At 35.2% G+C, this 72,089-nt stretch overlaps 1 protein-coding gene across 1 annotated transcript; it reads right to left on the reverse strand.

The window, feature by feature from the left end:
• Positions 1-24,916: 24,916 nt before the first annotated feature.
• On the reverse strand, positions 24,917-56,765 carry LOC115428688 (cyclic AMP-dependent transcription factor ATF-6 beta-like). The gene is made up of 17 exons (XM_030147854.1): positions 56,482-56,765; positions 47,223-47,296; positions 44,860-44,941; positions 44,375-44,434; positions 44,189-44,268; positions 42,072-42,258; positions 40,333-40,497; positions 40,041-40,207; positions 36,042-36,221; positions 34,465-34,547; positions 34,166-34,375; positions 33,025-33,132; positions 30,757-30,856; positions 30,598-30,665; positions 29,194-29,293; positions 27,784-27,868; positions 24,917-26,111 (listed from the first exon to the last, which is right to left on the reverse strand). Exons 1-17 carry the CDS (start codon positions 56,552-56,554, stop codon positions 25,762-25,764), a joined length of 2,172 nt encoding a protein of 723 aa, XP_030003714.1. The 5' UTR covers positions 56,555-56,765; the 3' UTR covers positions 24,917-25,761.
• Positions 56,766-72,089: the final 15,324 nt, after the last annotated feature.

Raw genomic sequence — 72,089 nt, forward strand, 5'->3', positions numbered from 1 at the left:
TTGTTTCCAAAGGAATTTTCAGCCATTCTTCAGTTAGAATACCCTCCAACTCTTTTAGAGACGATGGCGGTGGAAATCGACATCTTACTTGAATCTCTAAAACTGACCATAAATGCTCAATAATGTTGAGGTCTGGGGACTGTGCCGGCCATACGAGATGCTCAACTTCATTAGAATGTTCCTCATGCCATTCTTTAACAGTTCTAGCTGTATGGATTGGAGCATTATCATCTTGAGGTGAAGGTGTTTCCATTATTTTGTCCAACCCCTGTATATTTGGTTCAGGTACTTTTAGCGGCTGCAAAAAAGCTGTTACAAGGAACCGACATTATAATAGTTTTGGATTTTTCATTCTAGTTTAGTTTTATTTAGTTTTGACTTTTTTTTCTCTAATTCACTTAGTTTTAATTCATTTTTAGAGCAGGTTTGTTAGTTTTTATTGGTTTAAATTTTTTTCTAAATGCTTAGTTTTAGTTTAGTTTTAGTTCAGTGGTCTCTTTTCTCTTCTTCTCTGTGGTCGTATTCTAATAAATCCCAGACAGGACTCTGCTGCTTTCTCCCAACTTTAGTCTCCATGTTTATTGACTATTTCATCATTTTTTTCATTTTGTTGATTATTTTGTTCTCATTTGTTCATTTTGTTGATTATTTCAATCATATTTGTTCATTTTTGTTGATTGTTTGTGCTTGTTTTTGCTTCATTTTGCTTATTTTTGTCCAATTTATTGACTAATAATTTTTTGTCATTTTGTTGATTATTTGTTCTTATTCATTTAATGATTCTGTTGAATTTCATCAATTTTTATGTTCATATTTGTTCATTTTGTTAATCAAAAAATTAAAATAAATAAGATAAATAAATAAATAAAATTTATTGATTATTTAATACATTTTTTCATTTTGTTGATTATTTTGTTCCTCTTGTTGATGTTTCTGTTCATATCTGTTAATTATATTGTTCATTTTTGTACATTTTGTTGATTATTTCAATCATATTTGTTCATGTTTGCTGATTCTCTTTGTTCATTTTTGCTTCATTTTGCTTATTTTTGTTGAATTTATTGACTATTTAATACATTTTTTTCATTTTGTTGATTATTTTGTTATTTGTTCATTTTGTTGATTTTGTTGAATGTCGTTGATTTTTCTGTTCATATTTGTTCATTTTGTTGATTTTTCTGTTCATATCTGTTGATTATATTGTTCTTTTTTGTACATTTTGTTGATTATTTCAAACATATTTATTCATTTTTGCTGATTCTTTTTGTTTGTTTTTGCTTTATTTTGCTGATTTTTGTTAAATTAATTGATTATTTAATACATTTGTTTCATTTTGTTGACTATTTTGTTCTCATTTGTTTATTTTGTTGATGATTTTGTTGAATGTAGATTTCTATGTTCATATTTGTTCATTTTGTTGATTATTTTGTTCATCTTGATTTTTCTGTTCATATTTGTTGATTATATTGTTCTTTTATGGACATTTTGCTGATTATTTTCTTCATTTTTGCTTTATCTTGGAAGGCTAAAGGGACATCACAATGAATACGACCACTTTGCTTTGTCGACGCTGTTTTTTTTCTGTGAAACTATAATTTTTCCTTGTACATACTTCACATATGTCCAGATTGGATCTAAATACAGAGACAAATACATGTGTGTGGACGTTAGAACTTCACTAAACTGACAAACAGAATGTTGGACGTGGACTTCGTGTCTTTACTGTACGTCCTTGGACGTGGACGCTCTTGGACCAGGGTTGGTGTCCTGTTTCATGCTGTGGTTATTTGTGTGTTTTCTCCCTTTGACCCGTTTCCTTACCTTAACTAAGTTGTTTTTGTGTCTAAACCAACCATAACCGCGGCCTCGTCCACACATCTGTTGTACGACTCAGAGCTTTAAAACGCGACACCTTGACCAAGCGTCGGTATGTGTCGGATTACGTACGACTCAAACTATGTGAGTTTTGTCTTCTACACAATTAGCAGCTGCTTTATTTGTGTTAATCTGTTCTATAAAAAGGAGCTCAAAACTTCCACCTAAGCATCTTCGTTTCCTCCTAAATGTATCTGCAGTTGTTATTTCCTGGTCGGTTTACAGACGTCCTGTGGAGTTTTACATTTAATGAACATGTTAATTACGTTTCCATCCTCCTGTAACAGTTGCAGAGTCCATTATTTTAAATCCTGTGTTGTTTACGTCCACGTTTACAGCCGTCGGTCGTCGTCTTCTCTGAGTTTATTGGTGCGTTACTGCATCTTGGCGTGTACCTGCAGATCAGTCGCATGTATTAGTGGAACACGGAGGTGAGGATTCACTTCGTCATCAGTTCATCTCCAAGGTTCTAATAGTTTTGGATTTTTCATTATAGTTTAGTTTTATTTAGTTTTGACTTTTTTTTTTCTCTAATTCAGTTTGTTTTAATTCGTTTTTAGAGCAGGTTTGCTAGTTTTTATTAGTTTTGGTTGTTTTCTAAATGCTTAGTTTTAGTTTTGTTTTACTTTTTTCATATCTTTTCTCTTCTTCTCTGTCGTATTCACATAAATCCCAGACAGGACTCTGCTGCTTCAGTCTCCATGTTTCCAGGTAGAGTGTTGAACAGAAGACGACTGGAAACCACAAGTGAACACAAGTGACGGACCCTTAAATATCATATGGTGCTGCTAGCTAAAACTGCTCGACTGAAATAAACTAAATTCACATCAGTCCAACACTGACAAAAACGAAGGGAATTTTATCCATAACTTTTATCCGTTTCAGTTAGTTTTGTAAACACACAATACAGTGTCAGTTTGGTATGGTTTTTTTCTTTTAACTCTTTCATGCATGAATTATGAGAACATTAATCAAGATTTTCTTCCTGAGTATTTTTATTCCTCTTTAGCATGAAAAAAAAGCACTATGACTGAATTTTTTCTTTTTATGAACCTATTTTTCATGGGGTTACAAAAATGTCCAGTCAGCTGGACACCATGCATTTACTGACAGACTGTGTGAAAACTATGAAATACATTTTTGTAATGCTGTTAATCTGTTCTCACATTTTAACATTCTATAACCTCCTGAGATCCAGCAATGCATTTTTGTCCTCTGTGGGGGACAAGAGTTTCACAACATTATTAAAAAAAAGAAAAAATGCTGTCCACTGCAAAGGACATTCAATCTATCTGAAAAAACTGTTACATCATGCTTTTTCTAATCAAGACAATTATTAAATGTAAAAAAGCCAAAACTTTTCCTTTCCTGGGTCTCTAGTTATTACTCAGATATGCCAAAAAAAAAGTTTAAAAAAACCCTGTTAATTACAGTCTAATAACCATTAGCAGCTGATTTACACTCAAATATGTAACTGCAGATCAGGCTGATCAAGAACAGTAATGGGATGAATTGCGTTGTGTGGGATGATGCATAAGCGTCCACTGTGTTGGCTGATATGCGACTAAAACGACCAAATCCATGAATACACATGAGAACAGCTGGAGAACAGCTGTCCACTGGAGTGACCACTGTGCATGAAAGGGTTAATTCTAGTTTTTATTTATTTCAGTTAACGAAAATGTTTTTTCAGTTCTAGTTTTTGTCATTTCGTTAGTTTTCGTTAACGATAATAACCTTGGACCACAGGACTTTTCAGGTGTGAATACAGCCTTAGAAATTAACCCTGAAGTGTTGAAGGAAGCTGACGAACAGGAGATGTGCTCCCGTTTGTGTTTTCAGTCTCCGTGGTTGAATCTAAATGATCTGAGCTTATATTTTGGTCCCTGTTTTACAGCTCAGTATTGTGTTTCCCTGGTGTCTCTAGGTCCCAGTTCTGGACGCTCTGTGGCTTTTCTTTGTTTTTGTCGTTACCCCGAACGTTCGCGGCCTTGGTTCAGATTCTGGTTTGTCCATCTGAGAAACCGACCGCCACTGGAAGAACATCAAGAACCTCCAGAGCTATCGGCCCTCTGGGGGGGGGGGGCATGGGGGACGGATTTTACAAGACACACTGAATATTCTGCCTACCTCTGACCTCCTCTCTAGTCTTTTCGTTTCTCTTTTTCCTTCCTCCCTCCATCATTCCTTCACCATATGGATGTCCTAAACCCTGGTCTCGTAAAACGCTGATGGAAAGATGTGGAAAACACCGATTCACAAAGAGGAAAACACAAAGATCATCCACATATTTACATTAATGCAGATAAAATACACTGAAAGTGCTTAAAAAGTTTGAAAACTGTCCACACCTTATTCCTGTCCAATCAGCTGCTGTTGCCATGCAGAAGAAGCCCATCAGAGGGTGAAGACATCTGAAAATGTTCCATTGTTAGAGCTGAGAATCAGAGGTTTTTACAAAAAATGAATTCATCCAAAACCAGAAAAAACAGCTGAATTTCAACCATTTTACACAAAAAAGTTCTTTTTTCTCTAATTTCTGTTTTTGTCAGGAAATCACTTAAAATATTCTGACTCATTTGCATTTATATTAAGTCTTTTTCTCCTAAAAATTCAACGTTTGTGTAAAATCACCACTTTTTATTTTAATTACTTTTTGCCTGTAAAAATATGACTTTACTCTCAAAATTAAGCCTTTTTTCCAATTAATTCACTGACGTTCATGTATAATTTTCATCCTTTTCCTTGTAATATGACATTTTTCTTAAAATATTAGTTTTATTCCCTAATAATTTGACTTTTTATGAAATTACATGATTAATTCCCTTTCTCATTAAAATCTGTTTTCCCTTGTAATATTTTGACTTTTTCTTGAAATATGACATTATTCTCAGATTATTTTGAATGTATTATGATGTTTCTCATTATAATCTGACCTTTTTTGTCTGTAATTGCAGTATTTTTTTTTTTTCCTGTACAGTGTCTTGCACTATAGTCAAATGTCTTATCATTCTTATATTAATATTTAATGACTTTTTCCTTAAAATATTAAGACTTTGATTTTTTTATTTACTTATTTTTTTGATAATATATTAATTTTCACACATCATTTCTCTTTTTATGGTAATATGCATATCTAGTATGAAATGATACTATAAAGTGAAACCAATAAAAATGCACATTTTTCCTCATATTTTGGGTTTTTCTAATTTAACTCCTATTAGTCTGTTTCTCATTAAATATACATTATTTTCAGACCATTTTCACTTTATTGTCATAATCAAGGTTTTTCTCTTAACATTCTTACCCTTTTGCCAATAATTACAATATTGTGATTAACTTTGTGTCTCTCCTGTGTCTTGAAATGTGACATATAAGTGAAATGTATTGTTATTATCTTATTATTTAATGACTTTTTTCCTAAACTATTATATGTCATATCATACATATGACCTATACACTATAAATCCCCTTTCTTTTAAACACTGTGCCTTTTTTTATGTATATATTTTGAATTTTTCCAACTTAACTCTAATATTATTCTGTTTCTTGGGTAAAAAAAAAAAAAAAAAATCACATTATTCTCATGTTTTCCCTTCAGCATTTCTTCATTTTCAGTCGCTTCAAGGTCGAGGTTTAAGAAACGACTTTGACATGTGAGCTTTTCTTTTTCCTCTACAGTTTTAGAAAGTTTTGACAGAAAATGAAGTGTGAAGTAAAGTCTAAGTATGTGAGCAGATGTAAACGTCTGCAGAACCACGCTGACGTAAACCAACATTAGACTGAGAAAAGTATTCAGTTGGAAAAGCAGGAGTTTGTTAAAAAGTTTCACCTCAGTTTGAGAAAAATAGGTGAAATAAATCAGTTCAAACTAAACCCTGATGCTGAGTTGAGTCATTTTAGCAGCTGATGTTCCAGATATACTCCAATAATGTGGAAAAAGATGCAGATTTCTTACTTTAACTTATACTTTCATGCATTTGCTTTATTATACCTACTTCAAACAGATGTGTATTATTCTATTTTTAATTTTGCTGTTGAGACATTTGACATTTTCCTCCTAAGTATCAATAAAGTCGGCCGTAAAAAGTGATTTTACTGTTCACTGCTGTCAGACTCATTTTGACATTAAATTTTACTGTTCAACTGTAAAATATTCATCATGTGTCATTGTCTCCAGTGTTTGATCATAGAACCGGATGATTTGGAAACATTACATGATGATTTTTCCATCAGCTGAATCACAATGTTTTCACCTCTTTTCAAACGTTGGCCAGTTACGATCAGTGACGGTTTTCCTCTTTTTTTCTATCAGATGGAATCAGTGATGAAATGATTAGTCCACAGGTTTGAACTCTGCTCACACCTGCAGACGTTCAATACACAGACAGTGAGTCTGGTTGTATTTACAGAGATTATTGAACATTAAAACATCTGTTAATCAGACTCATTGAACATCGCAGTTCAGACCAGATAACAGATTTAGTTTTTTTTCACTGTCTAAAGTCAAAACATCACATGAAACAAACTGCAGGTTAAAGCAAAATGAACTCTTTTAGTCCAGACAGAAAAAGAAGACAATAGAAACCTGCCTTTCTAATATTAGCTTTGTTACCTCACTAGCTGATGTTAGCTAGTTTTACAGCTAACATTGTTCTGTTGTTACGTCTCTTACCTCACTGGCTAACGTTAGCTTCTGTCACACTGATCGCTGTTATGAACTAACTAAAATTACTTGCTAGTTAATGTTAGTTTAATTAGCATAAAGACTAAAGCCGTTGGAATTTTGACTTTCATCTTGGAATTCTGCCTTTAATTTCAGAATTCTGAGTATAATCACAGAAATCTGAATTTTTTCCTAAGAATTCTGACTTTTTTCTCACAATAATAACAAAAATATATATTGGACATTATTATTATTATTATTATTATTTTCTCAGTGAGCCCTAATCCTCTTCTGTAGAATTTAATCTGTTTTACGTGTACATTTTATTTCTTTTTGAACAGTTTCAGTTCATGTTGCATTGCTCATCTGCATTTGACTGTTTTTGTGCTTAAAAATATTTTGGTTTTAATGAGCACATCAGTAGTTTTGTTTTTATTTTACTTTAAATTTCCCTTTACCTGCAGTAACACTGTATTTTACTTCCTGTTGCATTATTTTTGGAGTTTTATTTATTTCGTTCTTTAGTGTAAAAAGCTGCTGTCAGTACAACTGTAATAACTCTATAATGTATTTATAATTCTTTAGGTCTTTTAAATACTTAATAAAACAGAACTGACATTTTTAAACATTCATTCAGTGTTTTTTATTTTAGTATTTCTTAATAATGATACTCAGTCCTGATTAAATGTACATATTTTTCCTGATTCTGCTTATATAATTATATCCTCCCACTTACTTACTTAATGGTTGTATTTTTTTTTTTTGCCAGGTAAATGTGCAGTGCTTCAGGGTGTGTTTAAACACCTGTGTTTAAACAGAAAACACGCTCTTTCTTAACGCGTCTAAAGGTCACAGAGGCGACTGGACGTCAGACGACCATCATCTGGACTGAAAGCAGTGATTGTACCGGACGACGAAGAGGACGAAGAGGATTTTCCGCCGCATTATTCAGATGTTTGAGCTCCGTCTGGAATGACATCTTCTGAATTTGAGGTGGAGGCGGAACCGGAGCGGTGGGACAAACATCCAGACGAACCCATTCAGAACATTTTTAGGAAATGAGCTCAAAATGAAACATGACGTTAGAGAACGAGCTGAGCTGTGCGGCAGCATTCACAGCCTGGCATTTCCAAGTGTCAGCATGGGGTTTCACAGGCTCATCTCCATGGCAACAGCAGCTGAGACTCATGGGTACTGTAGTTTCTACAGTCAGTTAGTTTTAGGGGTAAAACCACACTGATTAAGTTCATTATTTTATTACATTTTTGTTCAGTTTTTTTCATTTTGTCATTATTATTTTTATTCCATTTCTGTTTATTTTCAGGCACAACAGGTGTTCCTTTTTCTATTATTCTATTTTTTTTTTTTTTAACCCTGTGTTTTGTATCATGTTTGTGTCTGAAATAAACTATCTATCTATCTATCTTACTAACTATTTAACTAACAATTTAACTAATTAACTAACAATTTAACTAACTATTTAACTAACTAACTATTTAACTAACTAACTAACAATTTAACTAACTGACTAACTAACTACCTAACTAACTAACAAACAATTTAACTAACTGACTAACAATTTAACTAACTAACTAACTACCTAACTAACTAACAAACAATTTAACTAACTAACTAACAATTTAACTAACTAACTGACTAACAATTTAACTAACTAACTAACTAACTAACTACCTAACTAACTAACAAACAATTTAACTAACTAACTAACAATTTAACTAACTAACTAACTAACTAACTAACAAACTAACTAACAATTTAACTAACTAACTGACTAACAATTTCACTAACTAACAATTTAACTAACTGAATAACTAACTATTTAACTAACTAGCTATTTAACTAACTCACTAACTTTTTCTAACGTCTTCATTATTCTTCTTTTTTTTTTTTGCTGTTTTTTCATCTGTATTTTTGTGGTTCGTATAGTTTATTGATAGTTGTATATATGTGTAAATCTTCTCTAAACGTCTGTATATTTGTATATATGTGTAAATCTTCTCTGAACGTGTGTATATTTGTATATATGTGTAAATCTTCTCTGAACGTGTGTATATTTGTATATATGTGTAAATCTTCTCTGAACGTCTGTATATTTGTATATATGTGTAAATCTTCTCTGAACGTCTGTATATTTGTATATATGTGAAAATCTTCTCTAAACGTCTGTATATTTGTATATATGTGTAAATCTTCTCTAAACGTCTGTATATTTGTATATATGTGTAAATCTTCTCTAAACGTCTGTATATTTGTATATATGTGTAAATCTTCTCTGAACGTGTGTATATTTGTATATATGTGTAAATCTTCTCTGAACGTGTGTATATTTGTATATATGTGTAAATCTTCTCTGAACGTGTGTATATTTGTATATATGTGTAAATCTTCTCTAAACGTCTGTATATTTGTATATATGTGTAAACCTTCTCTAAATGTGTGTATATTTGTATATATGTGTACATCTTCTCTAAACGTCTGTATATTTGTATATATGTGAAAATCTTCTCTAAACGTCTGTATATTTGTATATATGTGTAAATCTTCTCTAAACGTCTGTATATTTGTATATATGTGTAAATCTTCTCTAAACGTCTGTATATTTGTATATATGTGTAAATCTTCTCTAAACGTCTGTATATTTGTATATATGTGTAAATCTTCTCTGAACGTCTGTATATTTGTATATATGTGTAAATCTTCTCTAAACGTCTGTATATTTGTATATATGTGTAAATCTTCTCTAAACGTCTGTATATTTGTATATATGTGTAAATCTTCTCTGAACGTCTGTATATTTGTATATATGTGTAAACCTTCTCTAAACGTCTGTATATTTGTATATATGTGTAAACCTTCTCTAAACGTCTGTATATTTGTATATATGTGTAAATCTTCTCTGAACGTGTGTATATTTGTATATATGTGTAAATCTTCTCTGAACGTGTGTATATTTGTATATATGTGTAAATCTTCTCTGAACGTCTGTATATTTGTATATATGTGTAAATCTTCTCTGAACGTCTGTATATTTGTATATATGTGAAAATCTTCTCTAAACGTCTGTATATTTGTATATATGTGTAAATCTTCTCTAAACGTCTGTATATTTGTATATATGTGTAAATCTTCTCTAAACGTCTGTATATTTGTATATATGTGTAAATCTTCTCTAAACGTCTGTATATTTGTATATATGTGTAAATCTTCTCTAAACGTCTGTATATTTGTATATATGTGTAAATCTTCTCTGAACGTGTGTATATTTGTATATATGTGTAAATCTTCTCTGAACGTGTGTATATTTGTATATATGTGTAAATCTTCTCTGAACGTGTGTATATTTGTATATATGTGAAAATCTTCTCTAAACGTCTGTATATTTGTATATATGTGTAAATCTTCTCTAAACGTGTGTATATTTGTATATATGTGTAAACCTTCTCTAAACGTCTGTATATTTGTATATATGTGTAAACCTTCTCTAAACGTCTGTATATTTGTATATATGTGTATAAATCTTCTCTGAACGTGTGTATATTTGTATATATGTGTAAACCTTCTCTAAACGTCTGTATATTTGTATATATGTGTAAACCTTCTCTAAACGTCTGTATATTTGTATATATGTATAAATCTTCTCTAAACGTGTGTATATTTGTATATGTGTGTGTAAATCTTCTCTAAACGTCTGTATATTTGTATATATGTGTAAATCTTCTCTAAACGTCTGTATATTTGTATATATGTGTAAACCTTCTCTAAACGTCTGTATATTTGTATATATGTATAAATCTTCTCTAAACGTGTGTATATTTGTATATGTGTGTGTAAATCTTCTCTAAACGTCTGTATATTTGTATATGTGTGTAAATCTTCTCTGAACGTCTGTATATTTGTATATATGTGTAAACCTTCTCTAAACGTCTGTATATTTGTATATATGTGTAAACCTTCTCTAAACGTCTGTATATTTGTATATATGTGTAAATCTTCTCTAAACGTCTGTATATTTGTATATATGTGTAAATCTTCTCTAAACGTCTGTATATTTGTATATATGTGTAAATCTTCTCTAAACGTCTGTATATTTGTATATATGTGTAAATCTTCTCTGAACGTGTGTATATTTGTATATATGTGTAAATCTTCTCTGAACGTGTGTATATTTGTATATATGTGTAAATCTTCTCTGAACGTGTGTATATTTGTATATATGTGAAAATCTTCTCTAAACGTCTGTATATTTGTATATATGTGTAAATCTTCTCTAAACGTGTGTATATTTGTATATATGTGTAAACCTTCTCTAAACGTCTGTATATTTGTATATATGTGTAAACCTTCTCTAAACGTCTGTATATTTGTATATATGTGTATAAATCTTCTCTGAACGTGTGTATATTTGTATATATGTGTAAATCTTCTCTAAACGTCTGTATATTTGTATATATGTGTAAACCTTCTCTAAACGTCTGTATATTTGTATATATGTATAAATCTTCTCTAAACGTGTGTATATTTGTATATGTGTGTGTAAATCTTCTCTGAACGTCTGTATATTTGTATATGTGTGTAAATCTTCTCTGAACGTCTGTATATTTGTATATATGTGTAAACCTTCTCTAAACGTCTGTATATTTGTATATATGTGTAAACCTTCTCTAAACGTCTGTATATTTGTATGTGTATAAATCTTCTCTGAACGTGTGTATATTTGTATATATGTGTAAACCTTCTCTAAACGTCTGTATATTTGTATATATGTGTAAACCTTCTCTAAATGTGTGTATATTTGTATATATGTGTAAACCTTCTCTAAACGTCTGTATATTTGTATATGTGTGTAAACCTACAGTCAGATCTGTCCAGGACATAGACAGATCCAGTGTGTGTATGTGAATCAGCTGATGGATGTTTCTGTCAGTGAAATGAGCGGCTCTGTCTACGACCAGACCCAAAGTGAACCCAGACTATCAACTGGATCCAAATGAGTAAAAAGAACCAAACAGAACCAGAAGAACATGGACTCACACTGATCTAGAACAACTACAGTGGACCAACACATGGAAAAGAGAAGAAAGAGGATTTGCTGGGGTCTCAAACTCGGGTCCTCGAGGGCCAGTATCCTGCATGTTGTAGATGTTTCCCTCTTCCAACACACCTGATTCAAATGATCAGCCTAAATCCAAGTCTGCAGAAGCCTGAGAACGACCGTCAGGTGTGCTGGAAGAGGGACACATCTAAAACATGCAGGATAGTGGCCCTCGAGGACCCGAGTTTGAGACCCCTGATTTAGAGAAACTCACAGAGTTTAGTTACAGACGTTTACAGATGCTTTGATAATAAATATGATAAAAATGCAAGTCATTTAATTTTTTTTAACTATAACTCACTGTTTTAAGCATCTGTTACATATAATAATGATAATTAATGGACAGATATTGAAAACGTAAGTTCTTCCTGAAAAAGAAATGGCAAAAAAGTTGTTTTCTGACACTTATTATAAAAACATGCAGAACTCCAGGCCTGTTCTAACCTTTATAGGGTTCATATGTGCTTTGTCAGCATGAACATAGTTCATATCATTTCATCTGTAAATATTCATCGATCACAGGCATGAAAAAGGTTTGAACAGAAGTAATTTAGGACAAATAATGAAGTCAAATAATGAAATGACAGAGCAGGGTTTGTGATGTAGACCTTCATTTACGAAATATCTGTTCACACAAAAACAGAAAACTGAATAAAACGGATAAAAACAAGGTCATGTGGACAGATTTAGTCTTTTATCTCAGTAATTAATGACTTTTTTGTCTTTTGTTGTTAATATTTTATCCATTTCTTTTATTATCATGTTACTTTTTGCTTATATTTGTTAATTTTACTGGGTTTTTTTTTTTCAGCTTTTCCTGCTTTTGTCACTTATTTGGTTTAATAATTGGCTATTATTATTATTATTGTTATTATTATGATGTTTTAAGCTCATGCAGTGATGTTCTATTGGTCCTTACGTTTGCCTTATGTTTGTTACCACTTCTTCATATTTCAGTCATTTGTCCTTTAACTGTGTTCAGACGCTCCCACAGCTGATGCTTCACTTATTTATTCTGGATTTAAGACAAAAAACATTCAGAAACATCATTCCTCACATCCTCACAGAACCTCTTTTTCCTTCTGATTTACATTTTAAATATTTTTTGTTGACGCAGACACATTTTCCCTGTATTTCCTCCTTGAATCGGTGCTTTTAGTCACAGTGCAGGCGGTTGTTTGACGTTAAAGCTGGCAGCGCGCTCGTCTTCTTCATCCTGTTGACATTATTTCCTCTGAACTGGAAGCGAAGGGTTGGAGGCAGTAAAAATACCCCCGCTGTTAATGATTTAACCAAGAAATACTGTTGTTTTAACGGCACTTTTCAGTCAGAGGTGAATGAAACATGAACGCAGACTGACTGAATGTCCAGAAATATTAACCCTGTGGTGTCCAGGTGAGCGAATTAAACACACTTTACACTCATCGTATTAAAGGTCTGATTATTTTTGCACTATTTGTTTTAGGTCAGAATTTAAAAGTTGTTCATTTTTGTAGGATTTTTAAAATTCTGACCCATCCACTGAGGACAGTGTATCTGTTGGTAATTGGATTTTATTTTCAGAAACAAAAGAAAAACTAGCGGTTAATTGATTTTCGTTTTAAAATAGAAGAATTAAAATTGAATTTCAAGGCATTTTTCTTTTTCAGTGTCAAAACAGATAAACCAAATCTAAAAAAACTTTCATTTTTCATTTTCTTTAATAACATAAAATAAAGTTACTACATGACAGAAATGGAAAAACGAACCAAAAACACCTGTTTTTTTTTTTCATTTTCTGAGACCAGACGTTGTCATTTTCAAGGAAATCAACGTAATATCATGAACTGCGTACAGATAACGCACCACTTTTAACTGGTGTGTTATCTGTACGCATTAAAAGCTTTCAGCGCGTATATTTATGCCGCGTAAAATAACACATCATTAGCACAATTAGGTTTAGGGTTAGAGATTAGTGCGATTAGCGGCTAGTGCATTGACACGCCATCAAATGACATTAAATAACACGCTAAAGGATGGAAATGTGTACGTACAGCACACCAAATGCAATGAACTGGTGTCACATACAACCAAGGTTATTATCGTTAACGAAACTAATGAAATGATGAAAACTAGAATTGAAAAAACATTTCATTAACGGAAATAAATAAAAACTATAATTAAAAGAAAAAACAACGATAACTACCTGAAACTGTATTGTGTGTTTACAAAACTAACTAAAACATATAAAAAATTATGGATAAAATTCCCTTCGTTTTCGTCTTTGTCAATGTTGGATTGATATGAAAGTGATTTATTTCGCTCTCTCAGTTTTCTGTGCTGTCACCATCTGACACTTTTTGCTCCGTCACTTGTGTTCACTTGTGGTTTCCAGTCGTCTTCTGGTCCCCACTCTACCTGGAAACATGGAGACTAAAGCAGCAGAGTCCTGTCTGGGGTTGATTTGAATAGGAGCACAGAGAAGAAGAGAAAAGAGACCACTGAACTAAAATTTATACTAAAACTGAGCATTTAGAAAATAATGAAAACTAATAAAAACTAGTAAACCTGCTCTAAAAATGAATTAAAACAAACTGAATTAGAGAAAAAAAAAGTCAAAACTAAATAAAACTAAACTAGAATGAAAAATCCAAAACTATTTGAACTTTGCATACAAACACAATTTCATGAGGTCAGTCTGAGGAAACGGTGCTAATGCTGAGGTCACAAAGATTCTTACAAATGATGAGTTTGTACGAATCTTACGGTTTGTACGAAATCTGGAGTTCAGTATAATATAGATATTTTAAAAAAAAGTTTGTTTTTTTCCATCAAAAAATATTGTTTGTTTCCATTACAAATATGGCATTTATTAAATGGTTAAAAATCTAACAGTTACTGAGTATTTGCTATTTTTGTTTATAGTTCAAGTTGATGAAATACAAAAAAACTAAATAAAAATTTCAGATGCTAAAAATTCACATCACACATCCGCGCTGACCGTCTTCATGCATCAGCGTCACATGACCAACCTAATGTAACTGGATTGGTCGGCTGTCGGTTCGACCTGAGATAGAATCGATTGTGTATCCTTGGTGTCCGGGATGTGTGATCTGAATTTTTTGTGTCTGAATTTTTTGCTTCTGATTTTTTAGCATCTGAATTTTTTGCTTCTGAATTATTATTTTTTTTCTAAATGTATGACCATAGTTGAATTCAGAGACAAAAAATTCAGATTCTTAATTTCAGTGCAAAAAAAAAAAAAAAAAATCAGTGCCAGAAATTCGAAGGCTTTTTTAATTCCAAATGTGATGAGACAGACTTCCTTCCGTACACTGGTACCAGACTGTGTGTATTTTGTGTTCTAGGTGAATATTAGAACTTGTGTGGATGGAACACCAGAGGGTTAAAGCTTGAATGAGTTAAACAGCAGCTTCTGCAAATCTTCTGTATTCAGTGACTGTTAAATGTTTTCTATGAAGCCGTATTTGCCTTACGGCGGCTGCGGCTCAGTTGGTCGAGCGGGTTGTCCAGTGACCAAAGGGTTGGCGGTTCAAATCCTGGCTCTGACTGTCCACATGTCGAAGTGTCCTTGGGCAAGGCACTGAACCCTAAACTGCTCCCCGTAGAGCCGGGCAGCGCCCTGCATGGCAGCAGCTGGTGCTGGTGTATGTGTGAATGTGAGGGGCTCCATGAAGGTGGAGAAGATGCACTGTAGAAGTTCAGTCCATTTATTTGGACTTTTTTAACAGTAAATAATGATACAAATGCGAACAATATTAGGAATTAAATCCAAATGTCGCAGATAAAACATTACCTCAGACATAAATACCTGCTGCAGTAGAATTTACCCGTGCGCAGTCGTCTCTGTGTCGTATTATCGACGCCTGTTCGCCTCCACATCTGGTCAGCCCATCAGAGTCCACCTGAACATCTGGCTGGGGGGGGGGGGTACATTTATTGGTGACACATGACTGCAGCCCCTCCAGAAACACAGCTGTCAGATTAATGGTTCCCAGGTGAAAGGTTCCCGACCCTCTGACTCCGTTTACCTGTTTCTTCTGTAAATCATCCACCAATCACAGCCCACGTCACGGTCACATGATGGAAACGGTCCAAACAGCAGGCGTTACCTGTGAGTGGGCGCAGTACCCACAGACGACACCAGAGGGCAGAGGTGAGACAAGGACTACAAGCAAACGTCGAAACTTCCTGACATTTGAGTGTTTTCAAACTATTTTTGTAAAAAGCAGGTCGTTAGAAAAACAATCAGACTTTGTGTCGCCCCCTAGTGGAAAGAACAGGAGCGTCGTTCTGATCCCCGATGGGACAAACTAGTAAAATAATAACAGACTAACCTTTATATAATGACAAAACATTTTAGTCTTTGTTTCAGTGCAGGGGCGTCAAACTCATGTTAGTTCAGGGGACACATATACGATCTGCTAAAAAAACAAACAAACAAACAAAAAAAACACAACTTGTAATAAAAATTACATTTATAAAAAGAAATAAAATAAACTTGTATATATATATATATATATATATTTTAAATAATGTCCTCAAATAACAGACTTCTATAAAAACATAAATCATACAAGTTTATTTCATTTCTTTGTACAAATTTATTTTTTATTACAAGTTCTTTTTGTTTTTGCTTTTTTAGGAGACAGCTTTTTTTCATACAAGTTTATTTTTATTTAAGGGGTATATTTATTTTTCAGAGACTTCTTTGTAAATAAATCATAATGTCTCTTATATTTTTTATAGTGGATAATCTGTTGTATGGAGCCAACCTGGGGCTATAAGTTTTGTACATGAAAAAATTAAAAATGAAACTGATCATTTAAGTTTTGATCTTGAATTTTGAAAAATACAACAAAGTAATCAAATTAAAAATAAGTTTATGAAAAGTTTTTTCAGGTCAAATATAATTTTGATTCACTTCGGTAATTCTTTTGAATAAATTATCTATTTTCATTTCTCATTTTCATATATATTTTAAAATTTGAGGTTTTATTTTTTTCAGTTGCATGTTTTATCATTTCAGATTCAGATCTTATTTTTTTATGTTTTTTTTCCACACCACATCAGGGCTAAAAGTTGTAGAAGCAAAAAACAAAACAAAAAAACAAACAAAAAAGAGATCTGAAAGCTAAAAAAACATAGATTTGAAACTGAAAAAAAAAGATCTGAAAGTGAAAAAATAAGGATTTGAAACTGTAAAAAATAAGATCTGAATCTGAAAAGATAAAACATGCAAGTGAAAAAATAAAACCTCAAATATTGAAACATATATGAAAGTGAAAAATGAAAATAATTTATTCAAAAGAAAAACCGAGGTGAATCAAAATGATATTTTACCTGAATAAACTTTTCATACACTTATTTTTAATTTGAATACATTGCATTATTTTTCAAAATTCAAGATCAAAACTTACATTTTCAGTTTTTATTTTTTCATATATAAAACTTATGGCCCCAGGTTGGCTCCATATCTGCACCTCTGGGCCACCGTACCCTTCAGCTCACACTGGGAGGACGTGGAAGCTGAACTGAAATCAGTTTGAAACCACTGACTGTTCGTATTTGTCCTAAATTCTTCTGTTTGACTCCTCTGCTGTAGAAGATCTACGACAGGAATAAAAATAAAACCCATCAGACGAACAATAAACGTGTTTCAAACTCCAGGACTCGTCTGGATTTACATTCATGTCTTTTTCTTTTTCTTTTACTGCCTCAACGTTCCACTGGACGTTCTGTTTTTCCTGCAGTGACAGTGACGTCAGATCTAAACGTCTTCTTCTCTTTAGTTTTTCAGACGAATTAAAAACTCACCTGTTCTCATTTTTGTTTTTATTTATTCCTGTGTGAAAACATGAACAAAATAAATGACTCCAGTCTAAAGTTTCCTCATGTGGAGCTGAGACTCAGATAATTAAACCCTGTTCGTTTTATTTGCTCAGATTAAACCTTTATGATTAAATTAGATTTTATTTGCGTCTAGAGGATTTCCATTCAGTCTGGAAATTACAACCTTCAGTTCATGGAAAAACTGCCAGAAATGAGTCTATTAACAGAAAAAAGACTAAAAACATGGAAAAGATGATTCTGTAAAAGTGTAGCTTACATTTATGGCTTTATTTACTGGGATTAGAATCACTTTGTGGGGTTTTTTTTTTACCTCATGTTGCTTTAAATTACACATTTATTGAGCTAAAATCTGCAGCTCTGTTAAAGATGGTTTGTAAAATCAGATCATTTTAACTCTGCACTTAAAGACAAAGTTTAACGTATATGTGAAGTATGTCGACAGTCAAACTGATGCATTTTTTTCTAATTATATTAAATAAGCATAAAAATAGTAACGCACATGAACATGTTTGGGTTAATCAGTGCCAGGCTGCAAAAAAAAAAAAAAAAAATTCAATTTTTATTTAGAATATTGTGGATTTTTTTTTTTTTTCAGAAAACAGTATCTTGTTAATTGAGACAAAACAGAGCCAGTTTTTTAAAAACGTATTTTATACTGTTTCATAAAAAAATTAAAATGTGTCTGTTTTTTCGAGACAATTATCTCGTTAATTCAGAAAAACACAGCCAAATTTTTTTTAAAACTTATTTTTCTAGTAATTACAAGATAATTATCTCGTCAATTCGGAAAAACAGAGCTGAATTTTTTTTTTTTGTGGGTGAATGCAATACGCTTCTGTCGTAAACTTTGGCATTGACATTATTAATCAGTTTTTATTTTATTATTTCTATTATTTTATTAGTCTGGCCCACCTCAGCTCATAGTAGACTGAATGTGGAACCTGATCTAACAGGAGTTTGACAGTTCTGGGTTAAAGTTTGGATCAATAACCCACAGCTGTCAGTCTGAGGCCGAACGCTGCGTTCAGTGGATCAAACATAAAGTGCAGATGGAGGACGGAGCGGACGTGAAGTCATGGGTTCGATTAAAAAAACCTCTTTGATGAGTTTCCCCGACAGACGCCGAACTGCAGCTGAAGTCATCGCCGTCGTCCCGTCCTGATTGTTTTCGACTCAGCAGTTTCTAAATCTGCAGCCGACGACAGAGTCTGGACAGAGACCGGACAGAGTAAAGGTCAAAGGTCAGTCCTGTCTGTAAATGACAGAGTCTGGACAGAGACCGGACAGAGTAAAGGTCAAAGGTCAGTCCTGTCTGTAAATGACAGAGTCTGGACAGAGACCGGACAGAGAAAAGGTCAAAGGTCAGTCCTGTCTGTAAATGACAGAGTCTGGACAGAGACCGGACAGAGTAAAGGTCAAAGGTCAGTCCTGTCTGTAAATGACAGTCTGGACAGAGACCGGACAGAGTAAAGGTCAAAGGTCAGTCCTCTGTCTTTACGAGGGGACACTACACCGACGCTGTCCAAAAAATACAGGAAAACCCTCCGATCTGTGGATTCACACACTCGTAAAAACACGTCTGGTATTTCCAACAAACTGGAAGGTTTCGATTAGATCACTGTTCAAAAATAAATAAATATAAAAAAAAAAACCCAACATATTCACTAACGAAGGGACCCTGAACGCACCATCTGTCTAATATTTCATAGACATTAAAACCACAGAAAGAAAATCTGCATAAATATAAGATCTCTGTTAAACATCTTGTCACATTTTTCTAAACGACCGATACTAATGTTTACAGAGGAGGGTTAGAGCCACTGGAAAAAAATGAAAGTTCAATATATTTTTAAAATTATTATTCAGAGAAGAAAGTCAGAATTCTGAGGAGAAAGTCCAAATTCAGACTTTTTCTTCTCAGAATGGACTCTATGCACAGCCACACTGCTTCCTGAACTTCAGCTGGTTCCTTTATTTCCTGTCTTTCATTATTGGACACACTGACTAACCCAGGTGTGTCTGCTTCTTCTTATTGTGACTACTGATTAAATAGTCACACCTGGATTAATCAGTGTGTCCAATAATTAAAGACAGGAAATAAAGGAGCCACCTGAAGTTCAGGAAGTAGTGAGGCTGTGCATACAGTCCATTCTGACTTTTTTCTCAGAACAATAAGTAAAAAATAAATAAATAAATAAACAACAGTCAGAATTATGAGAAAAAAGTCAGAATTCTGAGATTAAAGTCAGAATTCAGACTATTTTTTTAAATCATAAAAATAATAAAAATGTATATATATTAGATGTTCATTGTTTTTTTTTCCAGTGGCTCTAATCCTTCCTTAAATATTACTGTAAAATAATCATTTAGAAACAGATGTTTATTCTAAATATCGATGATAATTTAGATCATTTTTAATATTTGAAAATGAAAATACTACATACCGTCAGTGTTTTGGCTCCAAACTTCAGCTTCTCAAATGTCAGATTCCTTCTTTTATATCACAGATCAATCCATTTATCAATTAGAATCAATCAGTTAGAAGATCAATCCATCAACAGGCGTCTTTGAATCTGTGAAGCTTTAAATAAAGGACAGAAGTTTGACTGGTGTTCAGTTTCAGCTCCATCAGCACATTCACACTCAGACTGTGGTGTTTCTCTGTCGCCCTCTAGTGGATGAAACATGAACGTACAAGAAAAAACAGAACTGACGATCAATAAGTTGGATCAATAGTTCCGATCACCTTCAGGACTCAGGGTTTTACTCATCCTGCTGCTGGAAATAAGAAGAAAAAGAAGAAAGTTCAATGAGAATGAAGGTAAAACTATGTCAATTTGGGTTGAAATGTTCAATTAAAATGAACAAAACAAAAACACAATCAACTAAAAACAAACCAAATAATCAATGAAACAAACAAAAATGAACAAAATAATGAATAAACCGAATAAAAAGCAACAAAATAATCAAATAAATAAATGACAAAACAAATGAATCAACAAAATGATGTAAAAAAAAAAATAAATAAAATGACAAAAAAATAATTAAAATATGTAAAAAAAAATAGACAAAAAATGAACAAAAGAATTCACAACATACATAATAAAATGAATGAAAAACCATATAATATAACAAATAATAAAAATAACCAAAATCAAAAATATGAGATAAAATAAACAAATGAAACATGATTAAAAATAAATAAAAATGAACAAAATAAATAAAAACGAGTAAAACAATGAATAAAATGAACAAAAAAATTCCACAAACATGAATACTTGACCAAGTCCACAAAATAACCAGTAAAAATGAACGACTATCTACAAAATGAATAAAAATAAAGAAAATTAATGAAGCGTGAGCAAAACATGAAACAAAGTTAATAAAAATGCAAAACAATCATCAATACAATGATTAAAAATTCCAAAAAATGAACAAAGTAATGAATAAAATGAACAAAAGTCAATAAAATACATAAAAATCCATTAAATAATCAGGAAAAATTGACCAAACTGTAACCAATAAAATTCAATAAAAATAAAGAATGAACAAAACTATCAATAAAATCAAACAAAATAAGCATCAAATCATTTGCTGAAAAAATCCTCAGTCTTTACTGGAAACTTTTTACACATTTGATCCAGTTTCAAACATTTGTTAAAAAATCAATTAAACAACTTCCATTATATTGATTGAAACTTAAAAAAAATAAAAATAAAAACCCTAAAAAAAAAACACAAATCCCATTAACAGTGCAAACATACAAATGTACATTTTCTTTCACTGATTTTCTGAAAAACAAAAATTCGCAGCCTTGTGTCGATTTCTGAACAGAAATAATAAAAACCAGCAGCAGACGTGAGCTTTAGAGTTTATTTTATCAAATTCAACGCTTCATTTTCTACAAACATCAAATAAAAGGCAGCAGTTCGACGTCCCATCGCAGAGATGGACTTAAAAAAAACAAACAACGCATTTATTTACACATGATTCTTCCCATTAAATTAAAAAAGACAAAGGCAGAGCGTTTATTTACACCGATACCATTTAGTTTCCACAGATTTCAGTCTAAAAATGTTCCGACATCATGAACAAACATCGTGGATTTAACATCAGTTCCAGAACTCGGCCGGTGGGTTTTAACTGAGAACGGAAGTACGGGGGTCCGATAGTGTCGAAAATACAGGACAAAATAAAAATAAAAACAATATAAAGAGAAAAGTAAAATCTAGAAACACCTGCTTCATTTATTGTATGGGGATCCGTTAGTGTTGAAAATAAAAGAATAAATTGAAAAAAAAATAAAAATTCCAGAATAAAACAGAACGCAAACAGAGACTACATTTGTTCAGTTATTTTATATTAGTCAAAAATAACTACAAAATTTGAATTAAAAAAAAATGTTTCAGAAATTACTGTGGGGTCATTTGTGTCAAAACTAAGTGAACATTTAAAAAAATATGTAGGAATTCATTTTGAAAAACAAAAACAAAGAATAAAAAATAAACACATTGGATTTATTTGCTTTTATGGGGGTCCATTTGTGTCAAAAATAACTGAACAAACACAAAATAGTTAAATAAACTCAAAACAAACACTGGTTTCAACTGTTTCTTTTATAGGAGTTCATTTGTATTGGAATTGATAAAATATTTTAAAAATAATAATATTATAAACAAACTATTGGCACAGTGAGATGTTTTAACTTTAATGTTTTTAAGGCTCAGACTTTGTCTTTAAAATAAACAAAAAATTAGACTTGACAAAAAAAAAAGAAAAATTGCAAATTTTAAAGTTGAAATAAATTAAGATGAAACAAACTATTTTGACATTTGATTTGATATAATAAATTTACAATATTTGCTGTTTTTAGCTTCTCAGATGTAAATGTTTCCTGTTTCTTTTATCTTCTGACTGTTGATGAAACCATTTTAACTTCTATAAAAAATGCGATTTATGGAGATTACTCTAGAAAAACCATCGTTGATAAATTAAAATGAACAATAACCCCATAAACAAACATTTCCTCAGTTATAAAACCACCGACTGATGCACCAACAGTTGAATTCAATCCTGATTTTATCTCCAAACAAACAAACAAACAGCGCATTTTAAAGCAACACGATGCGTTCACTGCCCTTCACAAACCCACGTAAAACTTCATTTTCAACATGTTTTTCGTTGCATTTCTTTACACAAAAGTAACAAATTCAGTATAAAAAAGTGAAAAACAGAACATGGATGAGGAGCGTGCAGTGCAACAGGCGTTAAAAAAAATAAAAAATACAGAAAAACAGATAACAAGCATTTGGAGGCAGATTGATGAACGTCTGTTTAGGATTTAACCTGTTCTTTCAGTTTTAAAGTGTAGGATTGGACTCACACCTGGAATCGAAGGTTTTATCGGAAAAAAAACCACAAAAACATTCATGGTTGTTTTGTGATTGTCGACCTTTAACGTTGGGTCTGAATTCAGCCTCCGTCATAAACGACACAACAGTCGCTTTTCCACTGACCCTCAAATTACATGAATATAACCTATGCATAAAAATTTACCAAATGGAAAAACGACAGTTGAACCCAGTGTGTCCGTCCACTCTACATGGGTTTGACTGGGGAACCAGCTGAATTTTTTTTTAATCCACTTAGTTCATTATTCATTATTTTGGCTGTTTTTGTTCATTTTGTTGCTTATTTTCTCCATATCATTTATTATTTTGTAGATTTTCTTATTCTTTTTAGTTCATTTTATCTATAATTTTATTTGTTTGTGTTGGTTTCATTGTCTTTTTAAAATAATTGTTAAAATTCCTTCAGTTTGTGGCTTATTTTGTTCATGTTAATATTTTGTTGATTTATTCTTCATTTTGTTCCTTTTATTCATTACTTTGGTTGTTTTTATTCATTTTGTTGCTTATTTTATTCTTTCTTACTTAATATGAGTGTATTTTTGGCTTCTTTTTTCATGTCATTTATTATTCTGTATGTTTTTAAATGTATTTTTGTTCATTTTATTTTATATTCATATAAACCCAGTATGTCCATCCACTGTCATTGATCCAACTCTACTGGTTTTACTGGTGAATCAATGTTTACTTTTTTTATTAATCCATTTTGTTAATTTTATTCATTATTTTGGCTGTTTTTGTTCATTTTATTGCTTACTTTATTCTTTCTTACTTAATTTGAGTCTATTTTTGGCTTCTTTTTTGTGTCATTTATTATTCTGTATGTTTTTTTAATTTTATTTTTGTTCATTTTATTTTATACTGAACATAACCCCAGTGTGTCCATCCACTGTCATTGATCCAACTCCACTGGTTTGACTGGAGAATCAATGTTGGAGAAGATGACGATGTTTCCACAGTAACTATGGAGCCTCTGAACGTCCAAATATGGTCATATCTGATGACCATGAAAAGATGAAGAACTGTATTTGACATCAATTATTGACATGTATTGATAGGTTTAGTGGATCAACAGGAATTAAACAGTTTAGATCAGTAGATGGTTTAGGTTTTTGAGGGTTAACTGAATAAATACAGGGTTCTGGATGGTATGAAATAATGAAATCTCATTTTTTCCAAGTATTTATGTTCATTTTCTCCTCAATTTAGAAGAATTTGTTCACTTTTATGCCATATTTCTAGGTTTATTGCTTAATTTTTTCCTTATTTTTCAAGTATTTTGCTCATTTTAATTCTCATTTTACAAGTTTTTGTAAATTTTTTCCTATGAATAATGGAGGTAAAACTGTATTTGACACCAATTATTTACATGTATTGATAGAATTAGTGGATCAACAGGCATTGAACAGTTTAGATCAGTAGATGTTTCAGTTGGCGGCGGCTGGTTGAGGGTTTTAAAGGTTAAATACGTGCATTTTATCTTGTGTAGTTATAAGAGAGGCTTTAATGAGCTGAAATAAAATGCTCTGATCTGCAGATTTTGCACTGAATTCACACCCAGCTGAAGTGAAATGACGCTGCTGGTATGGATCAGCCTACATTTCCCATAATGCAGCTGGGCTCAGGCTTCATCGACATAAACTAATGTAAAAACGGGCAGAGCTGATGTTTTCAGATGTAATCGAGTGAATCCAAACCCTACACTTGAGAACTAGAAGAAGTCAGACTGAAATTTAGTCTGAAGGAAAAGAAACTAGTGTTTTTATTGAATTATTAAATAACAAAGAAGCTCGATAATGTGTCTTCAGCTGCAGTAACTGAGTTTTCAGGAGTTGGTTTCTTTACATTTTCATAACTCTTACCACGAGCATCTGTTCTGTACAATAAAAGACACATCTGTCTGTGTTTATTTATGTAAATGGATCTGAACTGATTTGAATGGATGTTGGTCCCACATTAAAAAACTGCCCCAAATGCTTTTTTTTTTCTTTTTTTTTTTAAACAGTTTTTTGTTGTGAAAAGACCCCGAAAATAAAAAAAAAACATAACGAAAAAATATCTACAAGGTGAACACTAATATTTACAGCTATTAAATAATCTCCAACATAATTTTCCTATAAAAAAAAAAACAACAATCTTCAATAAATCTGAACGATGCTGCATGAAAGTGGGATCTGAAGTGGTTTGGTTGGTTTTTTGTGCATAAAAATACAGAAATAAAGGCTTAATCTTGAAGCATTTTTACTTGTTTTTCGTCACTTTGGAAGAAATCAGAGCATTATTCGATGACGAAATGTGATTTAAATGTGACAATCGGGGCCGTTTTTGTTTCAGCTCCAGGAGATCCGGCGCCCCCTGCTGTTCAGCTCTGGTACACGATCCCACTTCCTGCAGCGTTCCAAGGATCGGCCCATACAAAAACACAAATGTTCGACTCTGCAGAAACGCGACTCGACATCAGGGTCTGAGGCGGATTGGGATGATTAACCGTTAAATACGTCAACGTTGGACTGAAGTTTATGAACTGGGATGAGAAATAACGACCCTGAAACGAACGTTCACCTCCGCACTTCATTCAGACGTTCCATTGTCTGTCTTAAATATTCAAAGGCAGCACTGTTTCCAAGTGCAGTGTGCTGCTCTGGCCTTTTTTACAAATATACTTTTATATATTAGGACATATTCTTTAAACAGGCATTTATCTATTTATTTATCTATCTATTTATTTATTTATTTATCGCTTTAACCCCGCGGTTGGAGGCGGAGTTTTTCCAGAGTCGATACGATTACCTTTGAGCTCCAGATGATGAGTTTATTTTAACCGTCGTCGCCATGGAAACATGTCCTCAGACGCCCTCCGATTGGCTGATTAGGTATTCCACCGGTCGTCTGCGGGCGGGTAAAGGTTGCCGCGGAGACGAAGACGAGGAGGAAGAAGAAGAAGAAGAAGAGGAGGAGGAAGAAGAGGCGGAGGAGGAGGAGGAGGACGGCGAATGGTGGTGGCGTCCGCGCAGCGAGGTGTGGTTGCCGTGGTGATGGTGGTGGGGGTTGTGGTGGGTGGAGGGCGGAGGTGGGGGCGGGTCCCGGAGCGAGGGCGGGACGGCAGAGGATTTGATGGGGACGATCCGGGTGTCCATGACTTCGCAGTCGACCTGCATCATCATCTCGTAACCCTGAGACGAGTTGTAGAGACTCTCTGAGGACGGAGACGGAAGACGATTAGGAAAAGGAGAACCGCTCAAGGAATTATCCAGGACACAGTTAAAAAAAAAAAAACTATATTCATGGGTTTAGTTGTTTTAGTTCATATCAGCCAAAACAGTGGACGCTGGTGCATCAACACACACACTGACACCTAGTGGACAGTCACAGGAACTACATGTTTTTTTACTCATAACCAAGATGGCCGACAGGAAGTCATAAATGCTGATCATCCCAGGAATATGTAGTAAATGCTTCTATATCAGGAAATACCCCTGAAGGTAAAAAAAAAAGGAAGAACACCTAAGGATTAATATGATTGGTCAAAATTACACAAATTTCTTTAATATAAGAATAAAAGTCCAGTTAATTCCATGTTGACTAAATGTGACTCGGTACACCAGCGCCTGTATTTACACTGTCATTCATCCCATTACTGTAACTTTACTGTTGTGCATAAACCTGATCTGAGCCAACAGGTTTAAGTGGAAACCAATGGATAAATGGGATATAAGTGGAATTAACAGGGTTTCTGACAAGTTTTTTTTTTTTCATATTATTTCCATAAAGTGAGTAACAACTGGAATTAGAATATGTTAAAATGTGACAAAAGATCAGATTATCAGCATCAAACATGTTTTATTTCAAAGTTTTCATCATTTTCCGATATTATTTTGTTAAATCAGAAGTTAAACTGCTGGTGTCCAGCTGAGTGGACATTTATGGAACTTTGTGAAAAACAGGTTAAAAAATAAATAAAAAATTCAATTGGACTGTTTTTTTTTCAGGCCTTGTAGAATAAATCTGCCATATTTAAAATGTAATAAGCCAGTAACATAATAAAAGTCCTGAACCGATAACGTAATAACTTTTGGTCAATAATGTTATAAATTACTGGCTGGTTATTACATTATTGGCCTGGTAAAAAAAAAACATCTTTGCAAATGTAACAACTGAGCCAATAACGTAATAAGTTATAACATTACTGGCCAAAAGCTATTACGTTATCAGTTCAGGACTTTTATTACATTATTGGCCAGATATTACGTTACTGGCCAGTTACATTTTAAAAATAGCAAATTCATTACATTACCGGCCGCTGTTACGTTATCGGTTGTTGTTACATTATTGGCTTCTACAGACCTAAAGACAAATAAAAACCCTCAGGACAATATGCATATCAGCTGATCTGCTGATTAAATACTTTGAGTAGGTAAACACACATTTTATCAGATCAGTGTCTGTGGATAAATACTGGTCATGTGACTGCAGTCAATATTTGCTGACTTGCGTTGTTCATCGTCGTTGTCGTCTTTGCATTTACTGGTTTACTGTGTGTGTGGGTTTGTTGGTGCGGCAGTAAAACCCATCTCTAGCGGATACTTTACACCAGACCCAGGCTTGGCTTTCAGGTCTGAATGTTTCACAGCAGCACAAAGTAAACTGTGAGTGTAAAAAACAGGAGTAAAAGCCAACCACACAAAGCCTGTTCTGTTAACCAGGAGTTAAACAGCAGAGAAACATCCAGTTACAGCGTGGATTCCAGGACGCTGAATGAACGGCGTAACCCGACACCGCTGTTTTGATCCCTGAGGCTCCTCCTCCTTCACCTGAATGTGAGGATCCGGCTCTGATCTGAAACACCCGGACAATAAACAGACACTCACCGTTCACAGACATAGCCGGCATCACCAGAGACATTTTCGGTCGGCTGGTTTTGTTGTGGCTGATGGCCGGCAGCAGGAGGTGGTCCTGAGGAGACAAGACCCCCGTCAGGGTTAGAGTCCGCAAGAAAAACCACCACACTGACGACCACGTTCAACAAGAACAAGGCCTCAGAAGGTCAACAGCACACTTTTATCTATGGTTTAGACTGGAAAAACATGAAACAACCTAAAAACTATAGTTTAAAAATGTGAATAACATCAACAACTGGGAAATTCATGAGAAAAATAAGTGGAATTTTAACAATATTCCACCTCATTTCATCATTTCCACATGTACATTATAACTGACAGATCACAGCGGCTCTACAAATACACAAAACAGGCAGAATTTACAAAAAAAATAGTTTGTGAATGTAAAAATTTTCATATAATTTTACTTTTTTTACACTAAAACAAAGACAAAAATTTGTGGTTGTCATTATTTATAAGTCATGTTATTTTACTGGTTCTGATCTGCTTTAGATCATATTCTTCTGAATGTGGAACCTGAATTAAAATGACTAACATCCTTTATTGATAATATCTTCAGGGTAGTTTTTCATCCTGTATGTTCGACACCCTTAGTTAACAGTAAAAATCATAGAGTTTAGAAAATGTGACGATGTTTCACAAAGGCCTTATTTTTTACATGTGCTTTCTTTATGTACCTTTAATATAAATCTTCATTCCATGTACTAATGTAAAGTTTTTCAGCTGCATCGATGAGAACCTAATAATAATAAACTCCACAAAAACAGTTAACCCTGCCCCAAAAAAGATAATAAACCCCATAAAAATAAATTCAAAAAAAGAATAAACCCCATGAAATAATTAAAAAAAAAAAAAAGATAATCCCCCCACAAAAAAGATCATAAACCCCATAAAAAAAGATAATAACCCCACCCCAAAAAAGATAATAAAGCTCACAAAAAAAAAGATAGTAAACCCCCTAAAATTAAAAAGATAACACCCCCCCCCCCCCCAAAAAAAAAGAAAATAAACCCAATAAAATATTTATATAAAATAGATAATACCCACCCAAAAGATAATAAACCCCATAAAAATTTTTTTTAAAAAAGATAAAACCCCATGAACAGACACTGGATGAGGTTCCAGACCAACTACTGGTTTTTGTCTTTTGTTTGTCGGGTGGAGAAAACGAGGAAAAGAAGGCAAAAAAAAAAGTTTAACACAAGGAAGTAAAAATAAAAAACTGAACTGACATGTCTAACTGGTTTAATGGCTTTTAAAGCTTTTTAAAGCCGCATGTTTGAGCTACTGTGTTTGGAGAATGTGGGATTCAGGGTTTGACGTTTAGTCCCAGATAATCAGATCCTGGCTTTATCTGCTCTGCTGTTTGTGTGGTCGTACCCGTCTGAAGGACACCACGTAGAAAGTGTCCTCACGGCGGTCGATGGCGTCCAGGAAGTCGCTGTAGGTGACCTCCGGCCCCGACAACACCTGCAGCTGACTGAGGAAACACAAACACACACAACAGCAGCCATGATGAAACTGAAGGAACACAAACACACACAACAGCAGCCATGATGAAACTGAAGGAACACAAACACACACAACAGCAGCCATGATGAAACTGAGGAAACACAAACACACACAACAGCAGCCATGATGAAACTGAAGGAACACAAACACACACAACAGCAGCCATGATGAAACTGAAGACACACAAACACACACAACAGCAGCCATGATGAAACTGAAGGAACACAAACACACACAACAGCAGCCATGATGAAACTGAAGGAACACAAACACACACAACAGCAGCCATGATGAAACTGAAGGAACACAAACACACACAACAGCAGCCATGATGAAACTGAAGGAACACAAACACACACAACAGCAGCCATGATGAAACTGAGGAAACACAAACACACACAACAGCAGCCATGATGAAACTGAAGACACACAAACACACACAACAGCAGCCATGATGAAACTGAGGAAACACAAACACACACAACAGCAGCCATGATGAAACTGAAGACACACAAACACACACAACAGCAGCCATGATGAAACTGAAGGAACACAAACACACACAACAGCAGCCATGATGAAACTGAGGGAACACAAACACACACAACAGCAGCCATGATGAAACTGAAGGAACACAAACACACACAACAGCAGCCATGATGAAACTGAAGGAACACAAACACACACAACAGCAGCCATGATGAAACTGAAGGAACACAAACACACACAACAGCAGCCATGATGAAACTGAAGACACACAAACACACACAACAGCAGCCATGATGAAACTGAAGGAACACAAACACACACAACAGCAGCCATGATGAAACTGAGGGAACACAAACACACACAACAGCAGCCATGATGAAACTGAGGAAACACAAACACACACAACAGCAGCCATGATGAAACTGAAGGAACACAAACACACACACAACAGCAGCCATGATGAAACTGAAGAAACACAAACACACACAACAGCAGCCATGATGAAACTGAAGGAACACAAACACACACAACAGCAGCCATGATGAAACTGAGGGAACACAAACACATGTGACGCAGGTTCTGACTCCTGTTAGTCTGTTAACCCTTTAAAGACTCCATTAGAACAGGCAGATTTATTTATGCTGTTTTTGAAATAAAAGTGTCGGAAAATGTATTTTTTTTGCACTTAACTTTCAATATCTATCACTATTATATGTAATAAATGCTATAAACAGTGTGTTAGAGTAAATGTAACTGGTCCACATGAACAGAAGCAGAACTTACCTCTCTATGGAGCGGTGGGCCTGGATGGGCAGGTATCTGGAGAAGTTTGTTTTCCTCAGCTGAGATTTCTGCACCAAAGTGAAAAAACAACAACTGGTTTGAATCAGTGCATCTCTTTAAACTGACTGGGGGGGGGGGTGGCGGTAGAAGAGCCCTCACCTGAGCCACCTTGGCCTTCTTGGCGATCTTGGGTTTCCCTCCAGACTTCTTGCGGTCGATCTGGTGCCGGTGAACCCAACCCCTCAGCTCGTCGGCCAACCTGAAATAAAATCTCGGTCATTTCATTTGCATCAGGAACTCGCACTAGAACGATCCAGAAGGTTTTGGAACAGGAGGATTTTGTCACATTTTTCCTGTTTTCATGTCGGTTACAAACCCACAGCAGGACTCTGAAACCGTTTTAATCTGTGAATGAAATGAACCAGACAGAAGAACAAGGACTAACAGGCCGTCACCTAGGGATGGGAATCAAGAATCGGTTCTTTTTGAGAACTGGTTCACAGTAGCTCGATTCCTTGGAATTGTTTGCCTGCCTTCTTAAAGCTGCAGGAGACTTTCATGACCAATTTTTCATCAAATCTGTCCATCCTCAGTCATATCCTCAGTTTCATGAATCTGTTTGTCTGTCTGTCATTACTCAGGTGAATCTCTTCCATCACAGTGAACAGTTTCTTAGTTCCATCCACCACAAACAGTCCATGTGTTTACAAACAGAGCCGGGAGGGAACTCGGGCATCTTCGGAATTTTGCTGCGACATGCATTGTGGGAAACGGAGGCTCGCGCAGCCACCTGACAGCGGCAGTTAGAACAGACACGAGGTGGAAACGGCAGGAGCTCCCTTCCTTCTGTGCATATTCCTCCAGCTGTTTCCACGTTTCAGCTGTTTCCGTATTGTGTTTGTTTCATCCATATGATATCATATGGTTGCACTGCCGCTGTCAGGTGGCTGCGTGAACCTCCGTTTCCCACAATACATGTTGCGACAAAATTCCTCAGATGCCCGAGTTCCGTCCCGGCTCTGTTTGTAAACACATGGTTTGTTTCTGGTGGATGGAACTAAGAAACTGTTCACTGTAATGGAAGAGATTCAGCTGAGTAATGACAGACAGACGAACAGATTCATGATACTGAGGATACGACTGAGGATGGACAGATCTGAGGAAAAATTGGTCACAAAAGTCTCCCGTACCTTTAACGATTCTGCTTATTGATTCCGCTTTCGTTGCACATCCGTGATGACGTCACACGTACGCTGCATTGTTTTGGTCAGAACATAGCTAACACGGTGCTGAGGCAGAAACGGTCTAAAAAGACGACACCAGGTCCACTAGGACACTATGAAAGCTTCCATTTCTTCAAAAGGGTGAAATCACTCCAATATGTGACAACATTTGTCCACAGCATGCGACTCATTTACAGGAATGTCACTTATTTAATTTGCTACTTAGAGACACGTGAATCTAGCGGCAGAGTGAACACTAGGCCGTCATCTGGGCCCAGTTCCAGTGAAGGCAACAAACGTCCTGCCTAGGACTGTAAGAAAAGATCGGTTCTGTTATATATTGTGATATTTCATTTCACAATACTGTATCGATATTAAAAAGTACTGTATCGATATTTTTAGGTATTTATTCAAATGCAGATATTGTGGAGGTTCTTTTTTTTTTGTTAATATTTTATTTATTCTTATTTAACACTCTTCTATTAAATAATGTCCGTTCCTTTGTTGGGATTGAACTAAAATACTGTTCTGATGTTAGTTCTGAACTAATAGAATCTGAACATTTGAACAGGATCTGAAACTGGAATGTCTGTAAAACAGAATTTCAGTTTGAACACAGTTTGAACATTTGGTGATAGAACATTAGATCCTGTTGGGATCAAATAAAAATGTGTTTAGTATTTGTGCAGATTTCTGGTGTAATTCCATTCTTCAAGGAAATAATAATTTAAAAAAAGAAACAAAAAAATGACCTTTTTAACAGTATCATGATATATTGTGATATACCATATCGTGATCCTAGTATTGTGATTTGTATCGTATCGCTAGATTCTTGTAAATACACAGCCCTAGTCCTGCCCCCTTAAATAAAAGTTTCTGAAGGTAGGGGAAAGGAAATGAGGTGCACAACAACAGGAGACACAGAGGAATTAGTAAAATGTTTTCACTTTCACTGTAAAGAATCAAGGCTCAGGGCTTAAAGGGTTCATTTTCTTGGACTGTTTCTCTTTTTTTTTTTAATTTCCTTCTTTCCTGCTAAAGGGACGACAGATGGAAATGAGACAGAACACTAGAACCTGGTCCAGATCATCTCTACTGTGTCTTTAATGTTTTCTGTACATGGTCAAATAAACTAATAAACTAAACGAAAGAAATGTGATGTGATTAGAAACAGAAGACGGTGAAGGCGTAGACGTGAACGGACCTGAGGGACTCGGAGCGGTTGAACTGTCTGCAGTCGGAGGACGTGAAGAAGCGGTCGATGTCCTGCAGAACCAGTTCCTTCATGTCGCTGAAGACGTCGCTCAGGTTCCTGCAGCAGAAAAAAACAGCACATGAAGACACTTTACCGTCAGTAGATCTGCAAACATCAGGTCCAAATATAGAGGATCGGCTTTTACTCCTTTTTCATCAAATTATTTTTTTTATTTGTTTCATCCAGTTCAGTTTTGACACTTTTTTGTTTCTTTTCAACATGTGATCGACAGGGTTTTACAGGTGTTTTAAGGCTGAGGTGCAGAATCCAAAACTGAACAGAGGAAGCATCAAAGCGCACTAAATGACTAATAGATGGAGTGGACTTATTAAAAAAGCCTCGTTTACAAACTGGTTTTAGGTCCTGACTGAAAGTTGAAGAAAACAGATAATTAGAGCTGCAAACGATTAATCGACTCAAAGTGATCCAAAAAAAATCATTCAACCACAATTCTCCTGAATCAAAGCTTTGTTTCCTTCATTTCTCTGCTGTTAAACATTGGTTCCACTGTTGTGTTTCACACGGACACTAATTGTGACGCACAAAGAAGCTTCAATTCAGGAAAACTGCAATAGGATATTTCCCTTCCCTTCAATTTGAGTTGACTAATTGAATCGTGAATTTTTGCATTCACTTAAAGCATTTAATCGATTAATCAGTTGCAGCTCTACATATAATTATTAGTGTTTTTCAATTATCATAAAAGACTCAACAGAAAGAAAATGAAGAAAAAGATGCAAGAAGTTACAGAAAAAGGACAAAATGAGGTAGAAGATGTAAGATGAAACTGAAAAAACATCCTTAGTCTCCGAATTTATAAACATTTAGTGTTTAAGGTGAAATTAAAGATGAAATTTAACATGAAAATGGTGCAAAAATAAAATTAAACAAAGAAGCAAATATCAACAAACTGAGTTCTAGGTGAGAATATGAACAAAACAAACCTCAAAGGTAAAAGAAACACGTACGTAAAAATTAACACTAATTATTCTGATCTAATATATTAAACTGAGTTAATGACTGTTATTGTTTCACTGATCCAGGTGCATTGTGGGTAGATTCAGTCGGATCAGTAAAACCTTGTCCTGACCTGAACTGATATGGCTCTGTGGTGAACCTCTCGGTCTCCCCCCTCTTCCATCGTTCGTCTCCTCCCTCCTCCTCTGTTTCCGTTTTATCCTCCACTCTATTTGGAGGCGGAGCCGCCGCCGCCGCCTGCTGTTCGATCTCCAGCAGATGCCGTCCCGTGTACGACACCGAATCGTCCTGAAAGCCCGCCGACAACTTCCTGTCTGTGATGCTAAAGGACGGAGTAAAACAGAGTAAAACAGACGGGACGAAACAACAGGACGAGGACGATTTCAGGTTAAAGAGCAGAAGCACCGGTACCTGACGGGTCCGAAGCTGAAGGTCATGAACAGGAGGACGGCCATGACGCACACCGCGCGTTTGTTACTCGCCGATTCACTGCCCTGGAGACGCAAGAACAAAAAAAAAAAAAAAAAACATGACAAACTGCTGCAGAGTTCACCAAAACACAGATTTCACCTGATATGACTCAGTAAATTACTTTTCTTTTTAGGCAGGTGTTCAGCCCAGGTTGGCGTTTTATGGGCTTGTGTTATTGTCTGTTTCTCTGTACTGTTTTCTTTTTATCCTGGTGTATGCATGACATTGTATTTATTTTAAACTTTTATTAACATTTTATTCTAAACTGTATAGCACTTTTTTGATTCTATCTGTGAAAAGTGCTATACAAATAAAATTTAGTTACATACTAAATTAAACAAAATGTGATAGTCTGTGTTCATTTTGTGTCTAGTTGTAGACAGAGCCACTCATTTCACCGACAAAAACATCCATCAGCTGATTCAAATACACACACTGCATCTGTGTATGAACTGGAGAGATCTGACTATAGATGTACACAGATATACAAATATACAGACACTTAGAGAAGATTTACAGATACAATACAACTATCAATCAACTAAACAAACCGCAAAAAAACAGATAAAAACAGCGATAAAATTTAGAAAATAATGAAGAACTTAGTAAAAGTAAATACACACTTAATAAAATAATGGAAAAAAGGAACAAAACTGAACAGAAATTGAGTAAAATAATGAAAAACTAACAAAACTGAACAAAAATGTTGTAAAATAATGGAAAAAAATGAACTGAACAGAAACTGAAGAAAAATAATGAAGAGATGAATAAAACTGAAGAAAAATTGAATAAAATGAGGAAAAAAATTAAGAAAACTGAATCAAACTAAATAAAATACAACTATCAATGAACTATATAGATCGCAAAAAAGAAAAAAAAAGTGGAAAAAAAGCAAACAATAAAAACACACTAGTAGAACACTCAAAACAACACTATCACTATTATACACCATTATTTATAAAAATTCACAACTAAATAGAATAGAATAGAATAGAATAGAATGTCTTTATTGTCATTGTACAGGTACAATGAAATTAAAAAGTGCAATTGTCCGAGGTGCCAGAAAAAAAGCATAAATAATGTATATAAAAGAGTATAAAAATTAAAATATAAAAGAAAAATTCTGACGGTATAAAAATCTAAAAAAAAATTGTCATAAAGGTCCTGACTGAAAGTTGAAAAAAACAGATAATTATTAGTGTTAAAAAGTCATAAAATCTTCCATGTCTCTCTCACCGACTACATTCTGCTGCTCTAAGCCCCGCCCACTTCAACCCCTCCCCCTCAGCCAATGCAGACCTCTACCCTATTGTGTTCTAGACCAATAGAAAGAACCCAAACTCAGAAAAAAGATGACGTTTGGATTCTGTTAATAGTGTAAACGGTTCAGTTACAGTCGTTTGAATGAAGGTGGATGTGAAACTGTGGCACCAGAGACACAATGGTCTTCAGAGGGTTACTAGTTTTTCCAACAGAACATGTGGTATATTTGTGTATATTATGGGATGTCTGTTCACCTCCTTCCCAGCCAGCCTCTCCTTCAGCGCCTGGTTCTCCCTGCGCAGTCGCTCGTTCTCCTGCTGTGCCTCCCTCAGCTGGGCCTCCAGGTTCTGCAGGTACTCCTTCTTCTTCTTCCTGGACTGACAGGCCGACTCACGGTTCTTTATCATCCTCTGCTGCCGCTTCAGAACCTTCATCTGTGGGGAAACAGGAGGACGCAACGAGTCTGTTTACATTCACAGTAAAACACCATTCAATACCCGATCAACGGCGTTATCAGATTATTATTGAACATGTAAACAGTATAATCTGATTAACAGCAGTAATCGGATTATGAGAACTCAGACCCCACCATACTCTGATATTTTCATGCATGTATAAAAGTTAATCTGATTTGTTTCTGTTACATCTGAACATGTGGGAAAAAATTTAATGACAGAGAACAGAAGACAATAGCAGGAAGTTTGATTTTACCACCATTAGACTAACAAAACAAAAACAAAAATTGAATAAAATGAAAATGAAATCAAAAATAAAGTAAAATAATGAAAAAAATTAACAAAACTGAAAAAAGTTGTATAAAATAAGGAACAAAAGGAGCAAAATTTAAAAAAAAATTATAAAATAATGAATAAGATGAGCAAAACTAAACAAAAATATAATAAAACAATGAATAGAAAGAGCAAAATTAAATCAAAATTTTAAATAGTACTAAAAAATGAGTAAAACTGAAAAAAGGGAGTAAAATAAGGTACAAAATGAGCAAAATTAAACAAAAATTGAATAAAACAATGAATAAAATGAGCAAAACTAAAAAACTGAGTAAAGTAATGAAAATTGAACAAAACTATTTTTAACAAAAATTTTATATCATAATGAAAAAATGAGCAAAACCTAATGAAAATTGAATAAAACAATAAATAAAATTAGCAAAACTAAACAAAAATTGAACAAAGTACTGAAAAAATGAACAATACCAAAAAAATATTGAGTAAAATACAGAAAAATTTACAAAACTGAAAGAAATGGAGGAAAATAAGGTACAACAAGAGTAAAATTAAAGAAAAATGGAATAAAGTAATGAAAAAATGAATACCAAAAAAATACTGAGTAAAATACAGAAAAGTTTATAAAACTGAAAAAAATGTAGCAAAATAAAGTACAAAATGAGCAAATTTAAACAAAAATTGAATATAATAATGAATGAAATGAGCTAAACTAAACAAAATGTATGAAGCAATGAAAAAATGAACAAAACTGAACAAAAATAGAGGATTGAAAGACAAAAGTGGGATTAAAGGAGGGTGTAGAAGGTGTATGATATAACCCCACCTGGGGGGGGGGGGGGGGGGGGGGTCTTATGTAAGAGCTGCAGACGGATGCAGAGTCAGTTCGTTTTGGTTTTGACTCATTTCCATGTGATTTGATTTCCCTCCTTTTTTTTGTTCGGTGTCTTTAAATCCTTCATATTGCTGTCCGTTTCCTCACTCGTCTGTTTTAAATCCTTCATATTCACGTCCGTTTCCTCACTCGTCTGTTTTAAATCCTTCATATTGCTGTCCGTTTCCTCACTCGTCTGTTTTAAATCCTTCATATTGCTGTCCTTTTCCTCACTCGTCTGTTTTAAATCCTTCATATTGCTGTCTGTTTCCTCACTCGTCTGTTTTAAATCCTTCATATTGCTGTCCGTTTCCTCACTCGTCTGTTTTAAATCCTTCATATTCACGTCCGTTTCCTCACTCGTCTGTTTTAAATCCTTCATATTGCTGTCCGTTTCCTCACTCGTCTGTTTTAAATCCTTCATATTGCTGTCCGTTTCCTCACTCGTCTGTTTTAAATCCTTCATATTGCTGTCTGTTTCCTCACTCGTCTGTTTTAAATCCTTCATATTGCTGTCCGTTTCCTCACTCGTCTGTTTTAAATCCTTCATATTGCTGTCCGTTTCCTCACTCGTCTGTTTTAAATCCTTCATATTGCTGTCTGTTTCCTCACTCGTCTGTTTTAAATCCTTCATATTGCTGTCCGTTTCCTCACTCGTCTGTTTTAAATCCTTCATATTGCTGTCCGTTTCCTCACTCGTCTGTTTTAAATCCTTCATATTGCTGTCCGTTTCCTCACTCGTCTGTTTTAAATCCTTCATATTGCTGTCCGTTTCCTCACTCGTCTGTTTTAAATCCTTCATATTGCTGTCCGTTTCCTCACTCGTCTGTTTTAAATCCTTCATATTGCTGTCCGTTTCCTCACTCGTCTGTTTTAAATCCTTCATATTGCTGTCCGTTTCCTCACTCGTCTGTTTTAAATCCTTCATATTGCTGTCCGTTTCCTCACTCGTCTGTTTTAAATCCTTCATATTGCTGTCCGTTTCCTCACTCGTCTGTTTTAAATCCTTCATATTGCTGTCCGTTTCCTCACTCGTCTGTTTTAAATCCTTCATATTGCTGTCCGTTTCCTCACTCGTCTGTTTTAAATCCTTCATATTGCTGTCCGTTTCCTCACTCGTCTGTTTTAAATCCTTCATATTGCTGTCTGTTTCCTCACTCGTCTGTTTTAAATCCTTCATATTGCTGTCCGTTTCCTCACTCGTCTGTTTTAAATCCTTCATATTCACGTCCGTTTCCTCACTCGTCTGTTTTAAATCCTTCATATTCACGTCCGTTTCCTCACTCGTCTGTTTTAAATCCTTCATATTGCTGTCCGTTTCCTCACTCGTCTGTTTTAAGTCCTTCATATTGCTGTCTGTTTCCTCACTCGTCTGTTTTAAATCCTTCATATTGCTGTCCGTTTCCTCACTCGTCTGTTTTAAATCCTTCATATTCACATCCGTTTCCTCACTCGTCTGTTTTAAATCCTTCATATTCACGTCCGTTTCCTCACTCGTCTGTTTTAAATCCTTCATATTCACGTCCGTTTCCTCACTCGTCTGTTTTAAATCCTTCATATTCACGTCTTTCCTCACTCGTCTGTTTTAAATCCTTCATATTGCTGTCCGTTTCCTCACTCGTCTGTTTTAAATCCTTCATATTGCTGTCCGTTTCCTCACTCGTCTGTTTTAAATCCTTCACATTGCTGTCCGTTTCCTCACTCATCTGTTTTAAATCCTTCATATTCACGTCCGTTTCCTCACTCGTCTGTTTTAAATCCTTCATATTGCTGTCCGTTTCCTCACTCGTCTGTTTTAAATCCTTCATATTCACGTCCGTTTCCTCACTCGTCTGTTTTAAATCCTTCATATTGCTGTCTGTTTCCTCACTCGTCTGTTTTAAATCCTTCATATTGCTTTCCGTTTCCTCACTCGTCTGTTTTAAATCCTTCATATTCACGTCCGTTTCCTCACTCGTCTGTTTTAAATCCTTCATATTGCTGTCCGTTTCCTCACTCGTCTGTTTTAAATCCTTCATATTGCTGTCTGTTTCCTCACTCGTCTGTTTTAAATCCTTCATATTCACGTCCGTTTCCTCACTCGTCTGTTTTAAATCCTTCATATTGCTGTCCGTTTCCTCACTCGTCTGTTTTAAATCCTTCATATTGCTGTCTGTTTCCTCACTCGTCTGTTTTAAATCCTTCATATTGCTGTCTGTTTCCTCACTCGTCTGTTTTAAATCCTTCATATTGCTGTCCGTTTGCTCACTCGTCTGTTTTAAGTCCTTCATATTGCTGTCTGTTTCCTCACTCGTCTGTTTTAAATCCTTCATATTGCTGTCCGTTTCCTCACTCGTCTGTTTTAAATCCTTCATATTGCTGTCTGTTTCCTCACTCATCTGTTTTAAATCCTTCATATTGCTGTCCGTTTCCTCACTCGTCTGTTTTAAATCCTTCATATTGCTGTCCGTTTCCTCACTCGTCTGTTTTAAATCCTTCATATTCCTGTCTGTTTCCTCACTCATCTGTTTTAAATCCTTCATATTGCTGTCCGTTTCCTCACTCGTCTGTTTTAAATCCTTCATATTGCTGTCCGTTTCCTCACTCGTCTGTTTCTAAACCTCCTCTACGCAGTGTGACTCAGCTGGTCTACTCACGTCGATGTCACTGGAGTTGTTGCCGGGCAGCGCGGTGGTCGCCGGGACGATGGGTTTGCTGGTGGGCGGAGCTGTGGCGGAGCAGGGCTGAGGGATGCTGGGAGAAACCGGCTCCACTTTGACGATGGCGGGAGCCGAGCCCAGACAGACGGACTGAGAGAGGACGACTGGAAAAGAGGGAAAGAGGAGTAAACGACAGAGGAGACGCAGACTACGACTCCCAGGATGCACTGCACCAGCACACACCCAGCAAACACAGCACCAGCCTCTGCTACATCTGTGGTGGTCTTACCTGGTCTGGTCTGGTCCATGGAGGGCAGGCCCTGCAGGATGAGGGTCTTGGCCGGGGTCTGGGACTGGGGGACGGGCAGGGTGGCCACGCAGACCGGTCTGGGCTGGATGGGGGGTTTGGTGCTGAGGATGGAGCTGGCCTTCAGCGAGGCCGAGTTGGGCAGCACTGAACGACGACACAAGAGGATTTCACACGAGTTAAAACATCCAATAATCTAACATACACCTGAGAAAAGAGGAATTATGGGAAATAATCCTCTGTTCTTACAAAACAATACAATATATTCAATATTTACTCAGATACAAATGCACTATTATGCACTACTTGTCAACAGTCTCTTTTCCATTGACCCTCAAATTGTGCGAATTTAATAAAAATAAAAATTTAACTAACGGAAAAACGACAATTTCACCAAAACTCTTGTTTTTTGATTAAAAGTTTTTGCGCTGGTAAGAGGTGTTTTTTTGGGCGTAGCACACATGGTAAATCACGCAAAACTGCAATGGAAAGACCTGTTTCTGTAACATGAGTCACATGAATAAAAAAAAAACAAAAAAACAAAAAAAAAAACGGATGTGTTGACGGACGATATAACAAACAAAGAAGAGTTTTAACAGAAACGTCTGTGTGGACACACCAGGAAACCCAATCATTTTTTAATTTAGTATGAGATAGAGGGTAATATATAATAATAAGTGTTCAGAGAACGTAAACCTCTGCCAAGCACCCAGAATGGTGTGCATGTGTGGATCGACTATTTCTGTTTAAAAGAGAAATGGAGTGGAATGATATTTCGTACAAAGTTGAAGCTTGGTACCAGTCATGTGTCTGTCAAATTATATTCAATTCACATCAATATTAGTTGAGTTCTAATTTTAAATGTGTGGTAAATGGGATTTTCAATGTTCAATGTAAATGTCCACAGAGTCCACATTCCACAGTGGATGTGGACAATTTAGTTCCAGATACAAGATATTGTCCTAAGCTACAGGTGGATCCAATTGGAGGCTAATCGGAGTTGTTTTGAATTTTTTATGAATTTTTGAAAATTGTTCAATGATGACAAATGGAAAATTGTAGATGTTGTGACCTTGCTGTGACCTTGAACTTTGGCCTACTGGGACCAAAATGTAATGGGTTGGTCCCAGGGCCTAGGCCTATCTGTGGGGAAGATTTGGGAAAGATGGGTGGAAGAGTTTTCCTGTAAAGTTGCTAGCAAACAAACAAACAAACAAACAAACCAACCAACCAACCAAAGTGATCACAATACCTCCTGGTGGAGGGAATAATGAATATATCTGTAAATAAACACCATATTTATGTTCGTCTCCATGTTTATGGAATGACTTCTCATGTCATCTCACACAGAAAACAGTACAAACTTGTGTATTTTACAATATTTTGAGCATTTTCAACATATTGTGTCTTTTTTTTTTTAAGCCAAAGTCAACAACTGAAATGTTGTTACATGTGTGTGTATAATGACAATAAAGAATTCTTATCAACACTATTTACGTCCATGTTGAAAGTGAAGTGTGAATCTTTAATCATTATCCACGTGGCCAAAGATAATGTCAACAATAAAGATTAAATGTTGATTTCTGGACTTATTTTCAGCTGTGTATGATGTGCTGTAACTGTTTTTAAAAAAATAAGTAATGAAATCACAGAGTTTCCACGTGGTGCACACACTCCTTTGTGCATTGTTGTGATATTCTGTGTTTTGTGGTTACCAGTACCTGTGGTCGGGGTTTGTAGGCCGCTGAGGACTCCTGGTATCTGTGTGGTTAACGGCGTCTGCAGCTGAGGCTGTGGAGGCGGGACTGATGTCGTTGCCACGGTGACCTCCATGGATCCGAGCGGAGGTGAAAGCACGTCTCCGTACATGTACGGAGGCGTGGGAGGGTTTTCACCTTTAACTGTGATCTGAGGACGCCACAAAAACAGCATTTTAGACCAAAAACCAGTGGAACCTCAACGACGTGCACATACATTCACTGTGGTAATAAAAGAGGATCACATCTGATTGAATATGTTACTGTCAGCTTCCCTCTAATGTCCACAAACTCAACATTTAAAAACAGTTCCAGGTCATAACTCATATCAAGAGCCTGCCTTTTGCCTGACGTCTTGTTTTTATTTAATGTATTTATTTTTCTTTCTTTCTCACTCTTTGACTGCCATCCTTGTCTTCTTAATGCCTATACTCTGACTGTTGGGACTTGTTTTTTCTTCTGCCAGAGGTCCAGAACGTTGGTACTATGACCAGAATGACCAACACAGATTGGTTTGAGTCACTGTTTTTGTCAGTACAATGACAAATACTGATGGAAGAACTGAAGTGATTTGGGTTTTTAATCAAGCAAACATGTTAAATGGATAGAAATCAGCTCTGGGATTCAACTACTATGAGGTGTTTTTATTGTTCTCATTATATTTGTCCGAACAAATGAACCTTTAGTTGGACCAGGCATTAAAATGAACAAGAAACTGAAGAAAACAAGGGTGGTCTAAGAATTTTATCCACGACTGTAGATGACTTCTATCAGGGATCGATAGGAACTATAGTAACATATCTGTAACCATTTATATGTTATAAACCATCAAAATACAGACCATTATCAGTAAAGGCATATTTTTGAATATTGTAAAAATTCATCAAAAAATTTAAACCTCTCAAAACTGTGAACAAACTTTGTAGACATTATCCCAAGGAAGACAGATATAAAATTTGTGATGAATCCAACCAGTAGTTTAGGAGAAGATGGTTCAAATATAGACATTGGTGACCTTGAGTTGGACCCTTCAAGGTCAAAGGTCATGGACCCAACTCAAAGTCCATATATGACTTCTATCAGTGCTCAATAGGAACTATAGTAACATATCTCTAACCATTTATATGTTATAAACCACAGCTGTCAAACATGTGGCCTGGGGCCCAAAACCAGCCCGTGGGATGAATTTGTAAAATGCAAAAGTTACACTGAAGAAATGAACAACAAATGGTGTCAAAATCATTTTAATTCAGGTTCCACACACAGTTTAATATGATCTCAAGTGGGTCAGACCAGTAAAATACTATTATAATAACTTATAAATAATGACAACTACAAATGTTCTCTTTGCTTTAGTGTACAAAAGTAAAATTACATGAAAATGTTTACATAAACAAACTATCCTTTTACAAAAAATGTGAATAACCTGAACAAATATGAACAACCTGAGAATGTCTTAAGAGAAGCACAGTATGTACAATTTTACCAATATTGTGCCTGTTACTAAAAGTTTGGTGTATTTGTAATAGTAATGTAAGTTGTAACGCACATGTGTAAATGATAAACTGATAAATTGAGGCAGAATATTATTAAAATTGCACTTGTTATTCTTAAGACATTTCAAGTTGTTCATATTATTCACATTTTTACAGAAACTTTGAAGATGTAAACATTATTTTAATATAAAATTTCCGTTTTTCGCTGTTATTATTTTACTGGTCCGGCCCACATGAGCTCATATTAGGGGGAATGTGGCCCCTGAACTAAAAGGAGTTTGACATCCCTGTTGTAAACCCTCTTGAATTTCCCTCAGGACATATAAAAGTATGTAAATATGGACCATTAGTAGGAAAGGCACATTTTTCAAATTGCAAAAATTCATCAAAATTCAAAAATTCTCAAAACTGTGAAAAACTTTGTAGACATTGTCCAAAGGAAACTACACATAATATTTGATGTGAATCAGACCAGTAGTTTCATCGGTGAACACTGAACCCAACACTAATGACATTCCCTAATAATTCGGTATGATCTGCATGGTTCGTCCTCGTCCTGCAGGTGAAAGAGTCTCCTTTACACACCTGTGGATCTGGAGACGCTGCAGAACAGTCGGACTCCAGTGATGACGCAGGAGACGGAGGTTCTGCTTTCACCTGGAACACTGGAAACACAAAACACAGCAGTGAAACCGGCCGCTCAAACTGGACAACTGGACCAGTATGTTCACATGTGTTACTGGACGTAGACCGAGCCCATCCACAACGTACACATCTCCACCGGTAACGGCTGTGTGATGGTCATCTCACTTTTTATGACGGGAGTTTCCCCTGCGGAGAAAAGACACAAAGACGCACAACACTGTGATTTAAGGAACGACAGAAAACAAAAACAAAAAAAAAAAGGAACGACAGACAGAGACAGATCAGGAACACATGCATTAAACAGTATCCAGAACAGTGAGCGCACTCTGGTTCTTTATTTTAGAGAACACTGACTGACAGTTCTGTTTTTATTTACAGATGACTGATGAAACTTCAAGGGTTTTTCATTTATTAAACAGAATTTCTTCAGTTTCCATGACGATCAGTGGATACAAATCTGTTAAAATAACACGAGACTTGAGTTCTTTGTTGTTTTCTGTGTTTTGGTTTAATGTAAATGTGTTCAACATGTGGACGGAGCGTCTCGGCTTTCAGAGACGTGACGTGAAGACACAGAGCGGCGCAGTGTCGGGTTTCAGGTGCATCTGTACCTGTGAGCAGGTTGTCATCCAGGTGTCGCCATGGAGACGTGGGGTTGTCCGGATCCAGGGTGAGGACCAGGTCATTGTCGAACTGCGACGAGGAGGAAAAGAAGACGAAGAATTAGATGAAAACCAAGTGAACACGTGTCCTGTTGTGACACTCTGACTCCTCCCACTTTTAACCCTGTTCACAGTAGAATCAGTGTTTAATAATGATCTGATCTGAGGTCAGTCCAGACCAGGACCAGGCCTGACTATCTGATCTGAGGTCAGTCCAAACCAGGACCAGGCCAGACTATCTGATCTGATCTGAGGTCAGTCCAGACCAGGACCAGGCCAGACTATCTGATCTGATCTGAGGTCAGTCCAGACCAGGACCAGGCCAGACTATCTGATCTGATCTGAGGTCAGTCCAGACCAGGACCAGGCCAGACTATCTGATCTGAGGTCAGTCCAGACCAGGACCAGGCCTGACTATCTGATCTGATCTGAGGTCAGTCCAGACCAGGACCAGGCCTGACTATCTGATCTGATCTGAGGTCAGTCCAGACCAGGACCAGGCCTGACTATCTGATCTGATCTGAGGTCAGTCCAGACCAGGACCAGGCCTGACTATCTGATCTGATCTGAGGTCAGTCCAGACCAGGACCAGGCCTGACTATCTGATCTGATCTGAGGTCAGTCCAGACCAGGACCAGGCCTGACTATCTGATCTGATCTGAGGTCAGTCCAGACCAGGACCAGGCCTGACTATCTGACACATCATCTGCTTTTACAGAGTTTATGTAAATACATACATGTTTCCTACTCAGTAAACAGACAGAAGACACACCAGTGGGATTATGGTATTTTACAGAGACCACGGCATTATGGGTAGTTTAACATTAACAGTGATGAGCTCAAGGGTTTATGTCAGTGCTTTTATAGGGTTTGGGTCCTCAGGGTTCAGTCTGTTCTGGACTCAGGTGTTTTACTCACAACTGAGGTCATGAATGAAACACATGAGGTCTGCTTAGAGTCTGGTTTTGACCAACTCTATATATAAAATGTCAAGAGATAACTTTTTTTTGTGATCTGGCACTATATAAATAAAATTTGATTGATTGAGTGATTTAATTGGTTTTCCCCTGTAAGTCGCTTTGGAAAAAAGCGTCTGCCAAATGCGTAAACATGCTGCTTTGGTCTACTACTATATTTATTCATATATTTACTAGTATATTTAGTAGTATATTTATTCATATATTTAGTAGTATGATTAGGAATATATTATTCAGTATATGTATTAGTTTATTTAGTACTATATTTAGTAGTATGTTTACCTGCATATTTAGGAGTATATTTATTAGTTTATTTAGTAGTATATTTAGTAATATATTAGTTTATTTAGTAGTATGTTTAGGAACATATTTATTAGTATATTTATTAGTTTATTTACTAGTATGCTAGTTTATTTAATAGTATAATTAGTAGTATATTAGTTTATTTAGTAGCATATTTATTAGTATATTTAGTAGTAAGTTTACCTGTATATTTAGGAATATATTTATTAGTTTATTTAGTAGTATATTAATTCATTTAATAGTATATTTATTAGAATATTTAGTAGTATGTTTAGGAATATATATAGTAGTATATTTAGTTGTATGTTTACCTGTATATTTAGGAATATATTTATTAGTATATTTAGCAGTATATTAGCTTATTTAGTAGTATATTTATTAGAATATTTACTAGTATGTTTGGTCGTATATTTAGGAATATATTTATTACTTTATTTAGTAGTATGTTTTGTAGCATATATAGTATATTTAGTAGCATGTTTAGTGGTATATTTAGGAGTATCTTTATGACTTTATTTAGTAGAATATTTGGTATATTTAATAGTATATTTAGTAGTATGTTTAGTCATATATTTAGTTGTATATTTAGTATTATATTTACTAGTATGTTTAGTTGTATATTTAGTATTTACATTTGTAAGATGATCAATATGAACCTAATTTGATCTCAATCGGTCTATTATTGCTGGATTTATGTCCAAAATACTGATTTTCAACTACAGCGCCCCCATGTGGATGACTTATAACACTGATAAAGAAGCTGAAATCTATATGGTTCTTCCACTGGAGGTCCACTATGTTGGTTATCAAGGAGAAGAAATCCAACCAAATCTGTCCTAGTTATCGACAAAACACCAAGGAGATCTGGTGGCGGTGTTCAGGGTAAAACCATTATGTTCCTGAAACTGGATTTCGTGGATATAATTAAACATGGAGTCAGGCTGAAAGCCAACACATGTGAGTGCTTGTGCAGCCTGAGGTCTGAACGTGACCGATACACACTGGAAATGAGCGGATGTTTAGTGTTCGTACCGCCGAGTCGTATTTCAGTCCTCGGTTGAAATCGGCGTCCTCACCCTCCTCCATACTCTCACACTGGTACAGATCTGAGGACGAGCAGACGGAGAAAAAAAAAACAATGAAACAGAGAAAAAATAATGAAACAGAGAAAACTCAACAAAACAGAGAAAACCAATGAAACAGAGAAAAAACAGCAACAACAACAAAATACACAAAGAGGGAAACGTCAGGAATAATGATCCACATGGAGAGACACACCTAAAAAACAGATTTACAACCAGAAAAAAAAACCCAAAAATCAGATTCAGAGAATAAAACACCTAAAAAACAGATTCATAATCAGAAAAACACCAAAAAAACACAGAGAAAAAATAAAAAACACCTAAAAAAAAAAAACAGATTCACAATCAGAAAAAACACCCAAAAAAACAGATTCAGAGAAAAAAAAAACACCTAAAAAACAGATTTACAACCAGAAAAAAACACCCAAAAAACAGATTCAGAGAAAAAAAACACGTAAAAACAGATTCACAATCAGAAAAACACCAAAAAAACAGAGAAAAAAAATAAAAAACACCTAAAAAAAAAGCAGATTCACAATCAGAAAAAACACCCAAAAAAAGATTCAGAGAAAAAAAAAAAAAAAAACACGTAAAAAACAGATTCACAATCAGAAAAACACCAAAAAATAGAATCAAAGAAAAAAAGACCTAAAAAAAAAAAAAAAAAAAATTCAAAAATTCCTTTTTTTTTTTTTTCATCTTTTCCTGCCAGATCTGTCTGTTTGGATCTGAACTCACATTTAGAGTTTTTCTGAAATGAACAAAATAATCTAATTAATTTCTCTCAACATTGATTATGTTGTTTTTTTTATTCTATGATTTTAAATGTTCTTCCTCCAAATTTATTAAATCTTTTTCCTGCTCTGACTGTAAACTCTGTAAACTAACCACATCTAAACATCTACTTTCATCACATCTGACTGAGGAAGAAAAATCTACCATTAAACTTTTAGAAAATATAGATGTTTTTTATGTCTAACCTCATAAACAGGACATCTTAGACATGAAGTGTCCACATACTTTTGTCCATTTAGTTTATAAACATCCCCGTTTTTATAGAGTCAGTATTTTCCGTTGGACTCGCTGTTTATTTCAGTTTCAAAGTCCAGAGCCGTGACTTGCAAAGCATGATGGGAGAACTAATGACTGACAGGTTGAGTGCACATGGAGCTTCAACACATTATGATGCTTTTATTCCATGAGCAGCTCTGTGCTCCAGGGGGGTCAAACATACGGCCTGTGGACCAAAACCAGACCTCCAAAGGGTCCAGTCTGGTCCAAGGGATGAATTTATGAAATGCAAAAATTACACTCAGATATGAACAATCCTTTTAGTTCAGGTTCCACATTCAGACCAATTCAATCTCAGATGGGCAGGACCAGTCAAATATTATCTTAATAACATTTAAATAATGACAACTGCAAATGTTTCTGTTTGTAAATGTAAATATTATCATGTATTTACACTAAAACAAAGTATAATTTCGCAAAAAATGTGAATAACCTGAACAAATATGAACAACCTGAAATGTCTGAAGAGAAGTCAGTACAATTTTAACAATATTCTGTCTGTTATTAAATGTTTTGTGTGTTTGTAGATCCACTGTGATCTGTTCGTTATAATGTACATGTGGAAATGATAAACTGAGGCAGAATAGTGTTAAAATTACACTGATTTTTTTGAGTTTGTTCATGTTATTCACGTCTTTTGAAAGGATAGTTTGTAGATGTAAACCTTTTCATAATGTAAATTTACTTTTTCTTGCTCTAAAACAGAAAAGTTTGGAGTTGACATTATTTCTATATTATTCTGTTATTATTTTACTGGTTGGGCCCACTGCTGATCAGATTTAGCTGAATGTGGAACTGAACTAACATGAGTTTGACAGCCCTGGTTTAGATCATATAGTTCTGTTTGTGGAACCGTAACTAAAACCAGTTCAGCATGCAAACTCATCCCCTGGGCTGGACTGGAACCACTGGTGGACCGGACTGGAACCTCTGGGGGGCTGGTTTTGGGTCACGGACCGTAGGTTTGTCCCCTGTGCAGTAGTGGATGACTGGTGGACTCATTAGTCGTGGTTCTAGAGTGTTCTTGTGTTTTCACTGAGGTGTGTGGAACCAACCTGACCTGACTTCAGCACTAATAAACTACTGTCTTATCTGACTGCATTTAGGTCAGGGTTCACGCAGGGTCTGTTCTGGGTCTATTCAGGGTTTTATTCTGGCTTTATCCTGGGTTTACTCAGGGTCTATTCAGAGTTTATTCTAAGGTTTATCCGGGGTTTATTCAGAGTTTATTGTTGGGTTTATTTTGTCTTTTATTAGGGTTTATTCTGTATTTTATTCTGGGCTTTCTTCAGGGTTTATTCCGGGTTTATTTTGGGCTTTATTCAGGGTTTATTCTGGGTTTTATTCAGGGTTTATTCTGTCTTGTATTCAGGGTTTATTCTGGGGTTTATTCAGGGTTTATTCTGGGTTTTATTCAGGGTTTATTCTGGTTTTATTCAGGGTTTATTCTGGGGTTTATTCAGGGTTTATTCTGGGTTTTATTCAGGGTTTATTCTGGGTTTTATTCAGGGTTTATTCTGGTTTTATTCAGGGTTTATTCTGGGTTTTATTCAGGGTTTATTCTGGGTTTTATTCAGGGTTTATTCTGTCTTGTATTCAGGGTTTATTCTGGTTTTATTCAGGGTTTATTCTGGGTTTTATTCAGGGTTTATTCTGGTTTTATTCAGGGTTTATTCTGGTTTTATTCAGGGTTTATTCTGGTTTTATTCAGGGTTTATTCTGGTTTTATTCAGGGTTTATTCTGGGGTTTATTCAGGGTTTATTCTGGGGTTTATTCAGGGTTTATTCTGGGGTTTATTCAGGTTTTATTCAGGTTTTATTCTGGGTTTATTCAAGGTTTATTCTGGGGTTTATTCAGGGTTTTATTCTGGTTTTATTCTGGGTTTATTCTGGGGTTTATTCTGGGTTTTATTCAGGGTTTATTCTGGTTTTATTCAGGGTTTATTCTGGTTTTATTCAGGGTTTATTCTGGTTTTATTCAGGGTTTATTCTGGTTTTATTCAGGGTTTATTCTGGTTTTATTCAGGGTTTATTCTGGGGTTTATTCAGGGTTATTCTGGGGTTTATTCAGGGTTTATTCTGGGGTTTATTCAGGTTTTATTCAGGTTTTATTCTGGGTTTATTCAAGGTTTATTCTGGGGTTTATTCAGGGTTTTATTCTGGTTTTATTCTGGGTTTATTCTGGGGTTTATTCAGGGTTTATTCTGGGGTTTATTCAGGGTTTATTCAGGTTTTATTCAGGGTTTTATTCAGGGTTTATTCAGGGTTTATTCTGTCTTGTATTCAGGGTTTATTCTGGTTTTATTCTGGGTTTATTCTGGGCCAGATCAGCTGAAACACTCCGTTTCTTTAAATCCAGGTTCCAGACCCACCTGTTCTCAGCTGCATTTGAATAGTTTGCATTCATCAGGTCAGATCTGCACTGTTCCTTTTAAGCTAAAAGGTTTTATCTGTTTTATCTGTTTATCAGATTTTCTGTTTGTTTGTTTGTCTCATGGCTCTACTTTTTATTGCTTCTGCTGTAATGCTTTTCATGTTTCATGTAAAGCACTTTGAATAGTCTTGTACATGACCTGTGCTATAGAAATAAACCTGCCTTGTCTTGAGTTTTGTTCCTGGTTTTATTCGAGGTATTTCTACCCGTATAAAAGGCGAAGTTGCAGCATTTGAACATATATTCATGTGAAATCCAATCATACAAATGAACTAAAATGACTTTTCCCAGACCTACAGCACACAGAAATCCTCCAGTGCACAAATCTTTTGGATGTTTTGGACACTATCTAATTTTTGTTCAAATGAGATTATGCTAAATTATATATTTTTATTGGAAAAAGACCTCCAGACTCCACAACCATGCACTGAAGTTTTCAACTAACATCTAACACAGGAAGCAGTGCATTATTTTAACCAGTGACATGCAGATTAAGTCATTTAATTCGGTTTAAAGTTCAAAAAAAGCCTAAAAACATGTTCCAGAAAATAACTGTTGGTTCCAGCTCTGTAAATCTAATTACTTTGTGGTTCTTCATGTTCTCTGAGACAAACCAGACATTCTATAACATATTTAGGCTTTGAGACACTTTCGTAAAATGTCACAAACCTCATCGATTAATGGTGAAAATAATCAATAGTGGAAACAATTATGACGTTCACAAATGAAGATCAGAAAGAACAGAAACCAGGACAAACGGAGCAGAAACTGTTATTTTTACTGAAAGAAACGATGACGAACAGACTGAACTGTTTTGTTTTTTTTAATGTTCCATGTTCAAGGACAAAACATGTGGATATATCTGAACTAAAATCTCTAAATTTTATTTCTCCGGGCCAGAATAAATAGACTTATAATTGTGCACCAACCTCTCCAATGGGCTGACTTATTTACTGGATCTTTTAACTATTTTTAAGTTTATAATTATGTCAAAATGCAGAGTTTTAAATAGTGAAAGGCTTATTAGGCAAGGCAAGGCAAGTTTATTTGTATAGCACATTTCAGCAACAAGGCAATTCAAGGTGCCTATGAGTAACAGCAGAATTAGGTGTTGGTAACTTTAAGGAGGCGTCTGTGATTCTGTCCTGATGCATTGGTTAGTTTGTGTTCAGTTGTTATCTTTGTTTCTAAAATGATGAAGATGCTTTGGACTTCATTTCTAGTCTTAGACGATGGCTCTGAGGTGAGTCAATGAGTAAAAAAAAAAAGACCAAAATAATCAACAAAATGAACAAAATAATTTAAAAAATGAACAAGAAATGAGAAAATAAATCAACAAAATGAACAAAAAAATAAAAACAAATTTACAAATATTGACAAAAAAATTCACAAAATTATATAAAAAAGACCAAAATAATCAACAAAAGGAACAAAAATTGACAAAACAAAAAAAAATCCACAAAATGAACAATTTAAACAATTAACAAAACTTCAACAGAATTAGTAAAAAAAAAAGACTAATAATCAACAAAATAATCAACAAAATGAAAAAAAAAAAAAAAAAAAGAGTGAGACGATGGCTCTGAGGTGAGTCAATGAGTAAAAAAAAAGACCAAAATAATCAAAAAATGAACAAAATAATTTAAAAAATGAACAAGAAATGAGAAAATAATCAACAAAATGAACGAAAAAATAAAAACAAATTAACAAATATTGACAAAAAATTCACAAAATTATATAAAAAAAGACCAAAATAATCAACAAAAGGAACAAAAATTGACAAAACAAAAAAAAATCCACAAAATGAACAATTTAAACAATTAACAAAACTTCAACAGAATTAGTAAAAAAAGACTAAAATAATCAACAAAATGAACAAAATAATCAACAAAATGAAAAAAAAAAGAGCAAAAAAAGACTAAAATAACAACAAATCAAATATTAATGAACAAAAATGAACAAAATAATAAAAAATGAACGAAATAATCCAATTATTTTCAAAACATGTGGATATATCTGAACTAAAATCTTTAAGTTTTATTTCTGTGTCAGAATAAAACCAACCATGTGTTATATAATTTTTAAAATGTAAAATCAGTGAGTTTCAGAGCAGTGGGAAGGTTCATCGGACATAAAAACTAATTGTCATATTGTGTGTTTTCTGAGCTGCATGTGATGAGAAGCTCAGTTTCTGATTTATTTACACCAACAATAACACTTCAATACATACGGATGAAGAGATAAAACCCAGCGAGAGTGAATGAACAGCAGGATGGTCTTGAAAAATAAAAGTATAAACGTGTATTATTTACTGCAGCATCTTTTGGGTTGAAATCTTTCAGTTTTTCAGTGTTTTTTTTGCAGAAATCGTTTTTGTCGTGTCTGATGGCATTTCTGTGAAGCTGCAGCAAAAGTAAAAGTAAAAGTAATTCAGTGTTTAGAACGAGATGAGGGATTAGTACGAGTAAAACCTGTTTTTAAAGCATGTGTTCAATAGTTCAATGTTATCAGGACACTGTGCACAAACAGGAAAGTTAAAAAAAAAAAAAATGAAAAAATGAACTGACAGACTCTTAAAGATGTAAACATCCGCCACTAAACACTGACTATTGAACAATAAACATGTACATGAACATCAAACTAAGCACAAACACACAGGAGTTATTTTACTTCCAGAATCTGAAGTTTATATTATAAATAATAAATACCAACACCAAATTCTGTTGTTACTCAGTTTAATAACTGGTCTTTCACTGCTTAACTCCGCATTTTAGCATAATTATAAACCTAAAAATAGGTAAAAGATCCAGTATATAAATCAGCTCCTTGAAGTTGGTGCACAATTACAAGTCTAATATACAGCTGTGGAAAATATTATTAGACCACCCCTTGTTTTCTTCAGTTTCTTGTTCATTTTAATGCCTGGTCCAACTAAAGGTCCGTTTGTTTGGACAAATATAATGATTCCAACAAAAACAGCTCATAGTAGTTTAATTTCAGAGCTGATATTTATCCATTGAACTTGTTTTCTTGATAAAAACCTAAATCCCGTCAGTTCTTCCATCAGTATCTGTCATTGTACTGATAAAAACTGTGCTTTTATTCATTCAATGTTTTCTTTTCTGTGTTTTAGTCACATGACACACACAGGAGTTAGGGACTGGATTACAGAACCAGTGTTTTTGAGGACTTTGGATGGAATAATAATTTTTTCCGCGACTGTATTTAACACTAAAAACTGTTTCATGTATATTATTTCCAAGTGAGTTTCCTCTGCACTCTTTAAGTCTTGTATTATATTTGTATGCATGCATCACTGATTTCCTCCTGATTTTTATAGTTATTTTCTCTCCCAGGAGGTACTGTGATCGCTCTGCTTTGTGTGCGTGCGTACGTGTTTGTTTGTTTGTTTGATTTTTAGCAAGATAACTCAAAAAGTTCTGGACGGATTTTCATGAAATTTTCAGTAAATGTTGATACTGGCACAAGGAAGAAATGATTACATTTTGGTGGTGACGGGGGAGGCAGATCTGTCTTGGCGGAGGTCTGTGCTCTCCAAGTGCTTTTCTTGTTTTGCATTGAATTTTCACACCTTAAACACCACAGTTTCAGTTTGTTACCTCTGCCAGGAGGTACTGGGATCACTTTGCTTTGTGTGTTTGTGTGTTTGTTTGTTTGTTTGTTTGTTTGTTTGTTTGTGTGCAAGGTAACTCAAAAAGTTATGAACGGATTTGGATGAAAATTTCAGGAAATGTTGATACTGGCACAAGAAACACATTATTAAATTTTGGTGGTGATGGGGGGGGGGCACTGATCTGTGTTCTCCGAGTGCTTTTCTTGTTGTATATTAATGTCGTATCCCATTTGTCCTGATGTTGTGCAGTGCTTTTATACAACACCAGATCTGCCTTTGTAATGCAGATGCAGGTTGTTCTAAGTGTCAGTTTCTGTAAAACACAGGTCTCAAACATGCGTCCTGGGGCCAAAACTGGCCCGCCAAAGGTTCCAATCCGGCCCACGGGATGAATTTGCAAAGTGCAAGTTGGGGCATCAAACTCAAAAATAATATCATAATAACCTATAAATAACGACTACACCAATTTTTTTCTCTTTGATTTAGTGCAAAAAACATTAAATTATGAAAATGTTTACGTGAACAAACTATCCTTTAACAATAAAATGTGAATAACCTGGACAAATATGAACAACCTGAAATGTCTAAAGAAAATTAAGCACAGTTTTAACAATTTTCTGCCTGTTACTAAATGTTTTGTGCATATGTATAAATGATAAGTTGAAGCATAATACTGATAAAAATGTACTTATATTTTTTAACAAATTCCATTTTTTACAGGTTATTCACATCCTTTTTGTTTGGATAGTTTGTAAATGTAAATATTGGTATAACTGAATATTATTTTTTGCACTATAACAATTTGGAGTTGTCATTATTTATTGGCTATCGTGTTATTATTTTACCACTTCAGATTACATTGGGCTGAATGTGGCCCCGGAAGAAAATGAGTTTGACACCCCTGCTGTAAAATGCCTGGTTCTGTGTATAAATGTGTGTGTGTTCTGTGTGTGTGTGTATAAATGTGTGTGTGTCCTGTGTGTGTGTGTGTGTGTGTATAAATGTGTGTGTGTTCTGTGTATATGTGTATAAATGTGTGTGTGTTCTGTGTGTGTGTGTATAAATGTGTGTGTGTTCTGTGTATATGTGTGTGTGTGTACAAATGTGTGTGTGTTCTGTGTATATGTGTATACGTGTGTGTGTTCTGTGTGTGTGTACAAATGTGTGTGTATAAATGTGTGTGTTCTCTGTATGTGTGTATAAATGTGTGTGTGTTCTGTGTGTGTGTATAAATGTGTGTGTGTTCTATGTGTGTGTGTGTGTTCTGTGTGTGTGTATAAATGTGTGTATAAATGTGTGTGTGTTCTGTGTATGTGTGTGTAAATGTGTGTGTGTTGTGTGTATATGTGTATAAGTGTGTGTGAGTGTGTTCTGTGTATATGTGTATAAATGTGTGTGTGTTCTGTGTGTGTTTGTATAAATGTGTGTGTGTTCTGTGTGTGTTTGTATAAATGTGTGTGTTCTGTGTATGTGTGTGTAAATGTGTGTGTGTGTGTTGTGTGTATGTGTATAAGTGTGTGTGAGTGTGTTCTGTCTATAAATGTGTGTGTGTGTGTGTTCTGTGTATATGTGTATAAATGTGTGTGTATAAATGTGTGTGTTCTGTGTATATATGTGTGTGAGTGTTCTGTGTATATGTGTATAAATGTGTGTGTTCTGTGTATAAATATGTGTGTGTTCCTTGTGCCGCAGATCCTTTATCATTATTATTATTATTATTATTATTATCATCATTATTATTATTCTTTCAGTGGGCTCTCTCTCTCTCTCTAACACATAAGCTAACATATCCGGGTGTGTGTTTTAGAGGAAGCACCTCTAACACATGCTGCATCCACATGTCCCGCACATTTCCTCTCTTTTTCCACTAACTGAACCCAGTTTCCATCCTGGACCGGATCACTTCAGCGGGTCACAGCTGAAAACCACCCCGGGTTTGGGGGCTTTTCTCCGGGCTGGAGGGGGAGGGAGGCTGCTCACCCACACCGTCCACCTAGCACCCCCACCGGCTTCATGTCAGGGACATGCCCGTCCATATGAGACAGAAACAGTACTTTACAGCAGACTCACCCCAGTCTTCGCTCGTCAGGAGGTTATCGGCGAAGAAGCGGCTGTCCAGGTCGGCCAGCAGCTCCGCACTCATCCCCACAAAGGCGGTGTGTTCCGACACGGAGCAGCGGGCACACAGCAGCTAGCTACACCGGCTAATACGGCCGCGAACTTTTAGCATTAACCGACCCGAGCTGGAACAGACAGGTTTAGCATTGACTGTTCCACTTCCACGGGTGTTTGTTCTGTGGAAAATGAGCCGTTTTCCTCAGCTTCTGTCACCGCTCGTGCACTCGCTCCTTCCTTTCGCTTATGACAGACGAGGAAACAGAATTTCATCATAACTCCCACCCACTGGTTCGACTGAAGCCAATCACATTACCCGCTTACGTGATTGATCTCCGACGTGACCAATAAAACGCTTCAGAGAGGGTGAGAGGGTTTTAAAGGTGATTCGTTCCAATCAAACGGTCAGCTTTTAATAGACAGGCAAACCCACCAATGAATAAAAAGAAAAAGCGGGTGTTTTGTAAGTGACAAGCACACGAGCCAATCACAGCTCACAGATAGTTTTACGGTAAAATCACGTTGACTCATGGATGGTTTTACTTCAGTGTACTCACACGGTTTGTTCCAAACAGAAGTGCAGCCCTTTTACTGTAAACACAAGCAGCCATATATTTATGTATGTATTTATATACGGGTCTATGTGGAAGATTCTTACATTTTCCAGTGGAGTACATATATACATGTTTTTTTCCTTAAATATTTGGGTGGAGTTCTTACATAACTTCAGTGAGAGGCTGAAGGAGGACACACAGAAGCACATGGAGCTGGGCTTCTGTTTGTGCATTTCACTTGTTGTGAACACAAATCCACCGGGCTATGCTGCAGGTGTGGTGAGCTGCTCAGGAAAGCTTTAATGAACCTGCAGAGACCTGGTCCTGCCTGGTGTGTGTGTGGAGCAGAGCGCCCTCTAGGGACACACTTCAGAAGATGCATTCAGATGCAATGTTTTGGTCAGGAATGTGTGCACGTGAGCAGCACTAGACTATATAATGCAGGGGTGTCCAACTCAGTTTCCTCCAGGGCCCACACTCAGCACAGTTTAATCTGAAGTGAGCCAGACCAGTAAAAGAAATAGCATGAGAGCCAATAAATAATGACAACTCCAAATTATTTTAGTGCAAAAAAAAAAAAAAAAGACATTCCACGACATTCCTTAATTCAATTCAAGATTTTACATAGACTGCACTTCTCTAAAGTTAAACTTGCAAAAATATTCCCTGACATAAACCCTATCTGTGACAGATACAAGCAGGCCCCACCAACAGTATACCACATGCTATGGTCCTGCTCCAAACTGACCCCCTTCTGGAACTCTTTTTCATTTCATTTCTAAGGCATATGGGTGTCGTATTCAGACATCTCCCCTTACTGTTATTTTCGGTCTCATTTCATGCACAAATGAATCAGTTCCTTCAGCTCACCTACAAAAAGGTGTGGCCTCTGTATCTTTACTAGTTAGACGTACCACTCTCTTCAAATGGAAGGACTCATCACCTCCAACACATGATCAATGGATCAGAGACATCACATCATGCTTTAACGTAAAGTTAGAAAAAATTAAGTGCACCCTAAATAACTCTATCAATAAATTTGAAAAAATATGGGAGCCTCTTGTACACTGTATGAATATGTTACCTGGCCTGGAACTTTAAAAATATTTTAGGTTTTTATATTGTTATTGACCTGTTTTTTTTTTAAATATATTTTCTTTCCTCCTTTAACAGCACTGTCTTGACTGTCTTCATGTGTCTTGTTTGTATTGCCTTTTTTTTTTTTCCTTGGGTTCTGTTTATCATGTCTGGTGTTAAACTCTGTACCATGAGTACATTGCTTGACGTTATGGATGTTATGCTTGTTAAATGAAAGCTTCTGTAAATGTTGAAAAGTTCTATAAATAAAGGTAACAAAAAAAAAAAAAGACTTTCAATTATGCTAATATTTACGTATACAAACTATCTGAACAAAAAGGATGTGAATAACCTGAAAAAAATGAAATTTGTTAAAAAAAAATATACAAGTACAACCTTATCAATATTCTGCCTCGACTTATCATTTATACATATGCATTACAGATCAGATCTACAAAGACACAAAACATTTACTAACAGGCAGAATATTGTTGAAATTGCACTGAATTTTCTTTAGATATTTCTGGTTGTTCATATTTGTTCAGGTTATTCACATTTTAGTGTTAAAGGATGGTTTGTTAATGGAAATATTTTCATAGTTACCGCCGTCAGGAGGTACTGTGATCACTTTGCTTTGTGTGTTTGTTTAACTCTTCCTCCCATCTTTTCCAAATCTTCCCCACAGATAGGCCTAGGCCCTGGGACCAACCCATTACATTTTGGTCCCAGTAGGCCAAAGTTCAAGGTCACAGCAAGGTCACAACATCTACAATTTTCCATCTGTCATCATTAAGACATTTTCCAAAATTCATCAAAAATTCAAAACGACTCCGATTCTCCTCCAGTTGGATCCACCTGTAGCTTAGAACAATCTCTTGTATCTGGAACTAAATTGTCCACATCCACTGTGGAATGTGGACTCTGTGGACATTTACATTTACACTGAAAATCCCATTTCCCACACATTTAAAATTAGAATTCAACTACTATTGATGTGAACTGAATATAATTTGACAGACACATGACTGGGACCAAGCTTCAACTTTGTACAAAATATCGTTCCGCTCCATTTCTCTTCCGTTCCGTTCTGTGGACTTTTATTTTTTATGCACCATTTTCAAAAAATCATAAAAAATGCAATTCATGAAAAATCATTATGAAATGTGTTTTGCACATCCATAGACATATGTTCTGTGACGTAAGTTCCAGTTTTTGCTGTTCAACGAAAATAACAGAAGCAGTTACACAGGGAATTTGCAGGGGGTCACAATTCGTTTTCTCCTACATTCAAATGCTAATAACTAATAACTCCTTTAAACAGAAACAGTCGATCCACACATGCACACTGTTCAGGGGGCTTGGCGGAGGTTTGCGTTCTCTGAACACTTGGTTTTAGTTTTTTTTTCAAATCAAAATGTATTCATTGGGATTATTTCTTAATTTTTCATAAAAGTGCACCTTCACAGCATCAGGTCTGATTTTAACCGACTTAGATGTGATAATAGAACAGCAGGTATGAGATAACTGACACAGTGATGTAGAAAAGATGGAACGATACAAAACAGACAAGAGTAGGAGGCACGACGGCAGAGAAAATATATATGTCAAGGCACAAAACGGAATCTGGCCCGATTCAGAATCGGGCCGGCCCAGAATGGAATTCTATTCTAGGCCGGCCTAGAATGGAATCCTGCTGCTGTAATGTTATTTTTATACCATGTTTAATGCAAATGATCCATAATTCCATAATTTGTCATAATTTTACATTTTCAGTCTTACATACCTTGAGTAACTATTGTCAGTTTCAGTCCATTTCACTGTACCATATATTGGTGGGGAGTACCACTAGGTTCTATTTGTAAATAAATATTATTATAGTTTACAATTAAAATGTTGTTTCATTTTTTTTCACATATTTGCAAATTCCATGTATTGATTTTTGTAATAATTTAGATCATTTGCATTAAACATGGTATAAAAATAACATTATAGCAGCAGGATTCCATTCTAGGCCGGCCTAGAATAGAATTCCATTCTGGGCCGGCCCGATTCTGAATCGGGCCAGATTCCGTTTTGGGCCTCGACATGTACAATATTCAATCTTGGTTGGTTGGTTGGTTGTTTGGTCAGTCGGTCGGTTAACTGACCTGCTGAAGCACAGATCCATCAGTGCTGTATCATGTGTAAATGTTAACTCTAGTACCAGCCTCGGTGCCAGTGGACAGCTGTGGTTTTTGGGGGAGGGGTTTACTCAGTTCCTGTTCTTGTTCTGACTCGTTCTGTCATTTTCATTCAGTGAAGATGAGGAGGAACGTCTACGTCTCCATCCTGGTGTCTGCCTTCATTCTGAGCTGTTCAGTGTCTGCAGGTAAAAACGACCATTTAACAATAATCAGACATGAGTGAAAACACACAGGACACATTCAGTTTAACAGAAGTTCATTCAGACTCATCACATGTTCAACTTTTCATTTATTAATCCTTAGATTTTACTGGTTCATTGTGTCGACAAGTTCAAATAGTCAAATATATGTCGATGTGTTTGATTCTGTTTTTCCAGGGACGTTTGTTCGTATGGCTGTGAAGGAGATGAGCTCCATGTCTTTACCTTGTTCTAACATCATGGACAACAGGATGACCTGGGATAAACCAGGTCATAGAGAGTACATTTTTATATTTTCACGTATTGGTGACAAAGAACAAAAAAGATATGACCCAGAGGAACGGTTCAGTTCAGTGGGATATAATTCACTGCACATTAACAGAGTTTATTTATCAGACAGTGGAAAATACTTCTGTAATTACCGTCCTTCAGTGGAGCTGACGGTGATCCCAACAGGTCAGACTCACAAACCACATCTATTTTTTAAGTCATTCATTCGTTTGTTTGTTTACACACATTATTTTCTCGATTTGGATTATTTGCCTTTTATTCACAACTGAAATATCTGCTGAAGCTCTAATCACATCAGTGTGTTTGAACAGTGGAGTTCATCTGCTTTTGTGTCTTTCATCTTCAGAATCTCCACAGTTAATGTGTAGAATTTATGAAAACAGATCTGTGACTGTTTGCATTTGTTATATACACTGTAAACAAATCTGTAATTTAACTGAATTTTCACTGTTTATTTTACAGATTTTTCCTGTATTTTTAAGATACAGGAAAATAGCAATGAAATGACAAAAACAGACTGATTTTACATGTCAAATGGAAAATAACAGGAAAAAACTAACTGAATAATCATAAAATTTCTGTTTTTTAAAAGAATTTTTTTTCTTTTTTCACAGAAAAATACGGTTAAAATACATTTGCAAATGTATCATAATTTCACAAATATTTCTTTTCTATTCATGAGATTAAACTGTTTATTTAAAGTTTAATAGTGTAAAAAAAAAAAAAACAATAAAACGAGATAAAATTACTGACAATTAACGGTAACAGAAGTATTAGTTCTGTCAGTTGAACCAGACTTGTTTGTTAATTGACAAATATCTTGTGTAATTACAGGAGGTTTCACAACAAAAATGTTGAATAAATGTATTTTTGTGAATGTATAACATGTATAAGCACTGATAAACTGTCCAAATACAGTTTTTATCAGTGGATTGGACAACTGAGTCTCATTGAAAATTATTTATATATATATTTATAGGTAATTGGATTGTTTTAATACATGTAAATATTCTTTATTAAACATTAAAAAGTTAAAAAAAAAAAAAAAAAAAGCAAAATCTCATGTAAAGTTAGGGCAAAAAACTGTATTCTAATTATGGAAAATTACCGTATTTTTATGAGATGGTTATTTTCCATTATTTAACAGCATTTTTTCGGCACCCCAGCTGCCAGAATAATACAGGTTTTATTATGTTTGGGTTTTTTTACAGTGTTATATATATTTGGGTGCTTCTGTGAAACTGAGTTTATTTTAGTTTCTGTCACTTTTCCATCTTTTTAGACACAGTAATAAAAGGTAAATGTAGACAGATTTCCCCCAGGGTGGACCTAATGATGAGCTCAGATAAATGCAAAAACAATTATCCTCCTGCTCTGATCCATCCCATAATTAATGAATTTATAATCAAATACTGGGTCCAAAAATAGGACCCAAATATGGACATTAAATCTCCCTAGGTGTCAGTGCATTAGATGTGAAAACACGTGTAAATGCTCTTCTATCGACCAAGGGTATCGTTAACCACTGATCTGCCCTAGTGGAGGTCTGCGCTCTCTGAGCACTTCTAGATAAAAATGTAATTATAAATGATAAAAACAGAATAAATACATGAGAGTCAGAGGTCTGAAACACTGTTGTAGGTTTTTTTGGGTTTGAATAAAAATAAAACAAAACAAAACAAAACAAATTACAAGAAAATACAATAAAACAAATTAAAATACTAAAATACAATAAAATAAAACAAAACAAAATAAAATTAAACAAAATACAATACAACAAAATAAATCAAAATAAAAGAAAAAAATAAAATAAAATACAATAAAATAAAACAAAATAAAATACAGTAAAATAGCATTAAATAAAAACAAAATAAAATAGAATAAAATAGAATAAAATAAAACAAAATAAAATAGTTGAGCTCATAGGACTTGGTATTACAATCCCTGATTGATCAGCACTTGGTGATGAGTGGGGTAGGGGTAAAAGCTTCACTGGGGTCTTCAGGTGGGCACCCTTAATAAATAAATTAAAACAAAATAAATACAAGAAAACAAAATAAATTCAAACAAAATCAAATATAATAAAATAGAAAAAAATAAAACAAAATAAAATAGAATAAATTAAAACAAAATAAATACAATAAAATAAAACAAAATAAATTAAAACAAAATACAATAAAATAGAATAAAATAAAACAAAATAAAACACAATAAAACAGAATAAAATAAAACAAAATAAAATACAATAAAACAGAATAAAATAAAACAAAATAAAATGCAATAAAATAGAATAAAATAAAACAAAATAAAATAATAGAAGGTACATTACATGGTGTTGTCAGTTTTTCATTGTTTCTAACATTTAAAAGTGTAAAAGTCACATTAAATTAACCTGTATTTTGTATTTTTTTCAGTAGACTTTTACGGTCCTGTTCTGACACTGTGTGTGTGTGTGTGTGTGTGTGTGTGTGTTGTGTTCAGGAACCTTCATCCATCATGTAGCAGAAGGCTCCAGTGTCACTCTGACGTGTCCTCATGCTGTTCCTGGTTCATCTGGGCCCATGTGGAGCAGACAGTTTGGTGGATGGGGTCCGTTGGCTGGTCTGAATGTGACTCTGACAGAGCTGACTCCTTCTGTTTCTGGACTGTACAGCTGTGACGGAAAACCTGCCGTGTATGTGAACGTGACCACAGGTGAGAAGAAGTGAAACAGATTTGTAGAAAGTTCTGCATCACGGTGGTATGAGCGGTGACAGACGAACTGTGGAGGCAGAAGATGACACACAAAAATACATTTACTGCATATTTTCTATATTATAAAAGGGAAGTGGACTGTGTGTGTGTGTGTGTGTGTGTGTGTGTGTGTCAGGCATCACACTACAGCACAGGTGTCAAACATGCGGCCCTGGGGCCCAAATCTGTCCCACCAAAGGGTCCAGTCTGGCCCTTGAGATGAATTTGTGAAATGCAAAAATTACCCTAAGATATGAACAATCCTTTTAGTTCAGGTTCCACATTCAGAACAGTTCAATCTGAAGTGGGCAGGACCAGTCAAATACTATCAGAATAACGTAGAAATAATGACAACTGCAAATGTTTCTCTTTGTAAATGTGAATATTTTCATGCATTTACACAAAAAGATTAATTTCACAAAAAATGTGAATAACCTGAACAAATATGAACCTGAAATGTTTTAAGTACAATTTTAACAATATTCTGCCTGTTATTAAATATTTTGTGTGTTTGTAGATCCACTGTGATCTGTTCGTTATAATGTACATGTGGAAATGATAAACTGAGGCAGAATAGTGTTAAAATTACACTGATTTTTTGAGTTTGTTCATGTTATTCACATCTTCTGAAAGTACAGTGTGTAGATGGAAACCTTTACATAATGTACATTTGCTTTTTTCACTCTAAAACACAAAGAAAAGTTTGGAGCTGACATTATTTATATATTATTCTGTTATTATTTTCCTGGTCCGGCCCATTTCAGATGAAATTTATCTGAATGTGGAACTGAACTACCATGAGTCTGACAGCCCTGCTCTACAGCGTACACAGCTGACTGCTGCAGTTTGTCATACTTTTGTATTTTTGGTCAAGAAAGACACTAGTGAAAACAGCAAGTTGACAGGACTAATATTTTGGGAGAAATGAATCGTTTTGGGAATACAACAGCCTTATAATCATGTTACTATGGCCAGAATCATGTGAAGGCTTTGGCAGTGACTGCTGGACAAATGTGGTACAGCAGGCATGAATAAACATCTGTGCTGCAGGACCAGGATGTAGGCCCTCCAACCTGGAAACATGCAGACTAAAGAAAGCAGCAGAGTCCTGTCTGGGATTTATGTGAATACGACCACAGAGAAGAAGAGAAAAGAGACGACAAAAATAAAACTAAACATTTAGAAAAAAAGTGAAAAATAATAAAAACTAACAAACTTGCTCTAAAAACGAATTAAAACTAACTGAATTAAGAGGAAAAAAAGTCCAAACTAAATAAAACTAAACTAGAATGAAAAATCCAAAACTATTAGAACCTTGGAGTGAACGCTAAATTATTGATGATGGTAAAAATGCATTTGTTTCACATTAATGCAGATTTTTTTCTTCTTCACAGGAGGAAAAGCGGCTCAAACTCCAAACACACCTACATTCAGACCAACAGCATTAGACACAGGTAGGTTCACACAGGTCTAATTCTGGCTTCAAATGAAACTCATGTGGTTGAAGCTTTACCAGGAGAAACAGAACCCAGAGCAGGTTCAGCATCAGCATGGGTCCAGTGGTTTGAAGATGTCCTACTTTTGTTTTTTTCTGCAGACGCTGTCCAGACCAAACCAACACCTGTGGAAAACACCGGTACGACCACAACAAAACATGTAAATGATGAAGAAAGTAAGTGGAACGCGACAAACTCCATCTGCAGTTTATACACGTTCAATACGTTCATACATTCATCAGCCATAATATTATGATACTGACGCTAAAGTGGGTTTAAAGATGATGATCTCATCCAAAAAGGAACAAACACAGACCAATTTAACCCACAGAATAATTAAAAATGAAAACAAAAGAATATGAGTGAATAAAATGAACAATAACTGACTAGAATCTACAACACAATTAACAAAAATGGGAAAAAAACAGAACATCATAGTCAAAAAAATTAACTGAATTGTGAACCCACTGAAAAAAATGATCAAAACAATAAATAAATACAGTCATAAATGAATTGAACAAAATTTAGCTAAAAACAAACGAAATAACGTGCATCCATGGATCAGTTATTTGTCCAACACCTCCACAGATGCTCGATTTTCAGCGAAATAAACTAAATTTACAAAAAAAAAAAAAAATAATAATAATAGAGCGAAAATACAGGAAAAACGAAAACAGACCAATTTAACACAGAATGATTAAAAATGAATATGAAAGAATATGAGTGAATAAAATGAACAAAAATCAACAATAACTGACTAAAATCTACAACACAATTTAAAAAATGGCGAAAAAAAGAACATCCTAGTCAACAAAATGAACTGAATTGTGAACCCACTGAAAAAAATAAACAAAATAAATAAATACAGTCGTAAATGAATTGAACAAAAGTTAGCGAAAAACAAAAATAATGTGCATCCATAGATCAGATTTATGTGTCCGACACCTCCCACACATGCTCAACTGTCAGTAAAACACACTAAATTTACAAAAAATAAAAAAGTGAGCAAAAACACAGAAAAACAAATCCAGACCAATTTAACCCAAAGACTGATTAAAAATGAATACGAAAAGAATATGAGTGAATAAAAAAGAAAACATCTGGACATGATGTAATGGGTGATCAGTGTACATTCCATAATATGAGTCAGAAATATGATGATGATGATGATGCTGATGGTCTAGAACACAGGTTTCCATGTTTAATCCTACTGATAAAAGTCTAAACTGTGTTCTTTGTTTTCCAGATGTTCCTGAACATCTTCCACCACATTTCTGTTTGGTTTATAAAGTCACGTTGGTGTCTGTCCTCATCTTCTTCGTCCTTTGCTGCAGTTTTAGACTCTGGTTTATAAAACGAGGTGAGTCAACAGTGAAATAGAGGGTCTGCACATGACGTCAGCGCTAGCGGAAGTCACCGTGGTTCCGCCCACTGAGTGGCAGACAGAGGCAGATGAGTGACAGCGTTGAATTCAATCCTGTCTAAACTGAAGAACAATACTGAATAAAAAATGGGGCAGAGCTGTTGTGCCATTGATCGCACAAATAGGTTTAAAAAGCACTGGGAGCTCTCGTTTTAGCGGCGACCTAAAGCCACAGACAGAAGAAGCAGATGGATCGCTGCAATTCAGAGAAAGAACTGGAATCCAGACAACCAAACCTGGATCTGTGTCAGCTAACGTTCATTTGTGCTGTGTTCTGGTGTAAAATCATCCCTTAAATTCCATCTGGTTTTGGCTAACGTTCCTTCTTAGTAAAGCTCTTAATGTTAGCATCTGTCATTTAGTTCTATGTTTCAGAACTGAATCGTTTGTGTCTTCAGTTGTGTGATTGTGAACCTTGTGCTCTACATGATTTGTAAACTAGCTTAAACTGAGGCTAACCTAGTTTTCCAGATCAGGGGCTCCTCTAGCACACAGCTGTTGGATCTGTGTTGGATCCAGTATTTGATGGGAACTCTCCTTAAATCTCCACAGTACCAGTAGATCATCCACTCACTTGGGTCAGTACTAAGGGTTCAACTCCAGTAAATCAGTAGTGAACTGTGAGCACTACTGCTGGGCCTTTACCGCCCAAATCACCGCCAACAAAATGCGTCTGCACTGACACAAAACCTCCAAAACAATAGTATGTTGAATGAAAGCACTCACCAGCTGGAATCCTCTAATGAACCAGGACCAGGATGGACACAACTCTGGGTCTGTTGGATGCTTTCAGCCTTTGCATTGGGGATTTTCCCGGCGTTGAACTCAGGTTCATCTAAATGTCAGGATAGGTGATTTCTGTCCCAGACCAGTGTTGGTAGAACACTGGTTGTTTGGTAGCTTGGATGGACCCATGTCCAGTCCAACTGTCTTTAATTTCATCTTCTATTCCACAGTTTTCCTGCTCTGGCTGTAGTTACTGCTGTACTCCGCCATGTTGAGCTGGTTTGTTTTTGCCGCTCAGTCTGACTGAGAGGGGCGTGGCCTGGGGGGAAGTGACAGGTGTGCATTCCATCTGTTGAGCTGAAAATGTCAAAATATCATGAACTGTTACATGACTCAGGATTTATTCTCAGCTGCAAAACACAAAAAGGCTGATTTAACATTTCATACAAACTCATATGTGATGACATTTTAGATCCAGAACAAAGGTTCATTAACCCTTAGACGCATCAGTGGGTCCAAATGACCCAACCAGGCTGTTCTATTGTAATGTCTTTGTCATGAAAAGTTTTTGTTTCATATTCCAGGTGTTCATCATAAAACATGTTATTAACATCATGACATTTTAGTTTTTAACTTACTTTGGATAGATTAGATGTAATTGTAGTTTTAGTTTTACTGTCCTAAGCTTCCATCTTTGGGTCCAAATGACCCACATTCATTTACAATAGAATTACATCTGAACCTTTGACTCATTCAACAGAAAAAACAAATGACTCACTCACTGAATGGATGTAGACACTGTTCTATCACTGTTAAATACTATAAACTGTATATGCTTTACTTTTAAAATTTTTATGTGTGTGTGTGTGTGTATATATATATATATATATATATATATATATATATATATATATATATATGAAATTCCAATTTATTGTTAAAAATGCAGGGCTCAAAATTAACTTTTTGACCTAGGAGCACTGTGCTCCTAAACCTAAAAAGTTATGAGCACAGGCTAAAATCTAGGCGCACCACTATTATATAAAAAATTTGGAGAACAAGCAAAACTCTTGGCCATACCAAGTAATATTCCTATTAGGGCTGCACAATTTTGGCAAAAAAAAAAAATCCCGATTTTTTCCTCTAAAAACTCGATTTTGATTTCGATTTTTGGGTAAAACTACAAAAGACAACAGAAGTCAGCATGTCGTTTTCGTGAGCAGCCCACAATGCAAGGCACTGCTCTGACCTCAAATCTGTGATGGTATCACGTGATGAACCCACAGAAGTTTATTTTTTCTTAATTAAATCTTTATTGAATGAAATAGAGTATACAAACAATGTATGCAACAAGAAAATAACAGAAGTTTGTCAGGGGGAATACACTATAATACAATGTCCAAATCAGAGCAAATACTTATGTTTTTTATAGCCTTTTTGTTTCCAGATTTATCTAACAGCTTTAAATAAAGTTCAACATCTTTCAAAAAATAAATAATATTTGGTTTTGTGTTACAGAACTTACATTTGTGAATGAAAAATTTAGCAAGTAAGAGGACTAAATTAATTATTTAATTAAAAAAAAAAAAATAAATATATATATATATATATATATATATATATATATATATATGTGTGTGTGTGTGTGTGTGTTGTTGTTGTTGTTTTTTTTTTATTTTATTTATTTATTTTTTCCTGGGTATCTGGGCCCACAGAAGTGATCCCAGTGTCAGTCAGTGACAGGCATCAGTCGCGCGTGCGTGCGTGCGTGCGTGGACCAGGTTAATATAAGTGATCCACATGTGGTTCTATTTAAACTGGGGGATCCGTGCGTGGAACAGACCGACCCAGGACACGCTGGAGGGATTCTATCCTGGAGCAGGTGCATGTGTGTGGGCACAGGGCTGTGTGGGCTCCTCTGCTGAGGCTGATGACCCCGAGACCCGGACCCGGATCAGAAGAAGACAGTACGGTACGGATCCGGGACAACGGAAGATGAGTGATCCGCATGCAGTTCTATTTCAGTTGCGGGATCCGTGCGTGAAGCCACGGCTTACATTGGTATAAGTACTGCGGGCTCATGAACACATTTAAAGTCCGGCCATTGCACGGAGTTCTGTGACAGACCGCTGTCACTGATAGGAGGAGGAGCCTACGGGAGCCCGCAAGCGCACGGCCCGCAGGCACGAGACAGATGAAATCGATTTTACGATTTCCCTTTTTTAAAAATCGTCCTAATTAAAAAATCCGATTTCGATTTAAAATCGATTAATCGTGCAGCCCTAATTCCTATATGTATTTAAGCAATGTTAACAACCTAGAATAAAGTATTTGAATAGAGTATGAAAGAAAAAGCTTACATTGACACAGGTGCAAAACAATTGACAATGTGTGGTATATACTTTAGTTGGTTCTTGGAGAAGAAAGACGAATCACACCATTATTTGCAACAACCAACTTTTTTATTTCATGGCCTAAAGGCCCTTAGTCACTGTGGTCTACACCACGCCTGAAGTCAGGCCTCCTTGACCTGGTGCCAGAGTGTAGGTACTTCCTGACCTGACCGCTGGCAGTGCATCGAAGTCATGCAGTGTTGGACCATCCGCAGAGATGCGCACGCGAGGGGGCGGGGACTAGATTTTCCGCTTCAGTCAGCGGGGCGTGGAGCTTGTTTATTTTCAGCTGACGAGTTACTTCTGCAGCCATTATTCTAGGCGCACGTGTTAATTTTCGCTCATTTTTTTATTGGCGCACCGTGCGATCGTAATCTCAAAAACAGTCGCACTACCGAAATTCTCAGGCGCATGCGACCGTAATTCAGTCACAGTCACGAGCCCTGAAATGTAAAAAAAAAAAAAAAAAGAAAAAGAAAAAAGAAAAAGTGAAACAAGTATTTCAAATGTGAAATCTTTTTTTTTTTTTTGGACCAAAATATAATACAAATGATTATTTTTAACAAAACAAACAGACAAAAGTGTCATTACAACATACTGATTTGAACCCAGGTCATTTTGACCCATTAATGTTAGAGTGGAGGGTCCAGACACTCAGACATCGAAGGGTTAAAGATGATCTCCTCAATAACATTCTGCTGTGTGAACTGTGTTTCAGTGAATCTACAACTTTGTGCAAAGGAAAAATTTATGTAGATTTTAAACGACCTTGAAAAGTGAAAGTGTTTTCTTCCACAGAATTTCATTTTTTACAACTTTGTGTAAATACATTGGAGTCATCTTTTATACTGTTTTTTTTTTTTTTTTAATTAGGACACAGTTTGACTATGCATATCCTCTCAGTACAGAAATAAACATGTCCAGTTTTACAAAAGTCAACTGACAACAAACAAAAACTTAGGAAAAAAAAAAAAAGAACCCACCCACTCGCCCACACTGGTCCATTTACTTCATTTAGAGTGTTATGGATATTCTATTCTGTTATATTTTCTGTAGATGTTTTATCAAAGGAAGAGGAAAATGGAATTTTTCGTACATAATTCAGCTTTTTTTGATGTAATTCTCAACTCACACCACAAGGGTGCAGTATATGACGTATATTTTAAGGGGAGACACTCCGAAGGAGATGGTCCCCTGTGTGGGCCAGAATGTTTTCAGTCAAAAGGGCCAGATTATTGGATTATTTTGACAGTTTTGTCCTTTTTTTCCTTCAGTTTTGTCCAGTTTGTTGATTTTTTTTTTCATTTTTGTTCAGTTTCTTGACTATTTCCTTTATGTCTGTTCATTTTGTTGATGATGTTTCTCATTTTTATCAGTGTTTTGGATTAGTTTCCTCATCTTTGTCCTTTGTGTTGAATATTCTGTTCATTTTATTTACTATTAGGTTCATCTTTGTCTATGTTGTCGATTATTTCTTCATTTTTGGTCATCTTGTTGATAATTATTTTCATTTTTGTCCTTTTTTTCCTTCATTTTTGTCCAGTTTGTTGACTATTTTCTTTATGTTTGTTCATTTTGTTGATGATTTTGCTAATTTTTGTCAGTGTTTTGGATTAGTTTCATCATCTTTGTCCTTTGTCCATTTTTGGTCATTTCATTGATTATTTTGTTCATTTCTGCTCTTTTTTTTATTTTGTTGATTATTTGGTTCATTTTTGTCCAATTTTTTCCTGTAAAATAGGGAAATAAATATTGTAAGATTGTAAAATATATGAAAGTATGTAACTAACACATCATTAAATCCCTTTTGTTCTTTATGTTTAGGTGTAAAAAGATCCAGAGAAGAAACAGCAGAGTTTGACACTGTTAATATTACAGGTAAATATTAACTAATACTTATATTTTTTTCATATAACTCATATTTCATGCTATGTTATCTTTGTATGACTTATTTCTAATCATTTTGTGTTTGTATATGTGATTTTTCCTTTTTATGTTTCATTATTTGTACCTCTTTTGTAAAATAAACTCTTTGTTAAAGGTGATGTTGCTGAAAATGATTCCATGTATGACGACATCACTGATTTTCATATCAGTGAAAATACGACCGACGCCGTCTGAGCTTCGTCATCTTTTCCTCTCACGTCATATGAAACTTAATTCGATGTTTCTATAGATTTGCTGTGGTCTTTATCAGCTCGTTACTTCAGCTTTGAGTGATATTTAGTGTTTTTTCTCTGCAGTAAAACTTCACCGCAGCAGCTTTGAAATAAAATGACTTTATGGATGATGTGGTTTTTATCACAACCTCGTGTTTCTGTAAAAAGTCCAAGTGTAGAAATCTGAATTAAAGTAAAACAAAACCATCGAAGACGTTTTTCCTGATCGAACATCACAGAGTCTGAACAGTTCGCTCTAGTTTATACTTTTGTAAATAGAAAAGAATGTTTTTAAACCTTTTTTGAAGCATGTACAGGAAATATTACT

The sequence above is a fragment of the Sphaeramia orbicularis genome, chromosome 11, assembly GCF_902148855.1.
Source record: "Sphaeramia orbicularis chromosome 11, fSphaOr1.1, whole genome shotgun sequence".
Classification (NCBI taxonomy): Eukaryota; Metazoa; Chordata; class Actinopteri; order Kurtiformes; family Apogonidae; genus Sphaeramia; species Sphaeramia orbicularis.

Excerpts from the sequence above, each read along its gene's own strand:
- LOC115428688 (XM_030147854.1), bottom strand. The coding sequence starts at position 56,554 with ATGAGTGCGGAGCTGCTGGCCGACCTGGACAGCCGCTTCTTCGCCGAT. Across the intron at positions 44,435-44,859 it reads GGATGACAACCTGCTCACAG|GGGAAACTCCCGTCATAAAA; the intron begins GTACAGATGCAC and ends TTTTCTCCGCAG. Across the intron at positions 44,269-44,374 it reads GCCGTTACCGGTGGAGATGT|TGTTCCAGGTGAAAGCAGAA; the intron begins GTACGTTGTGGA and ends TTGTGTTTCCAG.